Source organism: Oreochromis niloticus, linkage group LG1 (genome assembly GCF_001858045.2).
Source record: "Oreochromis niloticus isolate F11D_XX linkage group LG1, O_niloticus_UMD_NMBU, whole genome shotgun sequence".
Taxonomy (NCBI): domain Eukaryota; kingdom Metazoa; phylum Chordata; class Actinopteri; order Cichliformes; family Cichlidae; genus Oreochromis; species Oreochromis niloticus.
Genome location: NC_031965.2, coordinates 24,459,443 through 24,531,531, shown reverse-complemented (window position 1 = coordinate 24,531,531; position 72,089 = coordinate 24,459,443). Strand labels below are relative to the sequence as shown.

The window sequence follows — 72,089 nt, the reverse complement described above, 5'->3', positions numbered from 1 at the left end:
TTCTACTGCTACAGCTGTAGATTGTATGAGCTTTCAGGAATAACATGTGACTGTTTCTCTAACGCTCTTTAAAAACGCTCTTTCGACACACATTGTCATGCATCGTTTCGACACATCAAATATCTGATGCACATTATCTTGTTTGAACACACCTTTTTAAAGAGCGCACAACCTATTTGCGTTGAGAATTGGTAATTTATCACAGAGGACAAAAAGATACAGCATGAAGACAACATGCACAATTATTGTTGTCGATAGTTATCGTCCCCTGAGCCCCTCCATTGTTTGAGAAATACCTCGTGTGCAGAGAGTAAGTTACGTCCTGCTTATCAATGCTGGAACCTCACTGCAACAAATACACAAGCTTAGTGAGTGCGACCCTAGTCGGCTTAATTTCCTGCTATTTTAAATCAAAACGCTGTTCTAGCGTCAATCGGTTTTCAGGATTCAAAAAGGATTCGGTAGTTTCAAGTCGCTTACCAAGCTTGTTATTTCTCGCAGTGTCCTCTCAAAATATTTTTATTTTTCGAAAGATGCTGCACTTGGTTTAAATCACAGATGTTAACTGCTTTTATCGCCTGTCGTTGTCTTTATGTCTGTTTCCTGTTGCACACTCCATGCGTAACATTGAGTCATTGTTTTTATATGTCAAGAATTTGCTTTAACCTTACGCGATTTTTTTTTTTATTGTCCAAAATTTTATTTTATTTATGTTTTCCGTGTCCATGGTATGTATGTTTTCATCTACACCTATTCATTCATTCACACAGTATAAAATTGTGAGTAGATAATGATAATAATACCCTAAAAACCATATAGTGAGTCTGGCAAAGGTTAATTTAACTGAAATGTGTAGATTTTCACTATAACCTAAATACAGGGATTTAAAAAAGCATTCAGCATGAGGAGGTTGTCACAGCCACCTGTTATGAGATAAGGAAGAATAAATTAACAGCAAATGTGGAGGAAGGGGGCGTGTTTAGCTTTTCAGCTCCGGTAATTGAATGTGACTGTACACCCAGCCCTAAACGCTGGAAAAGAAGCGAGCTGGAACAATAATCATTATGTATGGAGGAATTATACCTCATTGTCAGCCTGTCATTTATAGCTTCAGTATCAGGGTCATGGTCAGACAGCCAAAAATAGCACCAATGCGATGCAGACAAAATAAAAATACACAGACGAGTGTAGTGGCTAAGATAATAGCAATAACCACAAGTCAGAAGATGCATATTTAAAGTCTCTTCACAGGAATAAACAAGATTTCTGTAAACAAAAATAGAGCATCTGCTCACACCTCGTGAGCCTCCACTCTCTTTTTTTACTGTTAGAGTGCACCCCGTGACTCTGTTTTAATTGATTTAATTAATTCAGTTGAGAGTTCCTATGGAGTCAAGAGTGCATAATAGAGCCTGAAAATTAGCAGCTCCAAGGTTTCCACCGGCGTAATAAAAGGCCTCGTTTTTAACAATTAATGGCAGAGATTTGATCTCCTTGTGTGCCCGAAAGAGAAAATTCAGACTCTGCGTTGTCTCTATTCTGGTGTTTTGGTCACAGCAGAACCTCACTGTCCCCACAGAAGTTCAGCCAAACACAAACTGCACATATCAAAACTGCAGCAGGATTCTCAAGTTATAATGTTTCTGGGGCCTCGCATGAATGTCTGACCTCCGCTGACCCTTCAAGGTTTCTCCAACAGTCAGCTTGGTAGTTACAAATGCCATCATCAGCTGTTTCTTTCAGTAAGTGTTTTCACTCTTTGCATTCATACACTGAGAGTAAGGGTATATTCACGCGAAGATAAATTTAGATTAACAATGTCACAGTAGTGGTGCAGACAGTGTTGAAGTACTATTTTACAGCCAAGCACAATAAATATTTTATAAAAGGATCTATTTCAATAAAAAGTCCTCAACATTGTGGCAAAAATAGGTTCTGTAGAAAGTGAAGAAGAGACATCTGGAGATAATTAAAATGATGTCTTCCTAATTAAAGTTAAATTAATGTTAAAGATCAAAATGAGGAAAAAGACACCCCTCATGATTCTCTTTAAAAAAAACCCTCATATTCTTAACCACATTATTGGTTAAGAACATACATGGATAAGATGATTATCTACATGGAAATATTTATAAGCCATGTGCAGTGATTTACTGTATCGGAAATTGATAGAGTCAAACCTTACAACAAGGCTAAAAATCCTTGTTTGGCGTAGCTAAGACTGCTTTTCTCCCATGTGCCCTGCCAAAGGAAGGCACTGGGGAGAAAAGCAGCCTTAGCTGTGCACATGGCAGCTTACAGTGACTTTAAGAACGGATTAAAAGCAGTGCTACTATTCTCCATCACTCAACCTTTTTAAAATGAGCAGAACGAAATTCAGCTGAACGTGACAGATAAGTGCCACAAGATGCCTTGAAAATCTGGACGATGTTGTCTTCACTTGAGGCCTTTTTTTTTAGCAGAATATGTCAGGACGTTTCAAAGTTTGTCCTTAATTTGGTATCGTCAGCAGTCTTCGCTGTTTAAAGCAGCGACAGCTGGCCGCAAGATTTAAGAAAGGAACTACAGACTAAATTTTAAAATGCCAAGGTTATTTTTACTTCTTCAGTTAGGACTTCTCACAGCTTGGGGAGAAGTTTGATTTGTCCCTCACTTTTTCTAAAGCGGTATTGTCAGCAGTTCTCGATGAAACAAGGGACTCAAAGCCACAATGAGCTTTTGGGGGGAAAAAATCACTGCTGGAAATTCATTGCCAGATGGAAATTTGACCTTGTTGTGTATCTCTTTTCTCAAACAATATTAGTCTTACCTACACACATATAGTCTAAGTATCTGGCTTGTTTTTTGTTTCACTTTTTATGCTAATCAAACTAAATATTAAGTATAGTTTATATTTCTTTTGCAAGACTATTCATCTTGTTCTCAACAGTTTGGCGAGGACAAGCTTCTCATGCTGTGTGCTGATGTTAGAGCTAAAATCTACTACCTGCTCTGGATTGAATATTACTTTATTTCCACTATTTAACCAAAAGGATAATTATGGCATTTCCAGCTCATGGCTGTGTGAGCCTCACATATGCTTATCTTTACACGTTACACAAAAAGGATGCATTCTCAGCAACACATATTAACATAAAGCATCGCTGTTGCTCATAAATACTGAAATATAGAGTTTATTTTTTCTTCTCCCGAAAGGCAGGAATAAGCTGAGAAATGGCAGGTCCTTAACAGGAAGTTGCATTCATGGTAAATGTTTTTATTTTATGCCTCATAATACCTACATTTTCATCTCCGCCGTCTCACCATCATCATGTGCTGCTGAACTTGAAGTAGGTGCAAAAGAAAAAAAAACATTTTTGTACAGAAATCTATTTTTTATGAAGAATTTGTAAAAAAAGAAAAGAAGAAACAAATTATTAAACATGCTGTACTTTTTATGATTAATGAAGTAGGTACAAAAAAAATCTTGTTCATTACAGTCAATGTTTTTACTGTTACACACCATGTAAAAAAAATCTATGGTTCAAACTGAGTTTAAAAGATGAAAAATATAAAAATGTCAGATCTCTTTCGTCCGTCATGGCTGCTTTTACACAGGAACAGAAAACCCGGCATTGATTGTATTTGTGCTGAAGGGACACGTATGACGCGAGTCACACCTTCTGACAATGTTACTGACTGTGTAAAACACTTTTGCAGCCAGCACAGCGTGTCGTTCTTCTGAACATTAAAGCTTTGAAAGCATTCACAGAGATATGGTACACGATGCAGTGGCACATTGAACAGTTTTTTATATGGCTTCTTATGTGGCAGCTGTCCTAAAAATTGGTGACTCTTCTCATTAAAATATTGTTTACACTTTAAAAAAAAAATTGGATCTCAGACACGTGAACACACTAAACAAACACCAGATGTTACGCGTCTCAATATTATTAACAGTAGTTACTGGTGGTTTGAAATGAAGCTTCCTAAAAGAGTGTTCTTGTGTAACAGCAGCCCTGTGCGACTGTGTGGGATGACATTCACAGGCACAAAAAGATTTTGGATTTTGGACTTGACCCCTTTACAGACTAAAATCTGACCTCATTTCTGTCTAAATGAGAAGAGATTTGGTACTCCTTGCTTAAACACTGGTTTTAGAGTGGAACATGAACATGTTGCAAATTTAGGCGCTAGCTTCATTATCAAATTGGCAACAGTTTTTGGAGGCTCCTGGTCTATACATGTACCTTAAAAATGGAATTTTCTATCCTCCTTGGAGATCATGAAGGAGAGACACAATGGGATGTTATGAAGGGTTAAATAACAGTAAGTGAATGCAGCCTCACAACCTGCTAAAGAGACACACAGTTTATCTATCAGCTATTTTGATGACATTATTTGAGAATAAAGTTTTGATACAATAACTCACGTTGTGCTTCAGTGTTTTCTTGAACCTCTGCGTGAAGTTTGGGTGTGTTTTCTGGATAGACACGTAGACACATGCACTGAAATGGGAGCACATCGCATTGGGCTAATTGCTGTTTGAAAATTTTGAAAGCATTCAGCTAATTTTGTACACGTTATTTGAGCGGGACTCAACAGATTGTTGCCAGGTGCATCGCAAAAAATATGTGCCTAGAATTTGATAAGACTGCTCCCATGGCAAATTGCTCTGATTGGGCATAGTTTTTAAAAGGCACATTCCTGTGTATTGTTTCATGTCAAGACTAAAACCAAGCTACCAAGTCCAAGTAACTCTCTGTAGACCTCTGAAATAAAATTGCAGTGAGACACAGACCCAGGCTGGGGTATAAAACAATTTCTCAAGCTTGGAGTGTTCCCAGGAGTACAGTGGCCTCAATAATCGTCTAATGGAAGGAGTTTGAAATCTGAGTAACAAAGCAAAAAAGGCTTCGACTGGGGACATGACCAAGAACCCTGTGGTCACTCTGAAACCCTCTGCAGCGACAGGATGGATGACCACTACATATATTGCAGATTTCCTGTAATAATGATCATTATATTTCTATAGCAAATTTTAAAACATACAGACGAGACTGCTTTACAGTTTGGTAAAAAAAAAAAAAAAAAAAAACATTATAGAAGTGTACATATAGAAATATAAAACATTACAGCCAAAAATAAAGGGTGAAAGTTTACAGAGAAACTAACCTTTAAAAATGATTTTTCAGCAGTCATTAAAAAAAACACTGATTGGCTGATGGGCTGAGGAAGGCAGTTCTAATGGTCAGGTGCTATAACCACAAAGGACCGGTTGCCTCTGGTTTCAAAATAAGATTGTGGAGCGGTTGAAAGATTCCGATCAGATGATTGAAGGCCGACTGCTCGAAAAAAGTCTCAACAGGAGCCTTTTTTTAGTGAAATTTGAATTCACTGGAACCCAGTGAAGTATAGAAAAAATGTGATGTGTGAGTGCTGAGTAGTTTACGTTTGTTTTGTTTGTTTTGTTTGTTTTGTTTTGTTTTTTTTGGGGGGGGGGTCCTGTCCTGTCCTGTCCTGTCCTGCAGTGTAGCAATTTTAACAAATGGAGCATTATGGCATTCACTATAATTGTCCACTTGAGTCACTTAGTCATATTTTATTAGAACCTTATTAAGATTTTTTATTTTGGATTATTACAACCATAGCAGATAAGACTGAGGGATGGAAAGGGGGAAAAAGAGTGAAGTTGGGTGGGGGGAAGTTAACAGAACGAGAGGGAGGAGAAAAACGGAGGAGAAGAAGAGGGTGTCATGGTTGCTGTGTGCGGCAGGCAGGAATGGAGGACCCAAAATGCAGACTCAAAGGCAGAAACTAAACTCAAAAGACAGCTTTATTGTTGGCACTAAAAATACAAAACGAAACTGGGAAAACCCATGAACTAACCGGGCGCAACGCAGGACAGAGGGAGACGCAGACATAAATACACACGAGTGCAAACAAGGGAACAAACCACAGAAGGGAACACAGCTGAACGTGATGACGAGACAGGGAGGAAACAAAACTGAACATAACCCACATCAGACAGGAGACTATCAAAGTAAAACAGCAAGCACTAAGACGCAGACTAACTCTCAGGGAAACGAGATGGATTAGGGAGATAACGGGAGGAGATAACAAGGTGGATGAGACACAAAGAGAGAAAACAAGAGAGTGAGAAGAGACACGTGATGGGCTGGGGAAACATGGGATAAATATGACAGGCAGGGGAGGCATGGAATGAAACATGAGGACATGGGAACAGAGAAGGGAAAGAAGACACAAGGACACACAGATGAACAGAGACACACAGATATGGACACAGAGGACAAAGACACAAGGGGAACCTAATAACCAAGGAGCTAAACAGGACAACCTAGGCAATATAGAATAAACTTAAGCGGATAAATTAACTTAGACATAAACCATAATACAAGAATGACACCAAACTCCAATACAGGGAGTGCAGAATTATTAGGCAAATGAGTATTTTGTCCACATCATCCTCTTCATGCATGTTGTCTTACTCCAAGCTGTATAGGCTCGAAAGCCTACTACCAATTAAGCATATTAGGTGATGTGCATCTCTGTAATGAGAAGGGGTGTGGTCTAATGACATCAACACCCTATATCAGGTGTGCATAATTATTAGGCAACTTCCTTTCCTTTGGCAAAATGGGTCAAAAGAAGGACTTGACAGGCTCAGAAAAGTCAAAAATAGTGAGATATCTTGCAGAGGGATGCAGCAGTCTTAAAATTGCAAAGCTTTGAAGCGTGATCATCGAACAATCAAGCTTTTCATTCAAAATAGTCAACAGGGTCGCAAGAAGCGTGTGGAAAAACCAAGGCGCAAAATAACTGCCCATGAACTGAGAAAAGTCAAGCGTGCAGCTGCCAAGATGCCACTTGCCACCAGTTTGGCCATATTTCAGAGCTGCAACATCACTGGAGTGCCCAAAAGCACAAGGTGTGCAATACTCAGAGACATGGCCGAGGTAAGAAAGGCTGAAAGACGACCACCACTGAACAAGACACACAAGCTGAAACGTCAAGACTGGGCCAAGAAATATCTCAAGACTGATTTTTCTAAGGTTTTATGGACTGATGAAATGAGAGTGAGTCTTGATGGGCCAGATGGATGGGCCCGTGGCTGGATTGGTAAAGGGCAGAGAGCTCCAGTCCGACTCAGACGCCAGCAAGGTGGAGGTGGAGTACTGGTTTGGGCTGGTATCATCAAAGATGAGCTTGTGGGGCCTTTTCGGGTTGAGGATGGAGTCAAGCTCAACTCCCAGTCCTACTGCCAGTTTCTGGAAGACACCTTCTTCAAGCAGTGGTACAGGAAGAAGTCTGCATCCTTCAAGAAAAACATGATTTTCATGCAGGACAATGCTCCATCACACGCGTCCAAGTACTCCACAGCGTGGCTGGCAAGAAAGGGTATAAAAGAAGAAAAACTAATGACATGGCCTCCTTGTTCACCTGATCTGAACCCCATTGAGAACCTGTGGTCCATCATCAAATGTGAGATTTACAAGGAGGGAAAACAGTACACCTCTCTGAACAGTGTCTGGGAGGCTGTGGTTGCTGCTGCACGCAATGTTGATGGTGAACAGATCAAAACACTGACAGAATCCATGGATGGCAGGCTTTTGAGTGTCCTTGCAAAGAAAGGTGGTTATATTGGTCGCTGATTTGTTTTTGTTTTGTTTTTGAATGTCAGAAATGTATATTTGTGAATGTGGAGATGTTATATTGGTTTCACTGGTAAAAATAAATAACTGAAATGGGTATATATTTGTTTTTTGTTAAGTTGCCTAACAATTATGCACAGTAATAGTCACCTGCACACACAGATATCCCCCTAAAATAGCTAAAACTAAAAACAAACTAAAAACTACTTCCAAAAACATTCAGCTTTGATATTAATGAGTTTTTTGGGTTCATTGAGAACATGGTTGTTGTTCAATAATAAAATTATTCCTCAAAAATACAACTTGCCTAATAATTCTGCACTCCCTGTAACTCAAAACACCAGGTCAAATTACCCAGGACCATGACAGAGGGCCAAAAAAAGAGGACTATTTCCAGGTTTTGATATAAGAAATGGAGCATGCATCAAAGTATGACCAATCTACAAAACCTGGACATCAAAACTGGAGCATCAAATCCAGAGCGAACATCAAAATATGATAATCAAACCTGGAAATCAAAACCTGAATATCAAAAATGGAGTGCTCATCGGAATATGAGCAATCATCAAAACCTGAGCATCAAAACCAGAGCAAACACCTAAATGTGAGCATCAAAACCTGGACATCAGAACCTGAGAATCAAAAACATAGACACCATTTATTGTAGCCTGTTGGCTAAGAAGTAGCCTTGGTTTTCTGTAATGTTTTTAAGCTAATACGCAGGGGTTTATCTTTCCAAAGGAATTTAGAGAGATGGAGTATTCCAGAGATCTATATCAGGCAAGTGACGATTTACTCGGGGTAGAATAAACAATTGATTCTAGGAAAAACCGTGATTTTTATTGAAGCAATAGATAGGTAGGTAGAGACGTCCATCTAGCTAGATCGTCTTTAAGTTCTGTGTTCTTGCATTTTGCACCCTTAATCACAATGGCCGGTCTAATTGGTGCTGCTAGTGGTTCGATAAAAATTTCAAACAGTGAAGTGGAGAGTGGGCCCCCCTGCCTGTGGCCCCTCTGGAGACAGAAGATGGAAGATATTTGGCCATTTGTCCTGACACATGATGTTGGGGAACTGTATAATATTTTTAACCAGTTTATGAAAGACTTTCCAGAATGAAATTTGTGTAAAGTTGGGTTTGGGAGGTCTGAGAAATGCACATAAAAACTGATTTACAATAGTAAAGACTGGATGAAATTAAAGTGTGTAGTAAAAGTTTCAAATTACTGGGTGATAGTAAATGTTTGATTTTCGCATTGTTTCTTAGATGAAAAGCAGTGAGATTTTTGAAATGTGAGATTGAAGTTCAAATACAGATCAAAAATCAGATACTTGGCAAATGATTTGATATTGCTAGTGAGACTGATCTCATTAGAGAAGGTATGAGGGCTGATCACAAGAACCTCTGCAGAGTAAAGCTGGTGCAAAGCCACAATATAACGGCACACTAAAGCCTGCCTGGAGTTTGACAATTTAATGAATTTAATGGACTCTTCAAGGACAAAAGAAAAGGAAAGAATATCAGTCCTGAAGAGGCACCATACCACCAAGACAATACCAGAGTGGCTTTGGAACAAGTCTCCGACTGTCTCTCAGTGCTGCAGGCAAAGCACAAACTTAAAATCCACAGAAAGTCAATGCAAAGACCTGGAATTTGGAGTTGCTTCTACTTGATCGCCCTTAAGTGTGCAGATCCCATTGAGGCTGAAAACTGTAAATGCAAAAGGGGCCTCTACGATAATAAATTATTGTCTCAATGATTATATATTGTATAAGATTTCCTTTCCTTCCATGTCTCCTTGTTTTCAAATGTATTTGTCAAAATATTTTATTATCACTATTATTTTTAAGGAGGTAATATTTTATTTTACGCCAGCAAGTGTTATTTTGTTTTTTATTATTATTTATTTTTTATTATTATTATTTATCAGTTAGTTATTATTATACTGTCAGAATCCTGTGCAAATATGTCATTTGATTAAAGGTAATCTCTGATTTATACTGATACTTATACTGATTTATACTGATTTATACTGTACTGATTTATAGTCAGTGATAGTTCATTGGTAAATTTCCATGTAAAGTATATTAGAGAACCATTTGTTTGCACTAGGAAAGTGTGTGTAAAATATGTAAATGTCAGTAACAGGTTATTAACTCCAGGGGCTGGAGTGGATTATCTCACTTATCTTGAGTGTTAGTTACTGATAAAGTTTGTTTCTGTCCCAGACTGTTTCTATGGCTACAGGTAGGTTAGAAACCTCTATGAAAGTGACATAATATACGCGTAATGAGGTTAATTCACTGACTGATGTGAAACTTGAGAAGAGAGCACAAGCACTCAGGAGCAACACGTGGATGGTTGAAGCCACAGGGCAGGCTCGTCAGTTGAAACAGCGGAAACTTTATTTAGAAAGCACAGTGCAAAATGAAGCACTAAGCTGGTTTATTCAGGACTGATTAAAGAGTTGAATAAGAATAGAAATGAAGAAATAAGAACAATAAGATGCAAGGAGCAATAAACAAAACAATTAAAAATAGCATACAATTAAGTGCAATTAAATATATTACAAAGAAGACCAGATGGAGTAGGTAAATTCAAACTGTCGCTGATAAAATAATTCAAATAATGAATTCTTGCTTATTTACATGTTCAAACTCATTAAATAGTCAGAGTGTATCACACTTTTGTTGTGTGGGCAAGTACTGCTAAAAACCATAGAAAGGTGCTTCACATCCAATCGGTGATTACACATTTTCCAAAGATGCTATAAATACCATATATTAAATTGCATTTAGCGCAAGAAATGCATAAAATACCACCCATTGCAGGAGGACTGGAGCCTATCTCGGGTGTTATTAAGCTAATGGTGGGGTGCAACCATAGACAAACAACCAGTCAATCTAACTGCCAAAGCAGAATAATCAATTAACCTAGTGTGCAGGCACAAGGAGAACATGCAAACTCTGCACAGACTCAGCACACTCCTTGCTGGGAGTTGACAGTGCACCACTGTGCTGGCCATGCAAAATATGTCATGAACAACATTACTATCCCTGCAGTATGTGGCATCCATTGATGGCTATTTCAATCAGTTGCCCAGTAGCACAAAAAGAGCATTTGAATAAAATTTACAATGTTTTTTTTCCTCACTTGTCAAGATCCCTGATGCAGAAACCTTAAAGCAATAATTAAGTAAACAAGTATGTTTTAAAAAATTACCTTGACATGTTTACCTTGTCTTGACATTGAAAGAGTTTTGGGATGACCAAAGCCTTATTTCAAGTCTCTGACGGTCTCTCAGTGCCCCTGGGCAATGCCTGGACTTAAACTCCACAGAAAATCTCTGCAAAGACCTGGAGTTTGCAGTTCACAGACACTTCTGCTCCAATCCGATCATCCGGGTGAGCAGATCTTATTTAAGCTTCCTGAGAAGTCTGAAAACTATAACTGCAAACTGTAAAGTTACAACTTACATCCATTTCATTCCAGACTCAGAAAGATTATAGATTTTGAAGCAGTTTCAAAGGTTAGTATCAACATTTCTGAATCCAAACATTTCTATTTGAAATAGACAAGGATTTTTTAAACTTATGGGCAGAAACATGTTTTGTGAGATTTTCCTCAGATATTCATCTTGCAAATGAACATGTGTGAGATGGCTATTTCAGGTCACTGTGAGCCCCACTTTTAACAGTCAAAATCAAATCCATTTTTCAGTGAAAGAATACTGAGAATAATTTCTAGAAAAGAGATGACTGAGGAGGAAACAGGACCAGTTACTATAAAGTATTCAGGTCACAATAACGGTGACCAAGTCTTCCAATGCCATCAACATAGATTGGGGGATGATACTGGCAAAGATGAGAATTAATGGGATGGAACTTGTTTAAATCAAACACAAATGTGATGAGAGCATCCTATTCGCAAATGGTACTGTGCGGTTTCTGGACAAACTGTTGATGCAGTGTTGATTCCTGCCTTTTTTATATTGCAGATGTCTGGCACAGCAAGTTTATGTTTGGTCAAAACAGCAGACAGGCTGTCAAGAATCTTGTTGACATTTGTTTTATTGAAGGTTGTAGCCCGTGAGAGGCTGATAGCTTGAGGGCTTCATGAGGAAAGGGTAGGCTGCTAAAAAGCTGTAAACCTGTCAGCTTTAGCCATCCTATTCTCTGTCCAGGTTTCAGTTGTAGGCAACCTTCTGTACCTAAAATGAATGACGTATCTTGAATTAGCTGACTACAAAATAAAGCTAAGCTAAGCTAAGATAAGATAAGATAACCTTTATTAGTCCCACACGTGGGAAATTTGTTTTGTCACAGCAGGAAGTGGACAGTGCAAAAGTTATGTAGCAAAAATTAGAATATAATAAGAATAAATACAGTACACAACTGTACAGAATAGAATAAAATAAAATACTATATACAGTAGAATAAAATAGAATAAAATATACAATAGCATAAAAATAGAATACAAATTCTATATACAACTGAGTAAAAATACAACGATGCCAGAAAAGAGTATTGCACTTAGTGTTAAGCTACGTTTAAAACTACTGTAGCCTATGCAGCCTCTCTCCTTAAGCCTCAACTCTTTATACAAATCACCTGTTCTATCAGGTAGTTCCTCTGTTCTGTGGAGAGAAAGACCCGATTGTGGGTCCAATATTGTACTCTGGGAAGTGATTTGGATCCCTGTCATGTCAGCCTCTGTCGAAGACTGTAGGAGGGAGGGGTGTGGGGAACTGTCAAGCTTCCCAAACTTCTAAAACTGGCAAAAATTCAAATTTCATATTAATTTTGAGTCATTTCTGGATGCTCTGTTTACCTGTGAACAGTCACTAACCTGAACTTCCACTGTGAATTACAGGGCTACTCACTCTACTGAAGAAACTCCCACTTTTCAAGCAGCGATGGTCACATGGACAAAAGCCATATGATTTATCTGACTGTTTTTAACTGTTTTATTTCAGTAACGGAGACTCAGCTCTCTTGTCCAGTGACTAATAGCATGTAACTGAATAATAATCAATAAATCAGCATGTAGTATGTAGAACTTTAGATATTTTAACATTTAACTGAAAGAGCTTGGTTCACCAGCGATGTTGTCATACATGTGAACTTGTATGACTGCCACGTTGATGCATAGGTTATTTTGATTTTCAGCTTACAAAGCTGTGATTCAAATAACTGCTCTTTGGATTTATTGACAGTTGATCTTAAAATGAAAAGTACAAATTTTACTTTGGTTTGACTTGACAGAATTACTTATTATTATTATGATTATGATTATTATACTTATTATTTAAAATGTTGTTACTCATTTAAGCAAGAAACACAGATATAATCTGACTGAGCATGTACAAGGTGAGTGTAATCACTCTACCTAGTAACTGGAGAAATCTAAAGCTACCAGCTTCCTCTAGTCAAGAACAGTGGTGTGTAATTCCGCAATTTTTACAGGTAAAGTAAATACAAGACTATTATTGCCAATACCAAGAATCTTAATTTTTAATCTATAAAGGTAATTTATATTGGGGAGAGTAACATATTTTGATGACCATCAAATCACTGTGATTTTTGTTTTCCACAATAATTAGTCCACACAACAAAATTCAGCCTTTTATGTAAACCAGGTTTTTGGAGGGTTGGAGTGTAAATGTATCTATCTCTACAGCAAACTGGTTAAACTTCTGTTGTTTAAATGTGCTATAAGCTATAAATAAAATAGATCTGACAGTCAACACGAGAAGATTCAGACATTTTTCATGTCTAAACAAAGTATTGATCCTGTCGGGCTGGTATCAATCTGATACCAATACCAGCATTAGTATCGATACTGTGATATCCCCACACCCCCTGTCAAACGTCTCGCCCCTGAAGTTGAACCTCCCAGGAAAGCTAACGTCATAGACTAATGTTAGCCAGGTGTGCAATTCCAGTCCCACTTCTACGTCATTTCGCCTGAGGTAAGTGGTAACATTGTCAAAAATCAATCTAGGACAATCCGGGGAGTTCAAATGACGTTCACGGCCTTCAAGTTGGAATTAATTTCCCATCGGTGAACTGTTGTAACTCTGAACACTGTAAAATGTAATTCTAGATGTTTGTTATTTCAACATATTATTCTATATCAGTTTGACGATAGATGACTGAAGTTGTTGTTATAACATAGAATTACAAGTTAAAAACGTCCCAATTACACCAAAAAAAGCCAACTTGAAAACTCATGTCCAGCTAAATCAGCAACTTATGTGAACTTGACAATGTGGGTAAGTTGAGCACAGCAGGATTCAAAACTGCCTCACGTGACTGCTACCGAGGTGCATCATGGGGAATTGGCGGTTAACGACATGCTCACTTTACTTGGACGTTTTCTAATCGTCTTCTTTGGAATATGCTTTCAAGGTGAGTAACATTGGTTATAACTATAAGGAAAGAGAGCTACAAAAGTTGGAACATGTTTTGAATCTATGGCATGATGTGTGTTTTTCTCTTTTACCGAAATGTTTGCTTTAGCTAATGTAACTTTAGCCGACAAGGTCCAGCTTGTATGTCATGACCAAACTTGACCTAATAAACTGACATATGGCCTTTTTTATGGGTTTAATGTGGCACTGACCAAATCACAAGTATTGTGCCGCTAGCTTTAAGGTTGTGCACTCAACCACTGTTGCGATATTAGCAAGCTAACTCAGCTAATTAATAAAGCTTATTTCATATTGTCTCTGTACTTGTAAATTTCTTTCAAGTTCACAGGCTGTTGTATTTTGGTGGAAGTTCATTTTGGCAATATTTCCAATAACTGACTGGGTTCAAAAAGAACTTTTTGGCAGGACTCCGATGCTTGTTGTCATCTGTTTACCCCTATGTAATCACTTAAGTTGTTATTAACTGCTGCATGCTAAGCTGCAAGAGTGCACTGAGGACTGAGACAAAATATGGTCTACAAACCAGCGTTATATTAGTTTTTATCAGATAGTCCTCCAGTGTGTTTATTTTTTGCTTTAATTCTATTGTGCAGTTATTTGTTACCCTGAAATTCTTTATGTTTAACAACAGCTCACTATTTTGACTTATTTTTTAACTCTTGTGATCAGTATGACTAGATTGTGTGAGTTTCCATACTAAAAGAGCTGTAATGATAAAATAATTGGCATCAGAGACACTGATTTTTGGCATGGTATACTGCAGAAGTTTTTTTGGTTTTTTTTGCATAATTGACCTTTTAATTAAACTGCATTCTCTGTATTGTAACAAAACTAACATTGTTTATATGTCAGAAAATTAGCAAACATGAATAAATGGCGAAAACAATATAATTATAACATATATTTTTATTTTACTTATTTTAGGTCTGTGAAGCCAAACTTGATGCTGGGGATTTATTTTTGTCAGTGGAGTCAAATGGTAAGTTACAATTTGTGCATTTTGTCATACTGGAAACACCACAGATTATATTGTAACTTAATAGCTCTGTAGAACAAATGATATAAAGATTGTAGTGTCAGGGTACTTCTTAAGAAGTAATATGGCACTATTGATGATCACATGCAGGTGGCATAAACTAAATATTCAGACGTGTTACCAACAAATGATTCATTAACAAAAGCAATGGAGCAGACTGTTTAGGTTCTTGTGGTTGTAATAACATCCATAACTGCAAGTTTGTCATTAATTTATTTTCACAGGTCTAGATGATCACATCTGTCTTTGTCATTAAAATGAGGTGGACTTGCAAACTTTGCACTCTTTTGGGTAAATTGCTGTCCACTACATATACACAGAATGTGCACAGTATTTCAGATCTAAAAAGGGAGTATGTAATGGACTTGCTGGCTTTAATGTAAAAAGCCTGTTGTGTAACTTTAATGAGGCAGTTGGACTAAAACAGTATTGCTCATCAAGGTAAACATCTGAGGAATAAGGAAATTGTTACTTGTCCTTTTACTCAGTGTTCTTTTAATCGCACGTTTACTAAAGTTTTACATCACATAAGTCATTTTCACAATCATTCTACTTTAAAAGATTTCAAGACAGAGCTTATTGTTCTCTGAACTTCCTTGTTTGCTGAACGGCAGGTAAAGTGCATCTTTTTGTTTGTTTGCTTTTGTGTGTTTGTGTTTTCTCTAATGGGCCTCAGATGACTGTTTGCTTAAATTTGGGTCTCAAAGAATCTTTTTTTTATTCTGTCTGTACTCTCCACCCCTCTTCTTCTATTGCTCAGGTTGAAGCAGAATTTGCCCGTCTTACATCTGTTGACCTGAAAGGGTTCCTTTTTGCTGTGCTTGACCATTATGGAGAGGTTCGTGGAGCTGTACAAAATCAAGAGCGGCATAGGAGGGCTAACTAGGCTCATAAGATGCTTCGGAGATGATGTAAGTGTTCAACTGCGAAATCTAATCCTTTGTTTAAGTTTTAGGTTATCCAGTTCAACTGATGAACTCATTGAAAGAAAGCTGATAAGTAAAGTCTGTCATCATATTTCACAACTGGACATTTAGTGTGGTAACTTTTACAGAATCTGTGTATATTGGTGGTAGGTTGGATATCATATTCTACTTGAATGTCCTGATAAGCCTGATTCAAAATCTCCAATGATAATCATATATTGATGGAATTATGTATCAAAAAGCTGTGAATTTGGAGCTGTCTACATGCTTCATAAACACTGTTTAAAAAGTGTTTTTGTTTTCTTTTTGACTTCTTTGACCAGAGCCCTACACAAAGGAAGAGGACAGAGGACCTCATTTTCTAAAGGAAGATCCCTCACACACTTTCAAGACTGTGAAGGTTAGCATTGTTTCTTTTAGTAAATTTAATAAGTGGATTTTAAATTAAACATGTGGCATCTGTGAAACAATAGATGCCACATGATAACATGTGTACTTTTTCCTCACCAAATGTATTATTACAAGATCTTTGACACTGGATTTGGTCTGGGTTTCAGAGAAACTAACTGGCAAGCTAGCATTGATATTATTAGTGTCTTGTGTTTATTCATGTCTTCACCAGGGTCTTTGACATTTCGCTGCTGTACTGTTCACTTCAGCTTTACGTTTGATTTCTCACATTGTATATTGTAATGGCAGAGATATTAGGATATTTAAGGGGTTGCAGTGGCTGCTACAGCTGTGGGGGCAATACTTTGGTGAAATGTCCTGGACCCTGGAAAAGAGACTGTGTAGACTGGGTAAGCAATTAAAGGTTACTGGCCGAGAGTCATTGGGCAGCTGGGTAAAGGTGGATGTTGATATTCAGTGCCAATTATGCAACCTGTTCAGCCATGTCTATATGCTCTTTTTTCATGCTGTTAATATAGGGGGAAAAATAAACTTTAATCAATAAACTGATTAAAGAAGGATTGTCTATGGAGCCACAATCTGATCCTGTAGTGTAGCTGCAGTTTGCACATTTCATGTATTCTCAGCCAGATTTGGTTTAGAGCACAGCCAATATTTAGCATAAGTAGATTTAAATTCACACACTGGTGATGGCAAGCTACATTGTAGCCACAGCCACCCTGGGGTGCACTGACAGAGGCGAGGCTGCCGGACACTGGCACCACCGGGCCCTCTGACCACCACCAGTAGGCAACAGGTGAAGTGTCTTGCCCAAGGACACAACGACTGAAACTGTCGGAGCCGGGGCTCGAACCGGCAACCTTCCAATTATAAGACGAACTGTCAACTCTTCAGCCACGATTCAGTCATCCACCCATGTGTGTGAATGACTGAATGTGTAAAGCACTTTGGAGTCCTTAGGGGACTAGTAAAGCGCTATACAAATACAGGCCATTTACCATTTAAATTGAAAATTTTGTTTGAATTCTGCAATTGAAGACATGCTCAGTTATTTATGAACATGGTCTTTGTTTAAAGCAAGAAATGGATTTGTAACATGGGGGTGCATATCTCATTCTGAAAAAACTTTAACAACTAATAAGTGTTACCCAAAGCCAATCACCATCATCCAAAGCATCAGTATGGCTCTTCTTTGGAAAGACATGAATTCTTAAACACAAGGGATATTGTGTAATTGTAATTGTGTAATTTTTTTTTTTTTTTTTTTGTCTTTGAACCCTTTTATAGCCGACAGGTATTGAAGACACATTTTCTAAGAGGATGAAAGTTGGCATTGCGATGGTGAAAGAAGAAGACATCATCGATGTGTTGGTTGTCCTTGAGGCGGCAGTAATCCTGTCTAATCTGAGGGATGTCTCAAGTGCCATTTCCATGCTGATGGGCCTTCTTTTTGCCCTCAACATAGACCATCCAAAGGAACTTAAGGACATCTTTGAAGTCATTCAGAACATCCTAATGAACATTGGTGGAAGGCAGTGCATCTCACTAGTGCATGGTCTAAGAAACAGACTCTTGCAGAAAGCCATGCAGAACTGTAATTGTATGCTCCTTAGTGTTAAGGACAGTTTTTATTTTACTGTTTGTTTTTTTATTCTTGCAAGTTCTCATTCTCACTTTTGTATGTCACTAAATGACTACACTTTACATTCCAGATTAGACAATTACTCATTTGTTCATGGTTTAAAAAACTTATGTGAACAACAATATAATGGTGGACTTTGCAGATGCTTATCTCATGCAAGTCAGTAGTTTTTCCTTTGTTTTGCAATTGAGCAGACTCAAACTGATGTTTCTGAAATATTCATATTATCAAATGTTTCAGAAGCATGCACTCATTTTCAGAGATATTGGTTCTGTGGAATTTGTTGCAATTGTAAACGAAGACAAATACAAGAGTTTGATGTCTTAGTTGTTATAAACTGATCTTTACTGTCACTTATCAAAGGTTTTGTACTATTTTAATATTTCAAGTTTTATGCTAACAGGTGTGACTGAGCACAATGAAGTTTAAAAATTTTGTAAATGTAAAGAATAACTTTTCTAAAATAGCAAGTGTTCCGTTGATACATTACATTAATGCAGACTTTATGTTGTTACTTCACAAGAATCACTACTGCTCCTAGAGTATTGGTCAGAATTTAATCTTCACCCAAACTGGGCTCAAGACCAAGTTCAAATTTATTGTTTCACAGGGAGCAGCCTTTGAGTTTTGATGGATTGTGAGCCTGATGAGCTACGTCATTGATTTTTCTGTTTCTCAGATGACTAAGATGGCACAATAAATGGTGAATGTTGGGTGCTCATGAGTAATTGTCTTGTCATGTTCTTAAAACAAACTTTCTGTATGAAATGATCAGATAGACTATAATGGAATCTGTGGGGTTTTATTTTTTTTTCTGTAAACAGAAAATTAATTTAAAGGAATGTAGGTATTTAAACCTGAGATCTAAGATAAACCTAACAGGTAGTTTTGCTGAAATGGATGTTAGAAAGCTAAAAAAACAAAACAAAACTTAAGATGTTTAATACACATTTTTCTTTACATCCAGTCAATCAACTCTGATAATTAAAATGAAACCGATTTACAAGTTCACTCAGCTACCTTAAGGAGCTCAGGTAATTAATAAACTTAAATCAACTTAGCTAACAGATTATGTTAGTTAAGCTAAAATAGATTCCTAAGTTAAAAGAACTACTAAAGTATTTGAATTAACTAAAAAACCCAAGTCAACTGAACTAGGACAAGAGTTTAAACAATAGATTATTTTAATTTAGCTGAAAGGGTTTTCCCAAGTAAAAATGACAATTAAAGGAGTTGAACTGACTAACAAATCTCAGTCAACTAAACTAAGATGAAAGTTTAGACAACGTGATTTTTCATTAAGATAACAATTGGTTGTGTTATAAGAACAAACTCTATTTCTTGACTTAACTTAAAATTTTAAGGCAGCCCTTTACCTCATATTTTTAAGTTGAAACAACAAGTTATATTTTACAGTGTGAACACTAGCGCTTGATAGCAACGAGGCATGCTTCAGAAATGAGTGAAAGGCCTGAGAAGGGTCAGAGGTGACTGCCCACTTTGTTCTCCACTTACACTCATGTTGAGTCTGTGGATGACATCAGTCTCCTCTTTCATCTGCGCTTTTAACTTTCTGTTGCTAGCCTTCGTGATGTGTTATATGTTGAGTCATTTCCAGTGTTTGTCATTTGCACTCTGTGTTCCAGTGGTGCTTGACGCTGCTGTATAGGTAATATACAGATTTTAGGCTGAGTCGAGTTAATTGTATTGCCATCACAATGGGCCGCTAATGTGCCTGAGCTTCATCATTATGGTGATCCTTGTTCATGCTTGAATGCAACTGGCTTATGGACGCATTAAGTTAAGGAGCGTGCAATTATGATATCATCTGTCTAGATTATCATTTGTAGAACAAAAATGCATATTACTCTTAAGTCTAGGCTTCACACTTAACAGTCTTGAGCTATCATTAGTGTTTCTTTCCATGGTCTATCTAGCATATGTGGATGATCAGTATGTTTAATTTTGCCCTCAGATGCTTTGCTCAGTAGTATGCACTGTCATGATCCTGGGTCATTTTGACCCAGCGTTTTGTGTTTATTGTGATTACCTTCCTCTATTCTAGTTATTCTGATTTTTGGTATTAGTTCTTGTGCTTAAGTGTTGTATCAGCCCTACCTGTGCCTGTCCTCTGTGCTCTGCTCGGGTCCTTTAGTTTGTGTGGTAAAACAGTCTGTGTGTTTCCTGTTTTACTTTGTAGGTCTGTCTCGTTATGCCCATTAGTTCCAGCTGTGCCCCCTCCTGTGTGTCATTTCCTGATTACCTGATGTGTGTATTTATACTGTGTGTCTGCCTGTGCTCGGTGTCGGCTCGTCTGCGTATCTCTGCATTTGTCTGCGTTTGTCTGCGTCTCCCTGTGTAGTCTGCGTCTCATCTGCATTCTCCGTTTCGTATTACTTCAGGTTTGCTCTTTAGTTTATCCCAGTTTAGGTTTGCTTCGGTAACTGCTCATACTTTATTGCCCGTTTTTGTCACCCTGCCACTCTGTAAATAAACCCTCACTCATATCACCAGTCGGCTGCTTGCATTTTGGGTCCTCATTCATCCTCAACACGACTGCTGCCCCAGCCGTGACATGCACAGGATTGTTGTATACAGCAAGCAGCATAATCTTTTCATCCTTTCATTGCCTTAACTGTAAATGAATATTTTTTATAATCCACTACCCTGTGCAAGGAACCTCAGAAACCCCATCAGTTTTACAAATTTATGCTAGTCAGTTGTTTTCAGAAAGATACCTGCAAGGAGGTCACACTCAATCAACTGAACACAAGGGAGCTAATTATTACCAAGGAGTCTGGCTTTTATCCACCGGCTAAAACACAAATCAGTGACATGAAGACAATTACTTTGTGATAGGACCACCTCAAGCTACTAAATACTGTGGGAATTCAAAATCCTGATATTCTATAATAAAGCCTGCTATTGGCTTAAAAGCAATGTTGTGATATGAGATTAAAAATATGCAATGTACTATCCGACTGTTTTGATTAATTAATAAGAAGCTGTTATCAGTATAATTTGAAACATGACACCTTTGTTGCCACCCTTGGTATATTTATGGCATATTTTCCTTCCCCACTGCCACAAATACAGCTTGACAGTTTTTCTTACACCGTTGGAGAGGGAGAGAAAGAACCATTTAGACATATAAACTATATATTGTTTTCCTTTATGAAAACAATGGTGACATTTCAACAGAAACTGCAGATCATTTACCCTCAGGAATCATGGGATTGAATATTTTCTGTGCTTCGCTCTATCCTAATGGAACTTTAAGGTGTCTTTAGTACTATTTTATGTTAATTTAACATTCCAACAGTTATTTTCCATTACTATTTTAGACCCTGCTGAACATGTGTGGACTTTGGGAGACAGGTGGTTGTTATGGTTGCTTTATTAAACTGATCTGATAACTTTAAATTAGTTTCTGTCTGTTGGAACAGAGTGGAAGACAGAAGGACACGCTCTGTAACACAGCTCACATTTCCACTCATTTCCCACATGCATGAGTTATGCACTCCGTCTCTAATACACAAATGGCTCCACACACCCATGCTGTATGTTTTTATTGCATTTCACCGGATCTGCATTACTTCTGGCTTTTACCGTAGATAAACTGCCTCACGTTTCAGATGATGGTAATTTATTGTGATCTCTTTTGCTTAGAAAACGTGTTGCTTGACCTCATTTTTACGAAATCGTTATTATTAATATGCAAGCCGTCAACAATCGCATTGCAAAACAAAGATGTGAAATTTGAAAGGAGAAGGGAGAAACTCACACGAACTTTATTAAAGTAACTCGGCTGATGTAGGTGGCGCAGAAGCTACTTCCTTTTTTTTTAAAAAAACCCTTTTTTATCTCTTGAAACCATCACTCATTTCCCTTTCACAATCTTCATATCATCTCTTTCTTCTTCATGTCTTAAGTATACACTAGTCATTACCGTAAACAACAGGCTTCAAATTCCATATTTTTCTTTACACTTAACTGACTCAATATTTAGTTAAAGATGCACTGACTGGTTTCTGGCATATATTTTTGCAGTGCTTAAAACAACAGTTCCACTGTCAGTAGTTTCTGGATGTTAGGTTTTTTTGCCATCTCTACAAGGAAAATCTTCATTATAAAAATAAAATCTTTCAGTGCAAAATTAATGTGACACAAAAGAAAAACATCAGGATAACCAGCAAACACCTTATTTTCTGATAGGCCCATAGAATAGCCTGATATTGTTCAATATTGATACTTGTATTTTTCCAATATATCAGTGCAAGAGGACAATTACAAAGAGAACATAGACACTATCTATAAAGTATATTCTCAATTTTGTATTAGTAAATTCAGAAACTGATGGTTTATTAGTCCCTTATATACCTGATATCCAGTACCTGTTCAGAGTAGTGTGCAGTTGTGTTCAGGTTGGCCCACTTTTGAAAAGGACCAATACTGTTAACAGTGATGACAAGTAAGAGAGGTCATGCATGTCAGTACGTAAACCTGTTTTCTCCATAGTAGCCAGCCTGCAAAGGTCATACTGTAAATACTTCCAGCCCAACCATGTCATGGGGGTTTGTAGTCTCTGATAAAGCTGCATACTATTTCATAGTTTTATTGTTCTGTCTCTTAAAACTGTCATATTTAATGGTTACAAGTTTATAGTCAGAATCAAAAACCAGTCCTTTAGCTGCTGCCTGCTGTAATTCTTGTATTTCTCTTGCTGTTAGTCAGGATGTGTTTTTAAAATGTAAATCTCTTTTATTTTAATTGGACTTGATTCTGCTCAGTTATCATCATAATGCAGAAATATACAATCTCAGTGACCAGATACCACAAATTGGGTTTGATTGTATTTGGATAGGAAGGAATATAATGAATAAGATGAGGGGCTAATGTGTGTCAGGAATTATCATACTGTCTATCATCACTTCTTCCACACAGTAGCTAAGAAATTGGACAGCAATTTAAAAAACAGAAAAACGCATTCCTTTTATATCTATAATTTACACTTCACTATAGTACATGATGTGACTCGCACATGTTGTTAGTTGCTAAATGCAACAAAAAATCTAAAATACAGCACAGCGATTAAAATGAATATGAAAAAGTAGAATAATATAACAGTCATTTAATTTAAAATACTGCCCAATTCGAGCAGTGCTACCAATTTCTGGAGCCTCCGTTATTATGATCAGTGTCACTCTGGCATGATCATGATCCATGAAGCTTTTATTTCCTCAGGTATATCTGTAATGTCATATAGTCTTGGGAGGCTTTAAGTGACTGTGAAAAACCGTAAACAAGAGTGAGCCAGTCTGTAACTCATTATCAGGAAGGGAGCTCCAGCATCTGTCCCTCGATAACATCACAGATTAGAGCCCTCGCTGCTCTGGGTTTAATCCTTGGCAGAGAGTTGTTGATTTAACAGGAGAACTTTATCACCACGTGGTTTGCTGTCACAGAATTTCATTATTATTGGTTTCAATGGAGAGTTTTAGTATCACATCTAAATGCTGTTTCAGGGGGCTTATCACACTGCCAAAAAATATATCTTGGGGAAACACTGAAATGCTATTATGTACTTATTGTATTGGCCAATCGCCTAAAATGGGAAATGGCAATGGATTTTGGCATCATTGCAGGGATTCGGGCATGATTATCATTTTGGCATCATTCACAGTTGGCAGTGCGAGTAAATCATTTTCCCTGTTTTGCTCTTCCTGTTTCTGTGTCTGTGTGTTTGTGTGTCTGAAAGACGGGGACTGGAAGAGTCAGGATTCCTGTCGGGCAAATGCCTCCTGAGTCTCCTCTCATCTTGTACTCTCCTGGTCTCTTCTGTCTTGCTCCTCTGTCTTTTCCTGCTTGTGTGCCTGCTCCTTTCTAGTCTGGTTTCTCTGTCAGATTGTCTGAACGAGGGTAGTGGATATTCAGCATGGCAGCAAATTAGGGGAACAGGCAGTCACTCCCAGCCTTGACTTGAGAATAAATGACCTAAACAGCTGTGAACATGTGTGTAGTGTGTGTGCATTTCCACTGCTGGAAAAATAATGGAAGGATATAGTAAAACACAAAAAGACTAGGTAGCATTGCTCTTATGCTTAATTAGCACAGTGCCTGAGTGCTAACATGCTAATAATGATGCTCGCACAGGACAGCTGAGATCAGTAGAAATGTAATTAGTTTGACTGTATTTTGGTTTGGGTCATAAACCAATATTGACTGTGCCAAGTCAGTAGGATCACCAAATGTATTGAAATGTATCCTGAATGGGGCTCTTTGGGTAGTTCTGCTGTTAAGATATTCCACATGGTGACAATAAAATAATTGTGAGGCGATTAGAAAAGTAATTAGGATTCATCCTGTGGGAACCATGCATTTCTGCATGGTTTAATCTGGCCATTTAAAATTAAAGTTATTACAGGGGGTCGCTGCTCTGCATAAAAGCTAAAACCAAGATTAGATAGTAGACATGGTTAAAGTATGCATGTTAAAAGGTTAGTAGGAAAAAAAAGGAAAAGTGCGCAAATGCGTACACAAGCGTCTCAGCTAGCTGATCAGGGCATTTAAAGTTGGCAGCTCTAATAAGTAACTTTGGATTAGAGCTTTCTGTGTAAAATCAATTCCACCACCTTCAAGGTGTGTGTGTATGTGTACCTAGGAATCTGTAGAGGTTATAATGACCTACGCGTGCACACACAGGTGTCACATTGTTAGTTTTGTGATAGTGTGGAAGTCCATCAGAATAGAATCTGAGGAGATGGAGACAGAGTTTCATGAGTGTGTGTCCTGTTCTCTTGCTGACTCATTTCTGGTGCATTATTGTATCAAACACCCCAATCACTATTAAAATAAATGATCTGTCAACTGACAGATGATGCTGTCAGTACTTACAGTACTGTGCAAAAGTCTTGAGCCGTCTTTATATTTTGCTTCGAAGGAGACAGACCTTCTTTAGTTTTTTTAAATGGTCTCAGCAATAGTTCTTAATTTTTTCTGAAGGTCTTTGGAAAATGGCTGCTTTTCAGCCATTTTCATTCCAGTCCTTGTATTTGTCCATTTGTTTGTTAAGCCACTTAACACTGACCTAAGAATCATTCAGGAACAAAAAGACTCCTCAAGGGATAAACCAGTGTTGTGTCTACACCTAACTGACAACTGAGCAAAGAATCAATTTGAAATTGTATCTTTGGCCACTTTGTTGCCAGCAGCCTGTCACAAAAAAACACAAAATTTGTTCCCATTTCTTAAGTTTAATCTACTACTGCAGTTTCAGAAAAGCTGGGATACTGCAAAAATGGAAATAAAACCAGGATGCAATGATTTATAAATCACACAAACCTACATTTTATTCACAGTAGCAGATGCAAAACATATGAAATGTTTAAATTGAGACATTTTACCATTTCATTAAAAATATTAGCTAAGCTTAAATTTGATGGCAGCAACACATTTCAAAACAGGGGTGGGGGGTAAAAGCTAATATGACCAAATGAAATCCATCGTGTTCCAGTCTGCTGATTAGTGTTGGCAGTTACATAATTACATCATATATTTAGATAAAGTTGAAAGATTCCCATCCTTTGCCCTCTGATTATGATAATGTGGGATTTTGAGTTGTGGACGTTTTGTTTGCAAACACTGGAAAGTAATAATGTGAAAGTAAAGCTGACATGACATAAAAAGGCCAGGAAATAGATGGTTTATTTTAAACAAATGGCAGACTAATTCACTGTGCTGCAAAATAAATTGTGGTTGTGAGCAAAATTTATAGCTCCGAGCAGCCTGGTGTGGTTGGGTTTCTGTGACGTTTGCATTTAAATGCTACAAAGGCTTGATGTATGAATTAAATTGATCCACGATATGACACTGGTCATCAGGGTGAAAAGCGCTGAATGCTTTGCTAGACAAAGGCTGCACAGTTCCTTCCCACAGTCGCATTGTGCTTGCTGCTCTGTTACTCTCTAGCATAAAGTGTTGTGCAGCAGAAAAGCCGTAGCACATATTTGAGCCACGCTATGGAATCATATATGAGCATTGTTCCCTTTATATGTTCTCCTCCACATTCTCTGAATCCTCCAGACACAACCAACTCAGATGGCCGTACAAAGGAGCTTTTCGGTTTCCATTAATTTCTGTGTTCATTGTGTCATGGGCGAGCAGCATTTCATGATGATTGCATGCATTTTATCAACTGTACACTGGGATAGAGTTCTGACCCCAATGATATGCAGCTGGCTGTGGAAAGTGAATAAATGGATTTACTGCAGCCATAGCTACTTTAATCTATCTTGTGTCTGCCATAACGTGATGAGATATGAGGGCATATAGTCAAGTGATTCTAATTTTATTCCTGTCTGCGCCGTTTGACAGCAGTCAATACATTTTTGCAGCTTATGGTTTGGACCCTTGAGCCTGACAGCAGCAGGTAACTAACAAGGGAGGGATTGTCATCTGATATAGCTCGCTGAGTTGAATTCAGCTTTGCAAGAGGCATCCTGGGCTCAGGGTGAAAATAGTGGACAGTAAAAATGAATTTTCTGAGATGGAGGTATTCATTCCAGTTTTAGGGGGAGGAATTCAAATGTCTAGTTCTTTTCTTTAAAAAAAAAACAGAACTAGACTTTTGTTTTTCAACATCAGAAAAGAACATTGATAAAATGACGGCTGTCTGTACAACAAAATGAACACATTAGACCCACATAACAGAAACTAAAGCATATTTCCTAGCAGCCTAATGACTCACTTTGAAACCTGATTTTCTCCTAAACATAAAATGATTAATGACAGTCTCTTTCTCTCACTGAGTAATGCAGATTATTAATTTAACACTGGTATAGGATTGGTACTCAGTAAAGGCAGATACATACAGCTAAGGTACCAGAAAAAGATCTTCCTATAGAAAAAGGCATCCTTAATGCGGCTACAGGAGAAAAAGTGGTGAAGATATGGAGCCATGTGAAAAATGACAATGACCTATTTCTTTAAATTTTAATTTAAACCCCATCAAATGTATGTGAAACACTTAACTTAGCCAGTCACAATGCATGTGGTGGGTTTTATTTCTCAACTTAAACAGTGGTTTCTGGCACTGTGTAAGTGGTTTAAAATTTAGCCACAAAGACCACAGCTATGCTGCTAACATATCTGCGCTTTGTCAGATCATTATCTTACACAACATACACAAAGACGGTATATGTGCATGACAGGATTGTGGCTAGTTCAAATTTCTGGTGCTGCTGAAAATCACTGGTAGTGAAAAGAACACTGCGGAAGTTCAAACAATCTTTATTAGTTTTATTCTTGTCAGTGAGACACATTCAACAGAGAGGTGACTCTGAAAGCTCTGCGCATTCCAATTGGAAAGAAAAAAACATGCAAATATGCACAACACAAGAAAAGTGAGACAAAAATAATCACCAGCATGATAACAAAGAGACTGCATTCAAAAAAATACATGAAACACAACTATACATGAGCAACAATGACAAAAATGAACACCTAATATTGCAAACTACAAAGGAATGCTTTTCACATCTTAGACCATCATTTACAGTAAAACAATCCATCAGCGGTGTTGAAAGAGATGCTGATATGATGTGCTTTAGCCTTTTGTTTATTAGCCCTCCAGTAAATATAATCAGTGGAAATGCACAAAACTAACTGTGGAAAATGGTTGGATGGCTTTAACCTTGTTAGTGTTTTGAAGTACCCACTCAGTTACAGCAAATCAGCTGAAAGCACATTTACAGACTACTGTGCTTGTTGTCAATTGAAATCCCTCAGTATCTATGTGAGGGGATTACAATAATGTATCATTTTTAATTGTTGAGCTATAAATAATTTGTGAAATTTGGGATTGATACAAATATAAAACATGAACTCTCTATACCACTGACAGATAATCGGCTTTTGTAACTTTGAGGCGCTCATGTCCATCAGATTTTCACCTTCTGCCCATTGTTACGAATATAATCCTGGAAACTGGCAGCAGAGCATAACTTTAAAAGATTAATTTAAAGAGATTAAGTCTGGATCTTTTTTCTTTTTTTGTTCTAAAAAATGCACTGACTTATTTATTTTTTCTTCAAAAAATGTAACAAAATGTGTGTGATAGTTATTTTGGCTACAGCAGTCTGTAGCAACCACATCCATTTACTTACTCCATCAGAGTATGGAACAGTTGCACGGCTGCTTGAGCAGCTACAAAATCCCTCTTTAAGCTCAACAAATATTATCAATTCAGTATGCCTATACAGCGAGGGAAATATGCTGACAGTGAGGAGGAGGAAGAGAAAGAGACAGAGGGAGGAAGAGATTAAAAAGGTAGAAGAATAGAGAGGGAGTGCATGAAAAGAGCAGGAAGTGGATGAAGCCTGTTTAGCTCTCGGTAACTAAAGCAGTTGTCATAATCACCTGGCGTGTACACACACACACACAAAGACACACACCGCACATCGCACACGTTTGAAACTTACTGTAGCTACCTCCACGATGTTATATAAGTGCTCCACCACATGCCTTTGATTAAAAACTAGGATATAAGAAAATAAGATGTAAACACAAACTCGCACAGCAACACTAAGAGCTCCTATATGTCATTTTTCTATTACTTTTCTGCTGTATAGGAGGTGGGATGTGTGTAAAGTCGATCATTTTACAACCTTCTTCCTGAGGAATACAGGAGAACATCAGTTACTCTTTTTCTATCCCCACTTTTTTTTCCTCCCCACTTAGTCAAAATTTAAAGTTAGAGAGTTAAAAACAGTTTTGTAACAAATCAGAAAGCTCTGATCCTGTTGAACTTACTGTAACAATTATGAATTAAAACTTTACTAAATCTTATGCCAAAAGTATGACAGTCTATTAATGGTCAGGCTCTTCATGTTAGCCATTTAGTGTTATATATATAGGCTAGCTTTTATGCCTCCTGATAAGCAATCTGAAAGTTAAATCTGCATGGTGCTAATTGATCACTAAATTAATAAGAAATACATCCTAGAGGCAAAAGTGACATGCTGTTTTATCAGTGTACAAAGCCCAGACATGCCCACCCCACCACCCCTTACACTTCACTTTAAACTGTTTACTCTGAATAGCTGCCAACATACAATTAAACATTTTCTAAACTGCACAGCACTTGTTGCACTAATGGATAACTTAGGCAGAAACTTGTAGAATGATTTTATCATCAGTCTAAGTCACTGTCTGTGGTTGTGCTGACAAAAGATAATGAATTATTGCCGAGACCTTCATTTTGCTCTAATTTGCAGCTTTCAAAATGCTGTGACTGCAAAGTTCTTTTAAAGATATGGATTTTGCCTTTAATTTCTGTACTCTTCCCTGTTCCAGTGTGCGTCTGTGTGTGTCATGATATTACATTTGTGACTACTTTCTAATTTCTGAGTGCACCATACAATGTTTTGAACGTCTAGCTTGAAACGATCAGTGTTGCTCTGTTTTACACAGTGTGCACATTTGAAGCACAAACTCGATACATAGTCACAAATATGTTCGAATTATGTTCAGGATCACTGAGTATTGACCGTTTCCTGAGGTTGAAATGTCCGAACATAGTGAAGGACATGCTATATACAATTTTACTGCAGCTTGTTGATGTCTTCTGCTCTTTGTATTTGAAAGCAAACGGAATAACAGGTATGGGTGACTGCATAGCTGACCCTCATCTTACTAGAGAGAGTGTGTGTGTGTGTGTGTGTGTGTGTGTGTGTGTGTGTGTGGGAGCTGTGGTCTTTTTGACACAGATTGGTCATGACAGGCAAGTGTACGGACCTGCTGCCAGGAGCAATAGCATGCTGCTACCACACACAAACACACACATAGTTATAAACGCACATTTCCGTGGTATCTTCACTGAACAACAGATTTTAAATATTTCTTGGCCTTTCATGCTTAAATTTACCTCTTCATGATGTTCTTGCTTTTATCTTTCTCTCATTTCTCCTTTGTAATTTGCCCGTGTTTCTATTTAAATGACATTTTCAGTTTATTTTCTGAATCCAAAAGATTACAAGGTGTGTTTTTGGTAAAATAATAACATTTCATTGTTAGTTTGATTTAAAAAAAAACCAAACAAGCTGATGGATGACAAGAGAGTGACTGGAAAAACAAAATTAGCTGAGGATGTAAAATATGAAAATAATTGATTTTAAAGGGCATAGTCAGCCATTGATTCTTCTTCTTTTTGTTATTATTATCATCATCATTATTATTATTAGTATTATTATTATTGTTATTATTGTTGAACATTGCAAAAGTAAGAAAATATCTTCTGGAAAATCATTGGTTCCTCTGGTAAATTTGTAAAGCTGCTTACGAAATGGAAGTAATTTGTTAGTCACACATTACTTTGAAGCTGACGGCTGGTCGCTTGTGGACATTCGAGGCTCTGGTTTAAAGGTAGCCACTTCAGTTGCTCACCTGGAAGTAAAGTTCACCTTGGGTCCCACCCACTTCTGTCTCTGTACTTATTTCACCACATATATATGAGGGTCTCTGGTCTCCACGTCCCTGAAAATCACTTCCCATGTGTATGCAGCTTGAAGACACAATAGCATGGCCAGTATCCAGGAAAATGCTTGATATATAGCATTTTTGATAGTGGGAGGAAAAAAAGACAATAAATGTAAAGAAGTATTTTTTGTTTAAGATAAGATAAGATAACCTTTATTAGTCCCACACGTGGGAAATTTTTTTTGTCACAGCAGAAAGTGGACAGTGCAAAGTTATATAGCAAAAATTAGAATACAATAAGAATAATATACTGTACACAACTGTACAGAATAGAATAGAATAAAATAAAATACTATATATTTTTTGTTTGTTTTACAAAAATTAGAATAAAAACATCAGAAGTTGTATAACTATTAACTATTTTAACTATTTAACTATTTTAACTTTTTATTCCATGTCATTGTCATGTAAACAGAACACTGCTTCCATATTTTGACATCTGTACAAATCTTTGGATCAAAATAAAATTGGTCCTTTTATCTGGTCTTTATTCACCTCAATTCCATTCATATCCTAGAAAAAAAGAGATATATACAAAATAACCTGTACCAAAACAACATAAAATTAAATCAACAGGGCGCTGCTTTCACCTTCACCTTGTGCCACATTTACGTAAATTTAATCTTTAAAAACGAAAACATTTTCTATAAAAGTCTTTCACTCCATTTATTTTTCCTACATGATGAATGTGAATAAAACCTACTCGACAGCTGCGAGATCCTTCTCTTTTTTCCCCTCTGGAACATTTTCCATACAGTGTAGGCATTGCCACATTGGAAAAATAGTTGTGCAAGGGGATAACAACTCTTTTGTCCAGTATGTTTACTATTTTCCTGAAACCTTCATTACTCACCAACTCTTTGGCCAAATGCAGCGTGGTTGCATTGGTGATTTCAATGTTTCTTTGTGAGCTGGATGGGTACACAGACGTGCTGTCCAGGCTCGCTTTTATGGACGTCTGAGTTGATGTTGGCAGCCATTGCATTGTTTTTCTTGGCCTTCATGCATTAATTATACTGCAGTTTGGTGTATTTTCAAGTGATTGAATGCTTTGATTCAGCAGCAGGTATAATGGATGTTTTAAGTGTCCCCTAAGTGTTTATCACTCAGAGTGTCGGCCTGTGCAAAGAAACTATACAGATAGCAGCTTGTATTGCTGTACACTGCTCTGTCCTATCAGAGGGGAGGAATTGGAACAGGTTGTGATCAGGGGTCTGCAGTAATGTTGCTGGTGCAGGAAGTACATCCTCTTCTGGGCCTTTTTGATGATCATATCTGTACTGGGTGACCACTTCAAATCGTGGGAGATCGTGAATCCCTGAAACCTGAAGGTTTCCACAGCATCCATGGTGGTGTTGAATAAAGTAAGGGGAGATAATGGAGAGGGCTTCCTCCTGAAGTCCACTGTCATCGCCACATCTTTGAGCATATTGAGGTCTAGGTTGTTCTGACTGCACCACAGGTCCAGCTGTTTAACCCCACATCTGTATGCAGCCTCATAACCGTCCTTGAGTCTGATGATCTTCGCGTCATCTGCAAATTTTACGATTTTGACATGCTCCCTAAATCAGATCCTGACATGCCTGCGTGTTCACATTGAACTTGAAGTTTCTAGTCTGGATGATTAACACTACATTTTACCACCAAATTACAGCTAATATAAAAAAAAATAGAAATGTGTGGCACAGCACAAGGTCAAGAGCTTGTCCCTTTAAGCAGACCATCCTCATTGGAAATAGTTAAGATTTGGTTCAAATCGTGCTAGCTGGGAACAGATCACAATCAAAGAGTGTATGTCTGCACCACAAACCAACACAACTAACTTACTCTGTAAGTACTGTTTTGTTCTGTTGTATATATCTCAATATACCATATGCATCTATTTGTAGTCAATCATTGTGTAAACACTATGTGTGTGTGTATATAGTAACTTGTTATCCATCCCTTATTTATTTCATAATTTATTCCAACATCTTCACACTCTGCATCATTGCACCGCAAATATGCTATACATGTTGTTATTGCCTGTGTCTTGTTGATACCATCTTGTCATCTTGCCTGTACACTAAGTGGGAAGGAAATAGCCATAGCCCATTTCCTTGCGTGTACAAATACTTGGTCAATAAAGCTGAAATGGTTCCTTCGCTTAGTGTTTTAAATGGTGGAACACACATTTGGAATATCCTTTGGTCATGCCGATTTAATTGTGTGACGCCAGAGTCATGATTAAGATTAAAATTCGCTTAATTGAACAGCCCTCTTTGAATAACACAAAGTTGGTATACTTCAGTTTGTTTTACATGACGTTTGAACTTCAGCAACAACACATGTTGTATAGATACAATGACAGTCCAAAAAACTTCAAAAACGAATTGGCACATTACATGTAAGCTTTACATTTCCAGTCTATCAAATGTCAAGCGAGCAGTTGTCACCTTTTAAAAATAATCTCTCGTCTTCCTCTCCTGTCCTGTCTGTATTACATCTTTTTCCATCTCTGAGTGAAGTTATCTCACATTCTTTTCTATCCCTGCAGCAGACACACAGTGTGACACACTGCGCAGAAACGGTGTGTTTGCTGATATTTGTTGAGGTGTTTGAAAGTTGCATTGAAAATTGCCTGCTACTTTGAAAAAATTATGCCTTTTGCGCTAATTCCTCTTCCTCTCACTTATGGAGATCTGCACCAAGAAACACTGTTGTGACTTGTTTAAGCACACTTTAAGTACTTGTTATAGAGCTATGAATTATGCATATAAATTATATGGTTTTGCATCTTGTAGTGTGCGATAAACACCACTGATGGATACACCAATGGGATTGTTTTTATGTGTTCTTATTCTCTCCATTTAGTTTCAAATTAGTTTGATGTCCAGAAGGCAAGTCGTGATGTGAAACAAAAACTCCCCTCAAACGCATTAAACCTAAAGTTATGAAGAAAGGTAAGTAGGAGAAAATAGAGATTTTCTTGTAAAAATGTATGTAATAAATATGTATTTATCAGATGAAGCTCCTTGATGGCTTCAACAAGAACTCATTATAGCAGGAATACTGGGACCCCACCCAGGAGTCAGGCCTGGGGAAGACGCTCATTGCAGAGTGTGTGATTGTTGGGCCAGGTCACAGCCGGGGTCAGCCTGAGACAGTCAAATAGGTCATTGTGTTCTGTGGGCTTTATTCTATTCTGGAGTCACCCACAGCAAGAGCTGCAAAGCCAGCCGAGAGCCTGTGTGCTGGGATTTTTTGCTGGTCAACAAGATGATTATATGCCTGCACTTCTAGGCTGGAAAATAGGTCCTGTTGTTGGAATCTACGCGCTGAACACCCAGCCTTCTTGGACTCCCTGGGCCATAGCATGGACTCCATTGTCTTACTGGGGAAGTTTAATACTTGTGTAGTCGATGACCATGGAGACCAGAGGGGTGTAATTGGGAGCCAATCTGTAACGAAGTGGTGTTTTATGTTTGTTTGTTTTCTTTTTGTTGGACTTTTATGTTAATCTCACATAGTAACAACCACCATATCTGACAATAAGGGTGTCCATAAGCGCACATGGGATCAGGACAACCAAGGTCGATAATTTATAATCATACCATCCGATCTGAAGAGAAGGAACTGAGCTTTTAACTGATCACCACCTGGAGAGGTAATGGATAGGGCTGGGATTCCCACACGTGTAGCAAATGTGAGCAGCACTTTGCAGCAGCTCTTATCTGGGAGATCTTCAACTCCCACCTGTGGCAAACCTTGGACAGCATTTGACCACAACCTCTGGTAGACTTATGAAGTGCACGGCTCAGTCAAATTGAAGGAGTCCTATTGACTGGTTTGCTTGGTTGGCTTGGAGGCAAGTGCCAGAAGGCCAAAGCAAAAACTTTGGTGTGGGAGATGTTTGATGAAGCCATGAAACAAGTTGGAATTCAGTTTTGATCATCCCACATTCCATTGTTAGGGATGTATTTAAAACAATTTAACAAAAGTCTTATTGTTGTATAGGAATCATATTGAATCAAAGCGATGTCTACAACTTGTCTACATTTTAATTTATATAAACTATTTACGCAGAAGCAAATTTCACAGTAAAGGAACTGCATATTGTACTAGTCTTTTCAAGGCTTCTTACCTAGTCTTCCTGATAACTGTGTCGGCATGTCAACCTTAACCTCAACATTTAGGTATGTTATGTATAAAATCATCATTGATTTATCAGATAGCAGCTACACCTACATCCAACCCTGTCAATTTAAAAGGGTGTAGGATATCAGGATAAAAACCCCAAAACACTGATTGTGATTGAAATATGATCAAATCTGAAATGGGTATGTTTCCTACTGAGCAATAGTCCAGAGGTTTAAAGGATTTTAGATGTTAAAGTCTGCATGATTTCTAAGTTTCAGATAAATTTAAAATGAAAACCAGCTAACCAGAACAAAGGTTAAATTAACTGCCACCGTCTGACCTGATTGTACACAGATGAACTTGAGCGGGAGGGAGCAAGAAAGAGAAAGAGAGGGAGAGAAATACTTGCAAGGTCTAGAAACTGAAACTATAAAGAAGATTCGTATTGCAACAGGTGAAAAAGTTCAAAGTAAATAATTGTATTTAATATTGTAAGGGGAGAAACGTAGATCAGAGAGAGGGGAGACAACCTGAAGGCTTTTATCTCAAATGTTGTAACTTTTAAGTCAGTTCTTTCTTTTTTATGGATGATTCAGAGCAGTGCAAGATTAAAGAGAGGAAATAAGGAGAAAAATACAAAAACAGAATGACATTGACCATAAAGCAGCTTGAAAACAATGGCTTTACTACATAAAGTGTACTTTGACTCGCAGCTTTTGGAATTTGACCATTTTCCATAAAGAATAATGCATGGCAGTAACCAGTATGTGATAGATTTGAGCTTCTCATTAGGCTGCCGCTGGTGATTTTGATCCTCACGACCTTGCGGGTGGAAGTCCTCTTTTCTGATTGTAAGGTCACAACCACTGTCCTCTCATGCCCATGAATGCATATTAAAAGACTCTTTAACACAGCGGCAATAGCTCTTTGTTGAACTCAAGAATCTCACTTTACATTACTGAAGACTAGATTTGCGATATTCGTCCTGTTGTACTGCTCTTGATTTTTTTTTTTTTAAAGTAGGACAATGTGCTTTTCTAGTTCTGAGAACTCAAAGCTTTTATACAACATGCGTAAGTGCCTTCTGTCTAACAGTTAGGCACATTCAGACTCCAATGGATACATTAGAGAGCAACTTAAGGTTAGTATCTTGTCCAGGGATATTTGGCATGCAGGTTGGAGCAGGCGAGGATCAAACCACCAATCTTCCGATTAGTAGATGACCTGCTTTACCTCCTGTGCTACATAGAATAAAAGGAAAAATGTTAGTAGTTATCTTTATTTTTACTTTAGAAACATTATGTAATATCTGGATAAAGGAACATTGTTTTAAAATGAAAAAAGAAGGAAATGGCTGCTCATTGCTTTGAGCAGTGTTGCTTCCAGCGGGTGGGCTTGGCGGTTTCTGAGGCAGTGTGAAAAGTTATATTTGAAGCAGCTGATTATGACGGTACCTTCTTCCTCTGAATCAGCCGCTCAGGCTGAGGAGATGCAGACACCTGTTCAGTGTAATAGGTAGTTTCATATGAAAAGTCAAGAAGAGCACCTGATATATGGAAAGAGGTGAGTCAAAGCTATTGTTCTGCCTTCATATAATAATCTCAGTGAGACAGCTGGCCCCCACAGACAGCCAAAAAAAAAAAAAACCTACCAGCAGACTCGAGTCGACATCGTCCTTTGTCTCTATGACTTTGACATCTTGACATGCATTAGTGCCTGCTGGAGCTCAAAATTCATCTGCGTTTGATTTATAAAGAAATAAGGTACATAATGGTCCGATTCCCAGAACTGTGCATTATGCAACACACATAATATATGTTCATTTTTAATGATCGACTTTGCTAAAATGCCATTCCATCTGCCTAACTTCCCGTCTCTCTCAGTACCAAATGTTACCTGTGGTACCTCGATAGTAACGCGACTGTCCTGCATTTGCTTTGTTGTATGCATGTGACCGAGAAACTGAGACGTGAATGAAAGAGAGTGTGCATGCAAAAGAGAAAGTGAGGGTAGGAGACTGGTAGTAAGGTTAGAGTGAGTCTGCCTGGCTTTCTGAGTGGGTGTGCCTGTTAAGCTGCAAAATCATTTAAATTGAGAAAGGAATGCAGGAATGCTCGCTAGTGATTCTGATCTGAGCCAAATTTCTCTGTCAGAGAAGTCTCCAACCAGCCGCCTTGCAATTTCACAGTGATTGGAGAAGGAGTGAAAAGAGTGAGGAAGGAGAGGCTAAAAAAGAAAGAGGACACAGAAGAAATGAGAGTTGAAATGAATGGAGTAGAACGATAGGAGTCAAAGGAAGATAGAAGCAGAGAGACAGGCAGGCTGAGGAGAGTATGATAATATTGAGTGTGGAGTGGGAGAAGACGCTGCTGCCAGATGAGAGTCTTGCATTTTTAAAAATGTAAGCTTTTCAGGAATAAGAAACTGAAGTTAAAAATCACACGTCATGCTCATTGTCTCCCGTTCTCAGAGACGTGCACTGAAACTGATTTCCCTGGCCACTCTTTCCCCTTTCCATTGATGGTAAGGTCACATAGTCGCAGATAGATCAGGAATCCCATTCATAAATGTGAGTAATTTAGAGACTTGACTCAAACTACTTTGAACATGGAACAGTGGAGATCAACTCGTGCTCAGATGTGGTACAGGTACTGCTCGGATGAGCTCTAAAAGCTGAACCTTTCTTTCTTCTCTTGTTTTAGTAATATTGTATTTAACTTGCATGTCTGAGCACATAGATGTGTATTTCAGCATAAACAGCTTCGTTAGTTACCAAAAAAAATTAGCATTTATACTGAACACTGAAACCTGAACATGGAGACAAGAGCCTGCATGTTGTTTTGGATTTCTGTAAAACAATGAGCCACTTACACCATGCCTCTTCCCAGAGCAAAGCACATCCTTGTGGTTCTTTCACTCTACAAGATGATTTATTGCAGTGTTGACACAAACAATGCCTTTGGATTTAATGTGTTAGGACCCACAGTAGCAGCCGAGTGGCATTATGGCCACAGTGCAGAATGGCAAATAGGCATGTTGTCCTTGGACCAGATATTCAGGGTGTAAGTCCCCATGTTGTCAGCCATCCACCATGCTGAAGCCTCCAACAGCCAGACACTGAGTCACTACAAGCTCCAGGGGGGCTGCTGTATAGCTGAGCTGCCTGATTTCCCAGCAGAGACAGAAGTTTACCTTCCAAAGCATCGCTTAGTTTCACTGGAAATATACCAGATGTGAATCTTAAATTTGCCTCCTTGTTAAGATGAGTCATAACACACGCTGATTGCAAATCCAGCCTTCAAATTCACGGTTGGTTTTAAGTGACAGAAATAGAACACAGGTGTCTGGAGGGAAAAGAAACACCTGAGGAAGAGACCATTAATTGGTCAAATATGCATAGTATAATCGAACGCAACTTCAACTCATTAAACAATTTTGATAGCCGAGTATAGCTGTGGTGTGGAAATTTCACTAGCTGTGTATGTCTTCCTCCCTCTGCAATCACAGTGTCATGCCTTAAGTCTTCCTTTCTGTGTCATTATCCTAACCAGTGTTGAAAATTCTTTGCTGGTTTTCATGGTTATTCTTCTAGTTGATACTTGATTTGTATTGCACAGGACAAACGTTGCAGTAGCAAGGATGAAGGCACATTGAAGGATTACTGGGTTGATTTACTTTGAATCTATCGCCAATCTGAAGGGATATCCAAGCCAGAGGGAAGACACAACTGATGGTCATCTAAGATTATCTCCTAGTGTGAGAGGTTTACAAATTAACTCTTCACCTCTCTGATCAATGAGCAGACATAGCCGTCTTGATAATGTCAAATTTGATATATTGCTACTCGCCATTACACATTGCATATACTTAATTGGCATGGGTCGTGAAAAGACAACTTTATTGTATTGTGTGCGATCACAGTGAAGGTTATGAGAGAAAATAATGTATGATTTTAAAATCTGTTCTGACTTTAACATCCTCAGGTTTAATCAGCCCATCTTATTAAGTTTTTTCATTCCCTCTCATGCTCTGCTTGTTTCCTGCTTTTCTCCCTCCCTCTTCTCTATTTGTTCTTTTGTCTCCCACACCTTTTCCCCCTCTGCTGTTGCTCAGTCTCAGCTCTCTTTCTTAACTTTCCTTCACTCCCTCTTCACATTACTCTTGCTTTTCTTCCCTTTTTACCAATAGCTGCCCTTGCCACTCAGTGAACTAAAGAAATGATCATTTGTGCTGAAAAGGCTAGACAACTTTGCAGTATAGCATGGATCTGCTCTCACTGCTGTCCTGTGTCAGGTCCTCTTTCCTCTTTTTCCTCCTTCCCTTGTTCCTCTTATCCCTCTTCTTTCACATCCTTGTGTGCACCTCTTTCCTCCCCTCTCTTTCAGCCAAAATCAGCAGTAATCATCACAGTGTCAATAAATGAAGTATGCCACCCCCCCCATAATTGTGATTGCAAATTAAAACCAAAAAGTGTGTGTGCGCATTTATAGCCACATATATGTGTGCATAATAGTGGTATTTTAAAATGTGGCTTTGTGTCAGTGCATACCCACAAAATGTCTCTGCTCCTAGTTTATCTCATTGTTTGAACAGCGCTGCTTTAATTAGACAGGCCTGTCTATCCGTGAGTGTGTGTGTGTGTTTGTGTGCGTTTGAGAGAGAGAGCGAGCGAGAGAGCATGACCAAGGCTGTGCATGTGCCTAAAAGTGAGTCACAGAGTCTTTCTGTGTGTGTGCATGTTCCCATAGTGCCCCCATGTGGAGGATTGCAAAGAAATATATATTCTATAGTCTGGTTTCTTAGCACACATACACAGACACACACACTCGTACACTCCAATGACACGGTGTTATATTTGGAAACACAATTTCATGCTATCAGTACTGGCTAGCTATTCCATTTAGATAGCAGCCATCTATATATATATATATATGTGTGTGTGTGTGTGCGTGTGTTATATATTTGTGTGTTTAAGTGTGTTTATGATCAGGTTGTGTGTCTATGCATATTGCATTTCTGTGAGTGCACAGCTCACCCGTGTGTCTTGCAGAAACGAGTCGTTTTCCAAGTTTATTGAAATTAAAAAGTGGTTGCCATGGCAACATTTGGATTCTCTGTAATTATGTTGATTAAAAATGTGAAAATTAATTAAAAAGTCAGGAAAATGATCTCACAGCAGATGATCAGCAAAACATCAAAATGATTCAGATCTGTCTCTCTTTCCCTTCCTCCTGCTCTCTCTGATACACTCAAGCCTTCCCTTCCTGTCCCCCTCTGTCGCACTTCAGAAGTCCTTTATTGCCACACAACACTGAATTATCTGCATTCATCCCTCACACAAGCTTGTCTCCTTTCCTTTCACACTTACTGTATATAAACACTTTATGGCATGATGAAATTTGTCTTCATGTCCAAAGGGATAAAAAAAAAAACCCCAAAACAAAGCAAAACACAACAGCACGGAAAATAACACAAACTGCACCGCCTCCCCCCCCTTCATCCAATCACTCAGCTCATTCACAAGTTTTTAACAAGCATGACAAGACTCGTCTCATGCTGCCAAAGCAGACGCATCAGCAACAAAAGTAACACTCAAAATGAGGAACCTAACAGTCTCAGTTTCTCTCTTTCAGCCTTCTCCATTACTCAGTTCTCTCACAACCCGTCTCTTGTTCTCGGTCTCTTTCCCTCTGACAGAATGAATAAACAGGCTAGCAAAGTGTAATCGCTTTCTTTTATTAGCAACAGCAAACACAGAAACAATGACTTTACCCTGCGCCCCTCCCTCCCTCTTCTCCGTCTGCTCCTCTCATCAGCTTTAATGAACCACAAATCTCATCAGCCATCTTTTCATCAGCTCTGCCATCACAACTTCCTGCACTTGGGCTCAAGTCTTTAAACCTGACTACTTATAGCATGTCTGTTTCTGCTTCTGGCTGATGACCAGGAGGACTGAACATAATTCATATTTGGCTGCACGGCAGAATGCATATCTTCTGCTAACAGTCAGAGTTAATATTAGGTAGAATTTGGTAATGACGGTTTGAGAGGCAGCAGCGTTAGTATGACAGCTTCGCTTCACAGCTCTGGTTTACTTAGTGGTGATTCACTGCCGTTTAATCTTCAGCCTGTTCACCATGGTGATCTTAAGGAGGATGGTGTTATACATTTGCAGTCATCAGCTGACCGTGTTGTAGAGGTGGCAGTATAATGACTACTTTGTACAGCCTGACCTATTTCTCTCTGTACCTTTTTGTCTTTGTGAGAGGTGCGTGTCTGTGTTTTTTTTTTGTGTGTGTGTCCATTTTAAACAACATAAAATGAACACTGATCTTGTGAGCTGTGATACTAAGCCTGTGTTGTTTTTGTGCATCAACACTGCAGAAGAGAGATTTTCCAAAACATTTAAATATGTAAATGACTGTGAGACTGAGCCAAACCACTGATCATATTCAGAACAATATAGACAAGAAGGGCCCACCTCTCTCCACTGGCTCATAATGAAACTTGCCTCAGCCCCATAATCAAAGGCGAATGGGAGTGGTATGTATGTGATTATACCAAGAACATCTGGTGCTAGACACCATCAAAAATGCAGGTAACAGTCAGCAGGTTAGTGATGTGAGGGCATGTCAAAGCTAGTGGCCCTAGCAACTTTGTAACATAACACAACATGTTTTAAACTATGTTTAGAGCAATCCTTGATGGAGCAGACCATGTCTCTGGTTTACTTGAAATATTCTGTGACACAGATATGAATTTAAAGAGAAAACTCTTAAAGTCTACAGTGAGGGGATCCCATGGTTTTTTCTATGCTGTGGTGGTATTTTGCTGGCATGGCAACAAAGATGGTTACGGGGGACAAAACCCACATCCATAGGGCATGACATTAATGTTTACTGGTCTCCTTTGAGATTTGTACTTACTAGACTTTAACCCAATTTAATACCTATGGAAAAGTTTTGACTAACATGCTAAACTCCCCCCTAACTATGATCAAAATATGAAATATAGTTCCACAATGCCAAGGTGCATCGAAGCTTCAAGTCAGTGGCTCAAACATTAACTTTGGGCAATGTTCCTTGCAAGCCATTTAATATTTAATATTTGATTATACTGCATGCAGTGTTATTTGTACACTTCAAGAATGAATTTAAAACACATTTCACTCTTTCTTCAGCAAGTTTTATTCAATTTGTAGCTTTATTTGTTCATTTCAATTAATTTCTAATTTCCTCATGTTTAGATAGTGCCTAGCTTTTTATTATTTTAGTATAATTTTGCTGATTTTGTACAATGATTTCACATTGAAACTATTTTTTGCTTTCCATCACAATTGCAAGATTTATTTTATATGTCAGGGTTTTCTTGACGGTCTAATTTAATGCAAAGTGTATTAGCTCCATTTCAATCCAGATAGAGAACACCAATAAAGGCTTCTCAGCTATGTGTGATCTAATTATGCACCAGTGATTGTGTTTCTTCTGCCTTGCTTTTCACTTCCTCCGACTTGGAGTAGGACTCTTCACCCCTCTTCCCAGTGCTGCCTTAGGAGCGGCAGGGCTAGGGGTTGAAGGGGCAGCGCTCGGAGCAGGCTGGGTCTTAGGCTGAGGGATCTCGATTGGTAATTTAGGAGGGATGATTGTTTTAGGGGTCAGAGTTGGTTTTGCCTCAGGGATTTTCTCCCCATGGCGATACACACTGACCTGGAGATAAAAATAGAGAGACAAGGACATAATGTTAATACCCATACATGCATTTACTACTAGCGGTGAACACAAAAGAATTGCTTAAAGGGCTGTAGCTCACTGCATCATCAATACAAATTATTTGGGTATTTTTAAATTTGTAGAAATTTTGATTTTGTATTATTTTGTATTAATTCTGTCAAAACCAGGGTGAGCAAAAGTAACAAGGTCAAATATCAGGCCCGTGTAAGGTTTTTGTGCTGCTGCGATCAAAATATATCCCCATGTTGGGCACCAATGGAAAGAAAATATTTCTGCTGCAGATGACCAGGAAAACCTCACGGCTCAGAGTAAATCCAGTCATTTGTGTCACACAGCGGCAACACTCACCACTATATCCACAGACTCTCCTCCATATTTGTTCTGGACAATCATGGTATATCTGCCAGAATCCTCCATGGAAACACCTTTGATCGTCAGACTGGCAAACCTGCCCTGGTCCAGGGAGACCACATACTGGGAAATGAATTCAGAGGTTAAAAAAAGTGAGAAAGCCAGCGGAGGGAGTTTAGCATGATTTATCGTTTAAAATGCCTTACTCAAAGTGGCAGCATGAGCAAAAGCTGAGCACTGGTGCATGGGCTGAATGGACAAAGGGACTAATGATGTATTCCTGTCTTATCTGTTCTGCTGCACTCAACCACGCTCAACCAAAGTATGGTGAAATTGAAAAGCAATACAAATGTGCCCCGTCTATATTTTTTAGACCACCAAAAAAACCCATACTGTATATTGTCTCTGATACTCTAGTCTATACAGAGTACTTTATTCTGAATTGTACCATGTACCACGAGTGGTGCAGACAAGAGTACAACATTTTAAATTGCCTCTTGTACCTGCCCACTCACTTGTAAGGTCTGGACATTTATACATTTTTATGGAGTGGTACTTTCAGCAGGTTAATTACATTATTAAGAGAAACACTTGCCTTTTAATTACAAGAAATAAAACGGTCTATTAGATTAAAATCCTAAAAGTGGTAGCCATTAGCATGCTATGTGTTCTTGGTTAAATGCATTAATTTACTAGACCAGGTTAAGCTGTGTATTATTAAGAAAAGAAAATATTGTAATTACAGTCATTTCTATGATACAAATAGTATAAAATCTGACAAAATGTCTAAAAAAATAGTAACTTCTGCTTATTACACTACTCCAATTGCACTTCCAGAGTCAAATATGAGGATTAGATATAAAATTCTCTGGATCTTCTTATGTTCATGTTTGTTTTTCATTTATCTTCATGCATCCTCAGAAGCCTCTGTGGTAACTAAGTGCATGAGAGACACTCCAGAGGTTTGGAAAACTCATCAACAAGGGCCTCGCTTCTTGTTTTAGACAGATTATTAGCAGGTGAGGGAATGAATAAAGGAGAAAACTTGAACACAAATTCCTCCTGGACCGGGGTTTCTCAAACTTAAATCTTCAAAGCTGGTAGAAGCTGCAGGATCCTGATGCTGTTGAAAGAGCTTTCGTTGACTAGGGACAGACTGTAGACTTACTGTACTCCGGTTGGCAAGTAGGTTAATGAGTTATGAGAGGTAGAGTTGTTCCGTTACTGATCTAGGATTGTGCTGATAATACTGACCCCAAAATAGGTAGAAGCGTAGTGTAGTTCCCTGAATCTTGGTGGTCTCAGTGGTAAATACACTCACCTGCCACTTGATTAGGTATACGTTGCTAGTTTTGGATTGGATCCTTTTGTCTTCAGCCTTAACTCTTTGTGGCGTATCTTTAGCAAGATGCTTAAAACATTCATCAGGGATTTTGTTTCATATTGACATAATGGCATCATGCTGCTAATGTCACGTTCCGCCACATCCCAAACGTACTCCGTTGTTGATCTTCTATTGTTGATCAGAATACTTGGTCGCACCACAATACTTAGACTAGCCCGTCTGTCACAAATAACCCTGCTCATGTACATTCAAAGTCTCACCTTTCTTCCCCCTGTTGATCCCCCTACATGCCTAAATGTACGGCGTTGCTGCCATTGGCTGATTTAATTATTTACTTTAATAAGTTCTTGAATCGGTGTACCTAGTAAAGTGGCTGATGAATGTATAAGAAGGGCTTTGTCACAATATGGACAACATCACATTCATTAAGTTCCTAACAAGGAACTAAAGTATATCAATGGTTTTGGGGTTTTGTGCATTTTATTACTACTAATCATTTGTACTAATTTAAATATACATGAAGCATATTTTTTAGAAAGTACTTCATTACCACTTTCGGTATTACCAGAAATTGTATTTTAAATACTGCTATTTCATTATTTTATATGAATACTGGTTTTAATATCATGGTAACTATTATAGACATTGACTTTTGAACAGACATCATCTGATCAAATGAATCTGGAGAGTTCTCAAAATAACATGACATCATGAAGCATATTTTAGTAGACACATACTGAGTGTGAAATTTCCACAAGACAAGTTAATAGAAACATTATGTTGTAATTGTGTATGGTTAATGAGATAATTAACCATGAGACAGGAAGGGAGGAGTTGAGTTTCTGAAGAGGTTAAACAGAGTCAGAGAATAAGGCAGTATTTATCAGGTAGGAATCAAATAAAAGTTCAAAGCCCCATCTGAATATGAACTGGTTGTACATGTGACTTGCATACACAATTTAATTAGCTGAAAACAAGTTGTGAAATTTATTTCGGCATAACTCCAATAAGACATTTACACATTTACCTGATCATCAGGCTCGACTTCTGATCCGTTCTTCAGCCATGACACCTGAGGTTTGGGGTCTCCACACACTGTACATGTTAAACTCAAAGTCTACAGAAAGCATAGAAAATACCTATTAGCAAAATGAGACAGAAAGCACGCAGTTCACACACTTAGACGCCTACCTTCTTTTCCATAATGGTGACCACATCAGGCAGTCCTCCCACCACCTTACCACGGTCTAAAACAAACAGTTGTTAACATTCTAGGTTATTCCTATTGTTTATTATATTAAGCTGTTAAATATAGGAGAACAGGAGGATAAACTTACTCTTCTCAGCGTATGCCTCAGCCCTGAAAAATCAAAGCAGTTTTGTATTATTATACAAATTCTATCACTAGCAAATCTTTATATTGTTCAAGCTTTACTTTAGCCAAGTCATTTCTGGTTAGCTTTCATTACCTGGCTCTGACCACACATCATTTTTTCTTTGTTTTTTTTCTTTTCTTTTCGCTTAACTAACAGTGGTCAGATGGTGTGCCACAAGGTGCTTTAGATTTACAGCCAAACCTCCTTTTAATATTGTTTACTTCAGGAGTTTCATGTATATTTCCTGGGGAAAAATGATATTGTTATGTGAGGGCTGTTGGAGCAGCATGGCAGGACCAGAGGTCAGCCACAGGACCAGATGGTTGGGGAAACTCTGCTCTCCTCTTGGCAAGTTGATGCTCAATCAAAAGGGTAACAGGGTGTCACTTGTTTCAATGTGTTTGTAAAGTCTTGTGCTTAAATGTCTCTCTTTGAATGTTAATTAGAAAAGGGATTTGGATGGTTTCCACACTGCATGCAGTGTTTAGTGTTTGCAGTCTCAATCCCTTTCCTAAAAGGATTTGCAAAATGTGTGTGTGGGTGTGGGGTTTGCTTTGGCCCAATTAGCCGATAGACCCCAAAGGATCTCTGCTACCTGACTGCTTCTATTTTTAACCAAGATTTTTATCTCAAATTATAATGCGCTGGACTCTTTCCAGACAGCCAGCCTTGGACTTTTTGAATTTGCTCAACTTAAAGACACAGGGTAATTTTTCCTAATGCTGTATTGATCATTTATGCAACTCGAGTTGCAGTGATTTAACAAGACTTTTCAAAACTGTAGCTGTAGGTGAAAAAAAACCCAAACTTGAATAATTGGAACCAATGCATGCAGAAGTTTTACACCTCTTGGAGCTCTTTAGATTTTGCTCATGCAATAGTGCCAGGGAAGCATCTGATTCAATTTGCAACATGCTACATTCATGCAGCAGTGATTTAAAGCATACACACTGTTTCTTCAGTCACAGAAAAAGGAGAATAAATCATCAAATAATATAGTGACCTAATCTGAAAATCATAACTTTAGTCTGGGATTAAATCCTCAGTCAGGCTTCCACAGTAGACCTTTAAAAAAAGTGCACAGGTCCTTACAGGGCAAAGCACAGGCAAATTAAACAACTAAAATATTCAAAACAAGCAGCTGGTTTTAGTGTAGTAGTTTGGGGTTAGGAGTGCACTGATATTTTAAAGTGACAAGTCTAATCGATGCATGGATCTACACTGATTAACACTGAGCATATAGTGGTTACAAAGGCTCATGCAATCCTTGTCCAGTGTCTCAAATGATCTGAAGGCTTTGCACTGTTTGAAATGTGAAGATACAAATGTTAATGAAATTTCCAATAGATGTTTTAGTATTCAAATACAATCAGAACGAGAGAGTCGATTATACGTGTATTTATAGAAAACCTCATTCTTTACATTATTTGAAGCAGGAAAACAAGACTATTGTTTTCTGTATATGAACACAGTGTAGCCTGGGAAATCATTACTTTGAACTATTAGATGTCAAACTCACAGTTATGAAGCAAATGTGAAAGAAGCAGTGATTCATCATTAGGCGAGCCAGTCTGACACATAAAGGCACAAGTTTAAAAAAAAAAGAAAACAGCTTTGAGAATATAGTCTTACTTTAGTTTCTGGAACTCTGCAAAGGCTTTCTCGTATACTGTTAAACATAGAAACAGAAAACAGTCACTGTCACAACACATGCCAGGTTACTTTACTTTAAATTTAGACACACCTAGAACCAAAATAGTCTTTATATTATCAAAACAGAATCTTTCCCTTTTCCTGCTAATGAACATGGTAACTTTTTTTTTTTTTTTAAAGAAAATAATAGTTTTAAGATGAGGGCGATACAGTAAACACAGGAGGAATGAACTCTTTCAGTCATAACACTCATAAATGTGTTTTTTAACATTAAAAAAGTTAATTTGAGAAGTTTTAGTGGAGATTTTTTCCATACAGTGCTGTGCAAAAGTCTTGAGCCACAGTAATTATGCACATAAAGGTAAAATTTCTGTCTTTCAAACCATTAGGGAAAAAAGGAGTAGCTCAAGACTTTTGCATTGTTGTGTATGTAATCCGATCCACACTAAAATGTATGTAACTGACAAGCAGCCAAGCTGTCCAAACGCTGAATTCTTTTTAAAAGTGAAAACTGGAGACTTTCATACTCAAAGACTAGCTGAAGTATAACCAGAGAGACTACACGCTGAAAGAGAGCCATAAAAACAAGTGACTGTGTTATTTTCTACCCTCTTTTTACAGAGTTATCGATAAAAAGAGGAATTGGCTCAGAAGGGAAGGAAATAAGAGAGGGAAAGTACTGAAAGTACTGACCATCACCGCTGAGGTCCAGTGTGCGTTTATGTGAGTTTTCAGGGTCAGTGATCACGATGGAGTACTTGCCCTTGTCCTTCTCCACTGGTTCAACTACCTGTGAATCAATCAGCGAAAAAACGATCAGCCACATGACGGCAGAGGCATCAACTCAGTGTCTTATTTATTTCTGCTTTGCGTGTTTTGAGCTATGATTTAAAATTAGATTAATTTAACAGGTAGGCTAATTACAATTATAAAGCTTTCTGACAAAACGATCGGTACTTAATCAACTTTAATGAATTTTAAACCATTTTTATTCATTAGCTTTCCCTTCTTATTACCCCTTTAATTTATCTCAAAGTTTCCTCGTCTCTGCAAAGACGCTTTGAGGACTTTTACAAGCAACACAGACGAGCAGCAGCACCAACGTCTGAGGTGCTTTACTGTCATAAAGTTACTGATGTGTGAGATTCCTCCGAAGCATATACTGTTCAGCTTTGTATAAAAGATGATAATACCTCCATTGTTGCCATAGTCGGGGTTCCACCAATCACAATCTTGTCACTGTGGGAGAGTTTAGTCTCACTGAGGAGAAGAAAAGAGAGGTTAGTGTGTGTGTGTTTGTGTGGTGGGGGGTTATATTTGAGCGAGTGAGGTAAATGAAAATCATGTTTACATGCCTCGCTAATGTCATGCCGACCTCTTGCTCTTACACAAACCCACAGAAAAGACAGTGAGATGTTTTAAAATAAAATCTTCATAATTTTTATTCAGTTTTACTTCATTGTTCTGTCCACTTGTTCTTCTTTTATGAACCCATTTTTTTAACATTTTATAATCTCTGGAGTGAACTGGAGTGCTTTTAAGTGCAGAAAAGCCTGCCTTCTTTATAGAAAATAATAGCTGTGTGATTTCTGTCACAAAACAGGGCAATTTTACTGCAATAACAGGGATAATGAAACCACTTGCCAATAGCCCATCAGAAGTTTTATTATGCGGCTTATTGTTTTTCCCACTCGCGGCAGTTTAACTTGAGGGAAAACCAGAATAATGCGTTTGTGGTCAGCATGTTTATAGGTGGACTTAAAAGAATACTCTAGTAAAACAACTACCAGGACTACAAATACTGGAGTCATGCGCATTTTCTTCCTTCGTTCCTTATCTTCATCTTCGTACTCCAACTATTAGGTATTATGTTTGTATTTGTGAGACGGTGTTAATTCTGTGTTTGATCTAATTCCTTACCCATGATACCAGGTGATGTTCATCTCTGAGGTGTAATACTTCATGTGACACTGCAGCTGAATGCCTGTTGCTGTGCAGTTTATCACAAGCTCTGCTGCACTGGCTCCTGGAGGAGGTAATGGAGGCGATGGAGGTTGTGAGGACCACGTTTGAAATCAACGTAAAATACATGTTTTCCTCCAGCTGCTGGACTCTGTGACCTCGCTATGCTGTGAAAGCTACTGCATGCAGAGATGAATTAATTGAATAGAAACAAACTTCCATTTTCAGCCGTTTGTAGGATCTATTTTGAAATTCCCTTTTGTCCAGCTTGGAGAGGAAAATTCTGCTAATGAAGCAAAGAGCAGATTGTTTATATCCTGGCACTCAGTAAAGCACTTCAACCATGACAGGTTTTATTAACTTTTTTTTTAAGCCGTTATACCTAAAAGGGCATTTTATACTACACAATGTCTGTGTCGGATTTTCCTCACTGCACATTACAAGTGGGCAAGTGTGTCATCCACCTGGTCACATCACCATGGTTTCCCATTATCACAGTAATGAACCCTCTTCTCCTCTGCAACCACTGCTGTAACAGTTGCTGCAGAGCTGTCAAGTGACTGTCTCTTAAAATAGGAGTAAGATGCTCCTCCACACTGTCACTGTGACAGCGCAGTGGAATTTTAAAGTGATTTCACCACATGATGGCACGATGGCCAAATGCTTCCAGCATGACAACTTCTGCCACACGCTGATAAGTGTGTGTGTGTATGTAGCAGAGGGTTTTTAAAACAAGACCCATATCAGCCTGATGATGGATCTCCCAAATCTCTCATCACTGGGGTTTGATGGTGCCATGTTAAATTTAGATAACTGGATCCCTATAGTGGGTAGAGGATGGTGCTGGTGGTGTGTCGTACCGTTTTCAACATGGATGTCTCTTTATGAGATTATTGGTGTGTGTGTCTGTGTGCAGAATGCGGCGACTTACCAGCCAGTTGGCTGAGCTTGTTTATGGCATCGTCAAAGACTAGAAGAAAGGCAGAGGAACATGGGGTCAGAGACGGAGCCAAGAGGATGGAAAGGCATGATGCTGCTCTCTGGTGGCTGCACTCAGAGCTCAGTAAGGAAAGGTTTAATGAAAACATGGGAATCTGTTACTTTATGGTTTCCCAACCCAACATAGTGAAACAAGGTAAATAGCTGCATTTGTCTTGTGAAGTATGCTTTCTGCACCATGTAACATGGCAAGAATGGTAGTTAGAGAAGCATTTTTGCTGCATGTTCAGAAAGACTTTACATATATTTTGTATATGTAAACTCCTATATATTTGTTTTAGTACAAAAAATAATAACCCTGACACTCTAACTAAATCATCTAAATAGCCTAGCAAAAAAGAGAATGATTTATGTGGTGTTTTAAGATTCACCTCAGTTTGAAGGATTTAGGACTGACAAAAAGAGGTGGGTGAGAAAGATTGTCTTGGCATACCTGTTCATGTGAAGCTCAGTCTCAGTTCATTCAGATATAAACATATCAGACATATTAAACTTACGAGGCACGTCAACATCTGTGAGAAATTTGAGAACCTGTTTTTTGGGTTTTGTTTTTTTAAATGGAGTGTTATTCTGGGAAGCTATTATACCTATTGAATCAGTTGTTTCACTCACAGTTGACCAAGTCTCCAGTTTTAAGTGTTCTGGGTCTGTTACCAGATAATATCAGACCAAATGAAATGAAGAGGTTATGGGTCCCACTGGCTACGACATCAGGATGTAAAATAATATTAACGCATTGGAAATCAACCAATCTGAGCTATTTTGGATAGCAGATCAAACTGCATGCAGAATAGTTACATTCAAACGAGTGACATGTAGAATAAAAAAGGGAGACGAGATATTTTTGGAGGGGAGCCAGAAAAAATGTTTCTGACTAATTTTAACAGTTTTGGCACCAATCATAATGTATGAATCATTCAAGATGTAATTTGTAGACCGAGGCTTTTTTATTATTTCCTTTTTTCTTGTATTGTGGTTTTGTTTAGAAAAACAAAACCAAAAAAATTGTTTTTCAGTATCTATTCAGTAATATATCTACTTTGTATCCTGCTGCTTTTGAGGAAAAATAAATGAAATAAAAAAAGAAATAGTTTATAACATTATACAATTTTTTCCCCATCTCAAGTATTTTAAATATTCTTTTTATAAGAAGAATACACTGTAGGTAAACAATTATACCTGCCCAGTAAAGACATCAAGCAAACTATCCAGACAGTGAACTTGTCATTTTTATTAAGTGTTAAGATGAACTGCAAAAATAGAGATCATGTTTACCTTTTCCAGAAATGTTTATTTGGCTCATATCTTTTCCTCTGTCATCACTGATGGTGGCTTTGTAAATTCCTGCTGTCTTCAGTGAAAACTGGAGAAGAAACAGTGCGACATAGGGAATGCAGATTTGTCGATTTTGAACACACCATGAGGACAGCATTGGAAAAAAACCCCCCAAAAACATAGTCTTTAGTGCCACAGTGTGCTCTTACCTCTTTAATTGGCAGTTTACAGACTCCTGATCCCAGGTCAGGTTTTACATCCGGGATGATCTCCGTGTCTTCTCTAAACCAGTGAAACACTGATTCCTTCTTCAAGTTAGCAACCTGTTAAAATCAATTAAAAATAGGTGTTATTATTTTCAAAAAACAGGAAGTGAAGGTTTCCACTTGTTTTATATAGTGCTTTACTATATAAAGCTTTACTTGCTTTACTATACAAATACTACCAACACAGGTGAAACCAGAGTGTCATCTGTGTCTAACGTTTAAACATTTAACAAGCATTTTACTTTAATACTTAAAAGCACAGTTATTGTCACACACACACACTTTATATTTTATACAATTCATCGAACAATGCAAATCCAGATGACCAGTGATGTGCTGTATATAAAGTCTTGTTTATGTGGTGGTTTAGGAAGATCAAGGGATGTAGCAAGGCTTTTGAAAGACAAAGGAAGAAAATGCCTGCGGCAAACGGATTAAAGTGAAAAACAAATCTCCTAAATGTTAATGCATTGGTTCTTTTGTTTTATGAATATAAAAATAATACTAATCGGAGAAAATGGTAAAACACAGTTTAATGCTTGGCTGTTTAGTTAATGAACTAAATGGTGAGAGTGCATTAGCATTTGAAGAAGGGGTTATTTAAAATGCCTGTTTGCTGCAGGACAAGTAGACTTATTTTTGCCTACAAAAGTCAACCAGAGGTTCCCAAATGTTAGCACATAACTGTACCTCATCGACTTTCTGCAGTAATTCTCCCCCACTTGATGGATTTAAACATAAATCCTGTCTTTCAACCAAAAAAACTTGAGGCTGTTTATATTTTTCTGCAACATATTATAACCTAAATGATCCCAAATTGGAAGTAGAGCATTTTTCTGGAAACTGGTTGATGTTTAAGTTTGCTACGTTTTGATACTCAACAGTCAAATAATGAATGCATATATTTACTATATCTCTGCATAAATCAAAGATACGCTGATGTCAACTTAACTGTCCCGGAGCACATGAACGGCCACTTTCATTTTAAAATGTTCTTGATAATATACTTCATTCTAACAAGGGCAGGAAAAACCCTGACAATTCTAGTTATTATCTGTCTGGACCTTATCATTACGCAGCACTGTGGCATCCACACTTAGTCTCCATAGAATATCTGCTCAGTAAGTGAGCCTCCCATTTGTCAGACTGTAAATATTCAATAAATATCGAGTACCACTGTGTTTACCTTGCAGACCAAAGTGACAGAGCAGTCATCCCCAATCTGAAGTGATAGAAACTCACTAAAGTGGGGGCCTGTAGTGAAAAGAGACATGAGAGGAAGCCTTGAAAATGGACATAAGCTTTTACAAAACACTTGAGGAACCTTGTTATAAGCTGTATTAACTGATGTGTGGTTTTTAAGGTTGCGCGTCGAGAGTTTATGTAAAGATAGTCTACTTCTCTCCTGTATGCTCACTCATTAGTTATCTCCCAGGCAACATAGTGTTGTGCTGGTCTCAGGCTAAATTAAGAACAAAGCTCTTACAAGCTTAAAAGTGGATGATGTTTTGTATTTCTTACCCTCTTTGACTCTGATGTACTCTCTCCTCTGGAAATCAGCCTCAGCCAGGGCTGCTTTGAAAGCTATGTGCACATACAGATACACATAAACAGAGAATAATTAAAAGATCAAAGTGTTGCTATAGTTTTTTTTTTTAGTGGTCCCCCATATGAGAGCAGAATCATAATTTATGAAATCAAGCATCTTTAGTTGAATCTTAGGGAGTCCTATAGACATGAAGTTCAAACCCTTCTCTACACTAACGGGCTTAATACATTTCCATAATGGGATCTCTAATGCAGCAGATGCTGCAAGTCTACTGTCATACAAAAAAGCCCATTCTATACACTCTCTGCTACATGTCTGTGTTCCTCCTGGCTTAGGCTTGACAGCATACCCCCTAATTAGTACGCTGAAAAATAAGAGGTTGTGATAAGTTCTTTCTGCACACATCCACTTAATATACATTCATGGTTTGATACAGCTGCAATCCAACCAAGAGAAAAAAAATTACAGTCCAGAGGTTATTGTTCTTTTTCTGTAGAATGTAGTCAGATACTGCAGGTTTTGTGGGGTCTGACTGGGTTGGAATCACATTCGAAAGGCTGATCGTAGGACAGCAGTAAACCTTGGCCCCTCTTACCATCTCCAATCAGAACCAGTGAGCTCTGTGCCTTTCCTCCTCCATCTGTGATCTGGCAGGTATATGTCCCCTCATTCTCCTCAGTGAAATGATCCATGATGAATTCAATGATCCCTGTAGCGACGTCATGACCCATCTTGTTGGGCTGCAGAAAAATAGAGTTGTAATTTTAAAAAGCCTACTTGACGACAGACTTTGTGAATATCATAACTTTTGTGTAGTTAAAAACAGCTGACTGAACTATTGTCTTGATAGAAAAGTAGTTTGTTCACCTTGAAGCTAGAAAATAAATCATTCATCTCTTCTGTTTCTTATTTGCAAGGCTCACTTAAATGGTTTAGCCCATACTTTGGGACCTTTCACTTTGAGCCTCGCAAAAATTACAGGTGAAAGAAAACTACCTGGCTAACTGATATATCATTTTCCGGACTTCATTTTCCATTTGCATGACTTTTGCACTGAATTTCAAGTACTGCATAGGGAGATGTGGCACAGGTAGGAACTGACTACAATCTGCAGGTAAACTAAGATGTATCTTACATCAGCTCCAGACAGTTCCTTGTTGTTTGCGAAGAATTTGTAGGTGACATTGGAAGAAATCTCCTCAGCCTGCAGCCAGAACCTCATTCGGCCTCTCTCCAGAATCTTATAGGCCAACTCAGACTTCAGCGGGATGACTAGAGGACAAGAAGGAGGAAGGGTAAGGGGTTTCAAAACATTATTGTCCTTGTTTAATGAGGAGAGGAAGGAGGAGAGGACAGGAGAAGGAGAAGAGCTTAGGCAGGTGATGCAAAAGCAGGTAAGACTTTTTTTTGGGATCAAATAAAAAGAGAAATCTGCCCCTAAAAAAATAAAGAAATCAGAAATCTTCAAAGGCAGAAGAAGAAAGAAAAATAAAAGCATAAAAGAGGAAGAATGAGAAACGAAGTAAGCAGGTAAGACAGATTAAGACTCAGAGGAGAAAGTTTTAAAGAAGAGATTAAAAGGGACAAAGAGAGAGAAACTCAGAGAGATTGAAAGAGTCAGCCAAAGGTACCTACCTGGGTGTCTGATATCATAACTGAGCGCCAGCATCTTTGCCAACTCTGTAAGGCACAGACACATTATTTTATAGACACAGACATGCAGTTATCATACATGTGACATTTTATGCATTGGTGTAATTTTACCATTAGCTTCGATGAGGTACCAGATAAGTCAGGGAGAGGAAAATCAAGAAACAAAAACCTTAAAACTGAAGATTATAGCTGAAAGGACAGCATTACATTGTGACTCATAACTGGCCCTGAATGCTTACCCTGAAACACAGACTGTATTATGAGTTGTTGTATTATTGGAGCCTCACCAAGTACCTGTGATATAACTGAAATAAATGAATCCTTGCGTGCTAGAAGTTCAGAGTTTATTGCGAGTTACAGTGGAATTACTGTAGGCCGAATGGGAAGCAATCAGTGGAAGCCACGTATTATAGCCTCGTAGCAAACTGGTGCAATAGAAGGAAAAGTGTTGTGAAGCTTTCTGACAGAAATCCTTTTGCCACGAAGATCTGGTGGTAAAACATGTTCAGTGCCCCAAGCTTGGAGAAATAATGCGCTCTGCTAGTATCATCAGATGTGTAATGAAATTGTTTGTTGCCTACATGCCAGGGTGATTGTTTTTAAGTATCCTCTCACTGCTTTCATCTTTTATTGCATTCTACACACTGCCTTAGTTCTCCGATACAGTTTTCTTTTGATTTTGGCTCAAGTCTGCGCTTTTGATGTAGTTATTAGGGTGTTGCTCTACAGCTGTTCAAATTTTCACGATCAAGGCATGAGAGGTATTTGCATGCAATAGTTTAACAGAGGTAGGAAACGGATATGGAATGCAAACTAATGCGATGAGATGATTAAGATAATAATGGCAACATCACAAATTACCATATGTCAACAAGGGCAAATGAGCCATGAGTATAGAATACAAATAAACATAAACATGAGAGATTTCATTAAGTCTAAGTTGCAGATTCTCTTACAGATTTTCAAATTTTGCATGACAGTTGACTGGGTGCCTAAGCATCAGAGCCATCCTTACATAGCAATGAATAGAACCTACCTTCATTAGAGATTGTGTAGCTGGATGACACTCCCTCTGTGTTTGTGACAGAAACAGAATACGTCCCAAAGTCTTCCTTATCTGGGTTTTTGAAGATCAGCTTAGAGCTGCAGTGGAGGGCAGAAGAGAAACACAGGCACACATAGTCAGAGAGATTGTTCAAGCTGAAATTGAATGCAACTGTTTGATGTCATATGCATGGTATATGTGTGTGTGTGTGACTGTGGTCTTACTGGGTGCCCTCGGATTTAATCACTACCCCTTTAGAGAAATCAGTGATTTCTTTATAATCTTTCTTCCAGATGAACTTGGAGCCTTCGTTTATCTGGCAGGACTCGAATGACAGAACAATGTCACCTGACTTCTCATCCACCACACAGGACACCTCCTGGGAACCTTCAATATAGAGACAAAGATAGTTTTTAGACTTTTTTGTCTCCAGTTAATGCCCAGAAAGCCTAGACAGCTATTAATGTGAGCTTTGATATTTGATGGATTGACATCACATGTGTCCACTCGCTCGTAAACTCTTGCCTTCACCACTGTCAACAATAGTGCAACACTCACTCAAAGCAAAACCATAGCACTTTGTATGAGATACAAAGAGAAACTTGGAGACACATATTTATGAATTCTAACACCCTACATTTTAGTAAGGTATTCAGTTTCGGTCTGCTGTTAAATGTTACCTGCCACGGCCTTGGCAGTCACAGGGTCAGAGGCCATTGAGGCCATACCCACTCCTGCAGCATTGACTGCACGCACTCTGAACACATAGGTAGTGCCCACCTCCAGACCTGTTACCTAGGACACAAACAGACAATCTGTTGTTGCTAGGGGGAGTGGAGGTGTGAACGTCTGTAAATGGGTGTGGTAACTTTCAACCTGTGCAAAATTGACAGGTAAATAAATTATGACATAATAACAGTATATTTTATTCTGAATCTAACCATACTATTTATTTTGTTGATCACTTGGTGCTGTGAATAAATGTAAAATATATCATCCTCTAACCCAGCAGCAGCTGGATCTATTATTATAATTCCCCTTGTTCTTTTAGGCTACTTACCCTAAATATTAATAATGCATGAGTAATCCGTACTGTTTCAAAGCATATTTTTATTAGATCACTAAATGGTCTTTGTATTATTATAATTATTCTTGTCTTATTTTACTTTACTGACTTTCCATTATCACACATAAGGCGATTCACCTTTAAAAGAGTTTCTTTTTGTACTATTTCACCTAGTAATTACTTGGTTCATCCACTAGATGTCAGTGTCACACAGTTTTTTGTACCTACACTGCTGCATTTTTGGTAGTGGTAGATAAAGTGCTGTAAAAAGTGGATGAAAATTTAGTTTTTGGGAAAAAAAGTTCAGTAAAGATGAATAAACACACTGTTACATAATAAACATGATGCACCGCAGTTTACACTTGTTTAAGCAGTGCCAACATTTAGTTTAACCTATATGTTATATTGTAAATTGAAAGTGTTATTCCAATTTCTTTTGTCTTGCGTGCTTAAGTAAAATCTTAGATGAGCAGTCCTTCCTATCACCTTGAGCAGTGGAGGGTAACCTCTATGATTCATAGATTGGAACAGTGATGCCCTCACCTTTAGGAAGCGGTGACTGGCAGCTTTTTCATTGGCTGTGATCCAGTTAGCAGTGCCCTTCTTGGCATACTCAACATGGTAACCTGTGATTGGTCCAGAACCAGTGTAGACAGGCTTTTGCCACTCAACCACCAATGAATTATCTCTCACTTCACAAAAGGTCAGGTCATAGGCTGGGCCTATATGAGCCAGATGATGAGAGGAGAAGAAAAAGAATTCCATATTTATCTTTCTAGAAGTGTAAAAGCTTCACATTTGACTCAGAGTTTGAAGTCAGTCACTAAAAAGTGTAATTTACTAACCAGGTTCTGGCATTGTCCAGGGATCACATGTAAAGTCTTCTGAATGTTTGGACGCTGGTCCAAGACCAGCCAAGTTGGCTGCATAAACATGGAACTGATAGACTGCTCCCTCTGTCAAGTTCTCCACCTTTTAATAAAATGTTACGTGGTTAACTAAAATCCTAGGTATCATTATCAATTTAAACAAAATGGACATGCCACTTTCAGAGTTGAACATAAAATAATATGTATCTTAACTTTTGTATGATATATAAGAAGAGTATGCAAGTATGTATGCAAAATTGTGGCCCTTTTCTGTTTGTTTTGATGTTTGAATGTTATAAAAAGAGTCCAAATACCTTATAAACTCTCTCTGTGAATGGTGGGATATGAACCTCCCTCCACATGGTTGTTCCACTACGTCTTTTGTCCACATAATACTCTTTGATCTTTGCTCCTCCAGAGCGAAGAGGCTTCTTCCAGTTCAGAATCATTGAATGGCCGTCGCAGTACAGCAGTGCAATGTCATAAGGAGCAGATGGGGTGGCTGTAAGAACAGTACTGAGTTTTAATTCTTTAAAATGAAAAGGTTTGGGGCAATTATCATGGTTAACATCTGCAGTAGTGAGCAAATATTTGGCATTACTGACTAAGGGCAGCCTTGACAGTCAAAGGTGCAGACTCCTGGGATTCATCACTGAGACCCAGCTCGTTGATAGCCTGGACACGGAACACGTAGGTTTCTCCTGTGGTCAAACCACTAACCACAAACCTGAAGAGACACAAAGCAAAGCCCATTGTTTAATAAGCAGCCAGAGAAAAAAATCCATTTTTGAGCCCAGCAGTGTGTTTGTGTGTCACTAGAAACATACCTGGTGTTCTTGTGAGGTTTGTGATTGGCTGAGGTCCAGTTCTTGGATCCTTGCACACACTGGTCAATGTAATAACCAATCAAATTATTAGGTTCCTTTGGAGGAGCCCATTGGATGAGGACAGAGGTGTCTGTTTCCCTTGTCGCAATCACCTGACCAGGAGCGGATGGTACGCCTGCAATTGATTAAAAAAAAAAAATAGCTACATAATACTGTAATTACAATTAAGGATACTTTATATTAGGAATCTTCTGGTTTTCAAGTGGCTGCTACTCAGTATCTATACCACAACCCTCTTACACCTGATCATAATTTTTATGTCAGCTTCATGTTTGAAACATTTCATGACTGACTGGTTAACAGTCATAAAATCTCTCAGCTGACATATTGAAAACTTTTCGCAGTAAGCAGTTCAGAAGATCACCCACACGTCATTTTCTCATGAAGTAACACATAAATACAATTAAAGGTGTTGCAACTGGTAATTGGTAATAATAAACACTACTGCTGTGTAACAGGAAAGGAAAAATGGAGGCAAACCTTTGAGTTCCTGAGTCTGAATAGGTCCAGTTGGCTCTGATGGCTCACTGGTCCCATAAATGTTGGCAGACAAAACTCTGAACTTATATTGTTTTCCCTCTGCCAGGTCAAAGACAGCATAACGAGGAGATCGAATAGGGACCTGGGTGTTAACGCGCTGCCATGCGCCACTGTCTGCCATGCACTGTGGAGAGACGGAGACGTGGAAGCAAGTTTGTTTACATTTTAAAAATGTATTTTATTTTTTCAAGGCTTGTCTCTATATGTGTTATAGAGAAGACCTGTAAAAATAGTTTAGGCACACAAGTTAATGTAACTGCATAATATAAAGGAGAGAAAACTGCTGTTACTACTTCGTCAAACTATAAACAACTGTTGAGGGGGAAGTCGGTGAATTAGAATATAACATTGTTTGTTACCTTTTCTATGTAGTACCACATGGGAGCCCTGCTGGTGTACGCTGGAGCTTTCCAGCTCAAAACAACATAGGTCCTATCTGTTTCTGAGGCATTAATTCCTGATGGAACACCTGGAGGCTTTCCTTCAGCTACAAAGAAACAGAACTGAAAATGTTAGAAATACAATACATATTATATGTGGCGTAACAAATACACGAGCCGGTCACTTCCTTGCGTAGATCTGTTTAACTGCTTAACACAAATATCTAATCAACCAATCACAAGCCAGCAACTCATTGCATTTCAGCTTGGAGACATGGTCAAGACAACCTGCTGAAGTTTAAACCAAGCATCAGAATGTATGTATCGACTTCAATTCAAACCCACCTTCAACTTCGTCATAGTAAGACACGATATCCAGTCTTCCTCCAAGCCTTTTGGCTACAGGAAGATAAAGAGATGATCATCATGTGTTTGTGATTGATACTGACCTTTTGTTTATATAGGAGCTGAACATGTACTGTATCTAATGCTATAAAATAGACTGATTAGTGTGTAGTTTACAAGTCTAACCTGCCCCCAAATAAAAGCATGAGATAAGTACAGTATGACATAATTTATTAAAAAACACATATTATGTAACTATGTGCTTTAAATCAGGGCTGATTGTAATTCTATGTGAATAACTGTTTAGCAAGAAACAAGAAGACAGTTATAATTTCAAACAATAGTTACTATAATAATGACAACTTGACACATGACAAAACTTCAAAACACTGTATTTTTAAGGTGAGCTTAGACATTTCTCTGTATTCGTGTAGTTAAACCCACCGTGAAGCCTCTCAAACTCAGTGGGGTCCATTGCAGTGATGGGATCAGACATACGAGAAGGTTTGCTGATTCCATGGGAGTTAACAGCTCTGACTCTGAAGTAGAAGGAGTGGCCTTCAAACAGCCCAGACACTGGATATTTACAGATCTTTATGGGGTGATCGTTACATTGGGTCCAGTTTTCAGTTCCAACCTCACATCTAAGAAGAGAAAAGATGAGAGTGCCGCAGAGTTAATGAGATGAATGCAAATAGAAAGATCTGACACAATACTGGTATGGCATGGAGTCATTATAGACATGTAACTATTGCAAAGAATAATATGTGTACAAGTTTATAATGGATGTTTTTGCGGATGCTACCATAGTTTGTCTTTATGCTGGCCAGTTTATCTGTTTATGGCGTTTATACCAGTAACGCTTACTTGTCGACAAAGTATCCCAGGATTGGACCCTCTGTAGTTGTATTAGGAGGCTTCCATGACACAATGACATAGTCTCTATTGGCATCATGGATCTCAATGTCCATAGGAGCACCAGGTGCAGCAGGGACTGGAGGAGGACCATCTAGACAGGAAGTGATGACGTGCAATGTTTTATTAATCACATTATTCATAAGAAATAAGAAGCAATAATAATTAGCATTAGCAGTTAGCAGAATAAGTATTAATTTGACAGCAAAACCGTATCAATTTCATAAAATCTAAGTTTCAGTTTCCAGACTGGATTTAGAAATACATTAATCTTATCCAGTCCAACGCTTGGCTTATCTTACCTGCGACCGAGACAAAGGCGCTGTGTTCTGCGGTGCCTCCTTTAGTGACCATGCGCAGGGTATAGAGACCCTCATCATCTTTGTAGAGATTTGGAAGAGTCAATTTGCTGAATCCTCTACCAGTTTCAATCTTCACCCATTTAGAGTCAAACAGACGAGTGTCTAGGAAAAATGAGACAGGCTCATTGACTCAGCTTCACCGCATAACTCTTATGAACCTCAACTATAAAATGCTAAAATAATGAAACATCAAGTTTGAGTAAATAAAGCCTTTCTGCATACAACAAAAATAAGTTAGAATTTTCTTTTATACCTCAGACACACACGTAGCAAATGAAACGGCTCACAAATTTGGGGTGATATTACTTGAGTCGACTTAACTGCTTTTGGTATAATTAATAGGCAATAAAAATAGTGTCCATAACATTTTCTAATTTTTCCACTGCTGTGCCTCTGGCTGCATGTCGGCTAGATTGGGTCAGGCAGTCACTGTGGCATTTAGCATATATTACTAGCAATTATAGGGTAATTACTGTATCATAAAGTGCTATTTTATATCAATTACCATCTCTGTACCACTGTGCCTCAGGCTGTAGGTTTGCCAGGTTGGGCTCCAGGGTCATGGTAGCAGAAAGGGTTGCAGATTCTCCCTCGGTAGCGAAAACCGGTCCAAACGTATCCAGAAAAGTAATGTGGATTTTAGTGTAATGGATCTTTGGAAGCATAGAAGCTGGGGCAAAGAAGAGATAACATGAAAGAGATAGTAGTACTGGTGGTAACAGCTTGTTGCTTCACACGCTCTTTTGAAAGGAGAATAGAGGAATATTATGTTAATTCATATTAAATAATATAATTGTATTACAGTTGTCATTTATGAGTATTTTAAAATCTAGTGCTGATGTTCTCTGGAGGTAATTACTTTGCCTACCTGCATAAGGCAGCCATGCATATGAACAGGACTCTTCCTCCTGCTTGAATCCTGCACAAAAAAACAACAACAAACAGTAAACGTTATGTGTGATTGGCAGCAGCAGCCAGCTGAAATAATACAGATGTGCAGTTACAGATTCATATGATTTATCTAAATATGATTAAAAAATTTTATGAATGACCTTTATTGTAAAATAATCCTCCATCAAATTTGTTGAAATGTTGCTAATCGCACATGTAACTCATCATAGTAAACAATCAGCTGTAGGTACAGACACTTTGTGAAGTAGCCTCTAGTCTCAGAAGTGAAGCGAAAGTCAGCAAAGGGAGAATCCTGTCGTCTGTGTGTGTGTGTGTGTGTGTGTGTGTGTGTGTGTGTGTGTGTGTGTGTCTGTGTGTCTGTGTCGGGAGTGAGAACGGGCTCCATGATTGTATCAAAGTTATTGGGGAAGTGATCCAAATGTTAACCCAAGTTCCAGTTATTACTTAATTTGCTTGTTTTAAATGCTGTTTAGCACAATTAGGGTTGATTCTGTAACTTCTGGTCCCATCGTGAATTAGCCTTCCTATTTAGAGAATAGTGGGTTATGATTTGGGGTGTGATTGTATTTCGATTATTGTGCTTAATAAGTTGCTACTGTAAAACCACGTCCATGGTTTCCTAGTTAGACCTAGTTCCTGTCACAGAGTTCCCTATTTGCTTACAGCAATCAGTCTCATCGCTATTTGAACAACAATCACAAAAGTGTTATCATTCCACCTTGAGATGGGATGAATGTGGCAATGATGTGCTGGTGAGGTGAACAGAGAAGACAATCTGAGTGGGAGCATCAGTTAGACTAGTTAACATGAAGTTAAAAGAAATAAGACTATTCACATTTAATATAAGGGAAAGACAAGCCACACTATCCTCAATCCGGCCATCTGCCCCACTCAGTATCACAACAGCGACCCACTACTGACCAACAGTATCAACAGCAGTCCAGCCCTCTTCTCTGTAACAATATTGTGATTCATTGTTATTATTGTCATTAATAGGTTGCTACTGTAAGACCATTTCCATGGTTTCCTAGTTAGAGCCAGTTCTTATCACAGTTTTCCTTATATGCTTACAGCATTTAGACTCATCGGTTATCACTATTTGCCACAATAATCACAAAAGTGTTATCAACCCAACTTGAAATATCATTACTAAAGGAAGTTGGATATTCTCTGCTTGGAGGCATAGCATATGATCGTGAGGCGGCATCAATTAAATAATTACTGGAATTTGATTTATGGAGTACAAGCTGTGCTTTTGCTCACACATCATTGTGGCTTCTTCTGATTGATCTGGGCATGTTGCCTGCTCCATATCAGGAGTTTGCAACCAAGTATAGCATTGGTTTCACAAAGTCTTCATTGAGTTGATTGAGGCTAGCTATGGAGCATAGCAAAAGAGTGGTAGATCATGAGAATGGGTGGCAGACTTGGGGTGTTTTGGTACTTTGGCTAAGTCAGTTAGCAACACTAAACTATAAACACGTTTGCATTCTTGCATCTGGTCTAGAGTTTGGGGGTAGGCTTGTGTGTGTATGATAGTCAGCGTGTGCAACCCTTTTGCACGTCCATTGCTTTACACTTAAAGCCTCTGGTTATCAGATTGAATGACTTACTCTTCACAATAATGGAGGCCTGAGTGGAGGCTTGTCCATGGAGGTTTACAGCCATAGCAGTGTACTGAGCTGTATCATCAGTTGAGCATCTGCAATACAGAATAAACATAAAATGGTTGCATTTTGATCAAAAGATTACCCAACAGGCCACAGATTAGAGCATAAACGAAATGGTGATTGAGCACTGTATCATACTTAGCATACTTAGCTAAATTCTGGGACTTCATGGGAATCTTATGGATTTTACAGTCATCTGTGAAATTATTGAAACTGCCTAAATAGCAGGTGAGCTACATATTAGAAGATCTGCCCTGACAGGACTAACTGCTCTCTACTGACACATTGCCACTGTGCATTTGCTCCTACAGCGTGTATGAATCCACTTCACCAAATGAGCAATTATTCCCCACATGAATGCTTCATGTTGCCAAGGATAATCAGCAGTGGAGAAGACAGAGCACAGATTGTGTAAAGCCCCATTCACACACACAGATCAACTAACAATGCTTGGTTTACTTATTCAGAGAATGTTTTGGTTTAGACCCACAGCTTTCCTTTTAGGAAACACCATGTGCCAAATCTCACCTGACAAACAAAGTAATGCTTGCTGAATACTCAATGCATAGTCCTTTGAGTTGGAAACAAAGCCACAGGGCAGGGGGTTAATTGTATCTTCTGTGTGAGCGGATTTTATAATCTGCCAATATGTTAGAGATGCAATGCAGTTCATCACAAACACTGTGTCTGGTAAGCTTTTTCTAAGTTATATTTACATAGAGGCTACTGGATTTGTTTTCTTTAGAGCAGTGTAGCTACAGATCTTTGGCCATTCTGGCAAGTTGCAAGACTTAAGTTGTCTTTTTGTTTCTGCTCATACCTCTCACTTTTCCACAGCCCTATGTTACACCTTTAGCATGTGACATGAGACTTTAACCCTGTGACAAATTCATAAACTGATATAGTCATGAAAGAGGATGTTATTAGCAAAAGTAATGTGGGGGAGAACAGCGAATGTACTCTCATTAAGTCACAAATAACTTAAGCTATACAGTGTGTAGGTGTAGGACTCGTGAGGTGTCTATACATAATTTAACTTCTTGCTGACTATTTCTAACCCTGCTTAATGCCATGCTATAGTTTTGTGGTAACTGTTATTATAATTATTTAGCTATTTTAAAAAGTCATAAGTCATGGTAAGAATGCAGTACTCAAGAGTATGATGTGCTTCAGGGGTGTTTTTTCTCCAAGGAGTATTAACTGCTGGCTGTACAGTGTGTAAGTAAGGAAACGGCGATGGCCTGAAAGATTCCTGGAGTATCACGTACCACTGAGGTCAGCACTTGAACAGCTGAGCTTCCACAGACTGGAGGGAGAGCAGGATAAGCTCCAGTCCCCTGACTGTAACTACACAGCCCGCCCACACCTTCAGGTGACAGGCGGTAAACATCTCTGATCTAATTTTGTGCATGGGGCTTGAAAGAATTAAGGAGGAGGAGATTTCCAATGGTTTGCTACATATTCTTAATCCAGATGTTTGGGCAGTCAGACCAGCGGCCTTGTAACTCAGTGCACTTCATCTTAAGAAAACATAGAAGCAGACAAGCACAAGCAAACTACAACACATTTGTAAAAAAAAAAGTTGGGATGTCTTGTAAAATGTAAATTTTAAAAAGTAACATCAAGGAGAGGGAGAGAGCCATACAGACATGGACAGAAAGAGACGGGAGTTTTAGATTGTGACCCATTCTTAAAATCCCAAGTTAAAGGAACATCATCAAATACTGAAAAGCCAGAAAACACAAACAAATACTACATAGTTAACCATGGAAATACTAAATACATACTACAAACAATCATATGTTTGTACTGTGTATTTTTATTGCATTATTGTTACCTTCAGCAAACGTGAAAGTACTTCTATAAACTATCACTGGCCAATCACTGCTTTAGTATTGGCCTATCACTGAATATTCAGTTTCTACAACTGGCCCACATGTGTATCACGTTCCCGGCAATTTTTTTTGTTCATAATAGAAAACAGTCACTGACTTGGATTTCATAATTGCTCACACTTGGGTGCAGATTGCTGAGATACTTTGATTAATCTTGACTTTTAGTCAATCTGATTTAAAAACAAACAAACAAACAAATAAAACATCTGTAATTGAAGGAATGCAACCTAATATTTGTCATTAGACCTGTTTAACTTTTTTTTTAATGAATATTTGCTTGTTTCTCTTTTGCCAGACGTTTCTCCCTTTTAAAAGGCAGAAATGTCCTTTGTGAGAAAGACGCACCATAGTGGGAAACGTTTTTCCCATTATTGTGCTGGACTGCTGTATTATTGGATTTTTTTCTCTTTTGGGATCTTTACCTTACTATATAAAGTCCCATGAGATGACTGCTGTTAGTAAATTGGTGGCAGATAGATAAAAATATGTTCAAAAACTCTAACCTTTATTGAACTTAATGTACCTTGGGATCTCCAGGGAGTGGATTCCACCTTTGGTTTCAACCAGATATCTTCCAGAAGACAAGTCCAGGATCATACCATCTTTATACCTAAAAATGAGACAAACAATAGCTATCTTCATGAAACATTGAGTAATAAAAGGTATGAATGCAGTGATGTATCCACGAGACCACAAAATGACATTCACTATGGTCTAAACAGCATGATGCTGTTCATTACGTTTATTCTTGAGATTTTATGGAAACCCGTGACCCCAGAAAACTGGCTTCCTTTTCATCTTCTTACCTTGTAGTTTGACCTCACCACAACAGACAAAAAGTTGGGAATGACACTTCCTTGGAAGTTACACAAGTCTAGTTGTCATGTAATGCTCTGGATTTTGCCTCCAGCACCTGGTTAATAGACTAGGATTTTGGCATTTTGGGTGAAGAGGCAGGGTTATGCCAAAGAAGCGTGCCTATCCCATCTGCTCTCCACAAAGCAATACAGACCCCTTCAACCCTTTTTAGTGAAGCGGCGAGCCAATAGAAAAGCTGTCATGAGAGACAGAACTCTCAGTTTTTGACCTTAACTGTGCTTCCTGCCTTATTTTGGTGCAATTTGAGATGTCAAGAAGCAAATGTCAACATTTATGTCCAAACACTAATTTAAAAAGATCTTTTACATTGGATAGTAATTAATTGTAGTAGACTGTGTTGTTAAATGTCTTGCGGACTGTCTAGCTGAGTCTAGCCTGTCCATGATGCTATTGTATGCTGTATTAGAGCAGACAATGCTATCCCTTAATTAGGTTTACTGGGAATAAGGCATTAGCCAAATGTCTACAGTCTATATTGAATGAAGACTTACAGTGATGTTACATTTGTTGTTTTCTTAATATGCTGTCCTGAACGTTTATTCATAGCCATCTGCTGCTGGAATGCAAAGTCATGAATAAGCCTAAGATATGCACATGAGAGCACTTATGACAAGGCCTATCAGGAGAGCATTCCCATTTCATACCAGGCACAGAGCTGCAAACCATGGGCCCATGGCATAGTCACTCCTCCTTAGGCGGGTCATAAGCTGTGTTACAGGGATTATTCAAACCCTTCCTGAGATGAGGAGGGAGATTCCCAGCATCCATCACAGGGGTCTGTTGATGCCTAACTGGCATGTGAACTCCCACTGACTGTGAAACAGCAATGAAAGAACAACCATGCCCACACATTGAAAGTGATGTGTGTTTCACAAACACAATGGAGTAACCATTGCTAGCATACTGACTTAAGCGTAATAGTCAGAAATTTAGTAGTTATTTTGTACTACAATGTAGCAAAATATGGAAAGAAAACTAACAAATAATAAGTCATATATCTACAGTGGGAACTTTGTACTTAATCATGGATTTATAGTGTCAGAAACTACATCTCCTGGGGTCATGGGTGTTTGGTTTTGTTTGTTTGTTTTTAAAATAAGGTAAGTTCATTTTATGTAGACCACAGTGACAGTCAGAGTCAACAAATCATGTAGACCGACTTACCATTTTACAACCGGCATGGGGAAGCCCTCAACAGTACAGACGATTTTGACTGGAGTGTTTTCAAACACCATGTGGGATCTGAGTCGGACCAGGAACTTTGGTCCCCTGATCATGGGCTCCTCACGCACATATTTGTCATCCAATTTTGTTCTTACCTAGACGGGCAAACAATAACACCAATATATGACAAATCGTTTTAAAATACATTGTACTATACAGCATTCATATTAATAAAATCCAAAGGACAGTTAAACAACGAATATAGAAGTCTTGATTAAAACAGTTACAAGATTCTTACCACTTCCTGGATGCGGGTTTTTGTTTTGTGCTCATATCTTTCCTCCATCGCCTCAGAGCTAAAGACAATGACAGCAATAAGTCAGTTTCCCAAAACCATGATGAACCTGAGCCCTGTAAGCTGATAATTGAGCATCTAATGTAAAATAAATAAAGATATTAGTTACTTTGAGGTGTGGACCGTCCCTGCCAAAAAACCTCTTACAGTAAGTAGCACTGGTTTCCCAGCTGTAATTTTAAAAATGCCTCATAGTATTTGGTCCATACTGTGGTACATGGTGCATGTTTCTACTCATTAATCAATACTGACCTACCAAACATACATTGTACTTCCTGAAATGTGAACATAAACATAGTGCTATAATGCTACTACAGGATGAAAGGTTTTAGCCTGAACTTATTTTATGCACGCTTCCCAGTTTATGTCCCTGAAACACAGGGAATAATTATGGGAATAATGCAGGACGGGGAAAACCAACTAAACCTGACCTTAAACAGGAAGCTATCAACAGGCCATCAACATACACTCATCTGTGAATTTATGACCCCTCTGGCAGTGTGATCATGGCTGTCAGAGTCTTAAGAGTCACACTGAACAGAGGGCAAATGACAGATTATCACCTCACTGCTCGACACCTGCAGTTTTTGTTTTTTGGGTTTTTTTTAAACTTGCCTAGATCTTGATTAATCACACAGCCATTGCACAACTCTTACTTTTAGCAGCTTATTTGCCAAACATATAAGATCTTGGCTAAAGTCTGATGTAATATTATTTGTATATGACATTATGGATACTCTATAGCAGTGTTGTTCATTGCTGTTGTTTAAAAAAAAACAAAAAAAACCCTTCAGACCAAAAGTAACTCCACAACTGCCACCAGAAGTGCCCTTCAGCCCCTAGAGTCAAGGGGATCTTGAAAGCTGGCAGCAACAAACAACAGTTGGTACAGTGATCTGCCATCTGGGGCAGGAGCAGCAATGCAGCATTTTAAGTCAGGGAGATGAGCCTATCCTTGACCTTGACCGAGAATGACTCGATTTGCCTTAAAATAGCTAAACATGCAAATTTTGTGGTGCACTTTAAAGGAGATTGGGTAAACGTATGTGGAAGGAAAGGGAACATGTTAAGCAGAAATAAATGCATCTCTTCTGTTTTTAGTGGTATAAATGCACCTGGAATGGCTGTTTTATCTAAAAGAATATAATTTTGAGTATAAGTAGGGAATGGAAATAATAAATCTTTTTAAATAATTTCAGTAAAGAATGAACAAAGCAACCAGAATACCTGTTAGTACTCTTTTTTGAGTCGGACATATACACAAGCAGACATGAAAACAGAAATGGTAACTAATAATAAGAAAAATCACAAAATTTACAATCATTTAAGGACAGATTTTACAGTAGCAGCCTCTTTATTCATTTACACTATCAAACCTAATCAAATTTAGGAAACTCATCCTAAAGTTAACAAGAAAATTACAATGAAAAAATTTCCTTACTCATAGGAGTACCTTAATCAAGTATGAAATCTTTTCATAAAGCTTTTACTAACCACCTCAGAGTCTTTATGTTAACCAGGTTAGTCTGTCTGTTGCTTACATGGCTTCATTTGCAGGTTTAGTTGTACAAAACCTTACTATTGTTACACATCTAATATTAGTAATATTATTAGGACAATTTAAGTAACTTAAAACTATGAATAATACAGAGTCTTTTGGTACCTGCTATATTCTTTAACCACATACTGGCTCTGTTTGTGGTGGTATTCATGGTTGTAACTTCCACGTTTGATCCACGCTGACATGGTGATGCCGTAGATATTGACCTGTTGGACCAGCACCACACATTACAAGATTGTTGCATACAAGTCAGACTTGCAACACAAAGACAAACACTGAACGATTCCTGAAGCGATGCTTGAAATTTTGAAAATAGTCATTTCCAATTACATTTCAGCATGATGTTTTTATTTACTCAACCCTAAAAGGAAAAAAAAACACTCCTAAACTTTGGAAACTCCGACATCTAAATTCATAAACACAGCTGGCTGTCGGCTTCAGGACTGACAAGATGACACTATATTGATGGAACACACAGGCACAAATGTAAACAAAGGGCATGGACAAGTATGGATAAGAATAGCAACTGAAGTACAGCTGCAGCCAAGAGTGTGGTACCAGTTTGATAGCAGTAATGGCTTGTGTGTTTAGCAATTGCCAATAAATAGAATTTTCTAACAGATAAATTGAATAAATTAGGCAAAAAGGAAGCCAGTTACTGTAACGTGACTAAGACAGCACAGCATTAATCCATTATTGATAATAGGGACGTAAAAACTGACACTAAAAACACAGAAAAAGAAAATGCTGCCATACATATGTATCACTGACAGTTCAGCATCCTTAAATGTGTCATCAACTATATGCATGCTGCTTACGGCTGTCTGGCTCCAGCTTATTTAAAACGTTCATTATTAAGAAGATTTCAGGAAATGTCTCATGTATAATCTGAAGTCCTTTTCATTTGTTGTGTGTTTCATATAAACAGAGTAGGTGTGGACATCAAGGCAAGAGAATACAGTAGCTTTGTCTTACATCATCCACACACACAGGGGAGTATAACTGCCTTACATCACCTCATAGTCCTCAGGGACCAGAAATAAGGTCAGATGAAACGTGAAGCGATACTGCGGCCCAACCTCCCTCCCTGAAGGCAACTGAGACGTGCTGCACCGGCAAAAACATTTCTACTTCCATGTCTTTGAAACACACTGCTAAGATTCAGTGTCACTGTATGCATCACTTCTAATGGCCCAAGGCGATCCTCCAAGTCAGCCACAGTAAAAAAAAAACTAAACCCTTGCCTCCAACCTCTATCCCCAGACATCAAAAATAATCGTTCTCATTTGAGTAATGGAGCACAATATTTTATTTATGTCCATCACTCGTGTTTTGCCCTTTTACAGTCATTATATTTTCCCTGAAATGGGTAACCACAGTCTTACTGTAACTGTCTGACTATTTGGTCTTAGCAAACATACTGTGGGTGTTACCTCACTAGGTAACACCCAAACATCTCTATTGTAGCTGTAAAACTTTATAGATCTCAGTCAGAACAATGCAAACCTTTGAATTTCTCCAGTCTGACCATAAACACTTCTACCTAGATGCAAAACTAGTGGTAGCAACAATACAGTAGCTCAACATTGGCTCAAGTGCTTGTACATTTTCTAACTTGAGGCATAATCTTTGTTAGCGAATAAGTGAGCTCAAGTATACATGAAGCCAACACATTTAAAGTCCAAGCGTTGCACACCAACAGACAGCCCTCTGTTGGTCACTCATTTACTCCAGATGAATCACCACATATCGCGAATGCAGTAATTAATATTCATAATAAAATGAAATTAATATATAGTATCACTCATCACATTGAGTATCATTAATAGCTCTGACTAAGAAGCATGAAACATCTCTTGGCTGTGCCTCGGTCTGTTCTCTCTATGCCATCCCACTGATCCCACCAGCTATACTTGGATTTGAAACAAAGCTGCAGATCCAGAGGAGAGAGGAGCATAAAACTGAATTTAAAATTGATTTTCTTACCCCTTGAGATACCCTTTGCAGCGACTTCGGCTGTCAAGCTGAATCCACAGGGAGTCAGCCTAAACCAAGTACAGGGCCAACAAAACCACCACACGTCTTCAACTGTTCCCCACCTGCCTCTCCGTGAGGCCTTAAAAGGAGACAGAGCTGCCTATATATAACCAGTATCCTTCAAGACTCATAATTACTGGAACCAGTAAACTATTTGATTAATAGAGTTTATTCATTACACTTTTTAATGGAAGCCAACCGATTTGTTTCTGGTATTCCAAATTAATGGTGCATGCTTAATGAGTTATTTAAGTATACAAGAGCACACAGACAATGCAGAGAATCTGACAACAG

General features: G+C 38.3%; 2 protein-coding genes across 3 annotated transcripts in view; one reads left to right on the top strand and one right to left on the bottom strand.

Moving 5' to 3' along the window:
* LOC100698036 (CUB and sushi domain-containing protein 1) overlaps nt 1-1,119 on the top strand; it is a 414,635-nt gene extending 413,516 nt beyond the window's left edge. For both annotated transcript variants that reach the window (XM_019359325.2, XM_019359321.2), the window contains one exon: nt 1-1,119. This exon is cut by the window's left edge and continues 2,817 nt beyond it. The gene's annotated coding sequence lies outside the window, so the exon portion shown is untranslated.
* Nucleotides 1,120-41,917: 40,798 nt separating this feature from the next.
* Nucleotides 41,918-71,872, bottom strand: myom2b (myomesin 2b). The gene is made up of 39 exons (XM_019359315.2): nt 71,745-71,872; nt 69,861-69,964; nt 68,141-68,198; nt 67,843-67,997; nt 66,323-66,409; nt 63,848-63,936; nt 62,191-62,241; nt 61,828-61,992; nt 61,263-61,424; nt 60,913-61,054; nt 60,490-60,689; nt 60,046-60,099; nt 59,680-59,807; nt 59,261-59,444; nt 58,721-58,895; nt 58,499-58,620; nt 58,208-58,395; nt 57,870-57,996; nt 57,568-57,746; nt 56,639-56,753; nt 56,183-56,345; nt 55,950-56,056; nt 54,896-54,940; nt 54,396-54,532; nt 53,856-54,000; nt 53,233-53,295; nt 52,898-52,965; nt 51,655-51,768; nt 51,446-51,533; nt 50,103-50,141; nt 49,130-49,235; nt 48,403-48,469; nt 47,903-47,999; nt 47,189-47,225; nt 45,518-45,540; nt 45,372-45,427; nt 45,208-45,297; nt 42,833-42,958; nt 41,918-42,460 (listed from the first exon to the last, which is right to left on the bottom strand). The coding sequence occupies exons 2-39, from the start codon at nt 69,941-69,943 to the stop codon at nt 42,251-42,253; spliced, it is 4,245 nt and encodes a 1,414-aa protein (XP_019214860.1). The 5' UTR covers nt 69,944-69,964; nt 71,745-71,872; the 3' UTR covers nt 41,918-42,250.
* Nucleotides 71,873-72,089: the final 217 nt, after the last annotated feature.

Excerpts from the sequence above, each read along its gene's own strand:
- myom2b (XM_019359315.2), bottom strand. The coding sequence starts at position 69,943 with ATGTCAGCGTGGATCAAACGTGGAAGTTACAACCATGAATACCACCAC. Across the intron at positions 66,410-67,842 it reads CCCATGCCGGTTGTAAAATG|GTATAAAGATGGTATGATCC; the intron begins GTAAGTCGGTCT and ends TCTCATTTTTAG. Across the intron at positions 59,445-59,679 it reads TGTGGTACTACATAGAAAAG|TGCATGGCAGACAGTGGCGC; the intron begins GTAACAAACAAT and ends GTCTCTCCACAG.